The sequence below is a fragment of the Vulpes lagopus genome, chromosome 21, assembly GCF_018345385.1.
Source record: "Vulpes lagopus strain Blue_001 chromosome 21, ASM1834538v1, whole genome shotgun sequence".
Taxonomy (NCBI): Eukaryota; Metazoa; Chordata; class Mammalia; order Carnivora; family Canidae; genus Vulpes; species Vulpes lagopus.
The window spans coordinates 15,382,954-15,455,042 of record NC_054844.1 but is presented as its reverse complement, the minus strand read 5'-3'; the positions used below and the strand labels follow the sequence as shown (position 1 = coordinate 15,455,042).

At 36.8% G+C, this 72,089-nt stretch overlaps 1 protein-coding gene and 1 long non-coding RNA gene across 2 annotated transcripts; one reads left to right on the top strand and one right to left on the bottom strand.

Annotated features, from left to right (window-relative positions):
- The first annotated feature begins 33,073 nt into the window (after positions 1–33,073).
- Positions 33,074–36,134, top strand: LOC121479732. Its single transcript, XR_005984812.1, has 2 exons — positions 33,074–33,183; positions 35,523–36,134. It is a non-coding gene; the product is annotated as an uncharacterized LOC121479732 (long non-coding RNA).
- A 13,572-nt stretch (positions 36,135–49,706) lies between these two features.
- MGST1 (microsomal glutathione S-transferase 1) lies at positions 49,707–71,393 on the bottom strand. Its single transcript, XM_041736196.1, has 4 exons — positions 71,237–71,393; positions 65,034–65,182; positions 62,875–62,969; positions 49,707–50,351 (listed from the first exon to the last, which is right to left on the bottom strand). The coding sequence occupies exons 2-4, from the start codon at positions 65,157–65,159 to the stop codon at positions 50,105–50,107; spliced, it is 468 nt and encodes a 155-aa protein (XP_041592130.1). The 5' UTR covers positions 65,160–65,182; positions 71,237–71,393; the 3' UTR covers positions 49,707–50,104.
- Positions 71,394–72,089: the final 696 nt, after the last annotated feature.

The following is a 72,089-nucleotide window of genomic DNA, read 5'->3' as shown; positions in this document are numbered from 1 at the left end:
AAGATATTAAAAAGGTAATAAGTGATTTTTAAAGAATTTGCATTTACTAACATTTTAAAAATATGTGATGTGGAAAAATAATTCTTGGAAAACACATTACTAAAACTAACATAAGATGGATCATCTAAACAGGTCCATGTATTTTACAGTGTTTTTATCCAAATTAAAATCTACTGATTCAATATTATTCCAATCAATCTTAGACAGTTTTGGGGGGCAGTAGGTAAGAATTGATAAGCTGATTCTAACATTTATGTGAAAAATTAGGAACCTAGAATATTCAAAATAATCTTAATAAAATTCAGAGTTAGAGGGCTTACCCTACCAGATTTAAAGATATATAATTAAGGCATATCTACCAATTGACAATCCAAAAGTAAACCTACATATATATGGTCACTGAATTTATGGCAAGCTTACAGTGCAAGCTAATGAGAGTAAAGATGATCTTTTCAACAAATGGTTCTGGAGCAATTGTATATGTCTATGAGAAATAAACAGACCTCAAACCTTTCCACACACCATAAAGAAAAATAAGTTTGAAGTGGATAATAGACCTACATTTGAAAGTTAAACAAATTTCTAGAAGAATATAGAGCAATATCTTTATAAACTTGGCTGAAGTAAAGATTTCTTAAAAGTACATAAAGAGAACTAATAGATAAAAGGAAAAAGAATTGAATTTCATTACAAACTTCTGCTTATGAAAAGAGAGGCAAACTATACCTGAGAAATTTTATTTGCAATACATCTGACAAAGAAATTGTATCCAGGTATATAGAGAACTACAACAAATCAGTGAGAAAAGACAAGCAGCCCAATAAAAAGTGTGCAAAAGCACTGAAAAGGCAATTTATAAAATATGATATCCAAATGTCCAATACACACATGAAAATTTGCTCAGCATTATTAGTCATTAAGGAAATGCAAAGTCCATCTACAAGGAGAAACCACTATAAAACCATCAGAATGGCTAAAATCAACATCTGACAATATCAATAGATACAGATGTTAATTGTAACTTCTTCATAGAAATTAAAAACTATACATAGTCCACATACTCACGAAGAAGAGAATGGATAGATAAGTCATGACATATTTATGCAATGGGATTCCATACCACAATACACAAGAATGAACATATAATGGCATGGATGAATCTCCAAAATGTTATGCCAAATAAAAGAGACACAAAAAAGTAAATACTGACTCCACTTGTAGAGTCCATATGTAGTTCAAATTAATTTATTGCATTAAAGTTAGAATAGAAGTTACCTCTGAGGTGAGGAGAGGGTGTTGATTAGGAAGGGGCACAAAGGAACCTTCTGGTAAGTTGGAATTGTTCTATATCTGCATCTGAGTTAGGGGTTACATGGAGGTGTACAAATGTAACAATTATTGAACACTACACTTAAGGTTTATATATATTACTATATATATACACATATATATGCATATGATTTCTCAATTTATTTATAATGAAAATGAAAACATATGTAAACACACATAGGCAAACATATGCAAATGATATTCAATCATTATTCATCAATTATCATGTGGTCACCACTGTATTTGAAGTTAGGACTCACAAGGATGAATGAATATCCCAGCCTTCAGTCTGGTGGTGGTTGTAAAGACAGGTATTTAAACAGACAAATCAGAATATCATATCATACATTCTTTTCAGAGTCATTATCATGTTGCTGTGGAAATATCTAGGATGACAACAATCAAGTCTTTTGGGACTGAGGGAGAAGGCTTCCCTCAAGAACCAATTTTGAGTTTGGAATTTTATTTCATTTATTTTTTGAGCCTGGAATTTTAAAGGAAATAGAAATGTTCTGGGGAAAGAGAAAAATAGGGTAGGTAAGACTTTGCTATTCCAGATATATGGAATAATATATAAAAAGGCAAGATTCAGGAAAAATACCTACGGTTCATAATCATCAATGTAATTAATAGCATGGATTATAGCTGAATCACCAAGGGCTAAATAATTTAACAATAATGGTTCCTAGGCATGCATTAGAAAATTGTGGGCATGTCTAAGTCATCTTAGAGGCTTCTTTAAAACACACAAGTTACTTAGAAATTTTTATGTACCTCTTTACCTCTTATCCCTCTGCCTTGACAGTCAGGGAGCCAACTGTAACCAACAGGAATACATCAAGTACCACCAGTGTTTGGGGACAGAAAGAAAGAAAGACTGAAAATCACTGTTTTAGGAAAAAGCTGTGGTAAGCCAAGAAAGGAAAGATGAAGCTCTCATCAAAGGCAAGGGCAGAATTTTCAAGCTATTTCTGAATAAACATGATAGGAGTCAGAGTCTGATAGATGGTTCCAGATAAAACCCCTTTTCCAATCCTGGAGGATAGTATCCTTGTATATTTCTTGTGTATTTCTGGTTTCCACCTTGTTACCAAATTGGAAAAGACACTTCCTAAAACATCCAGTTCTTAATAAAGCAATATTACATGAATCATAATGTAATGAGAATCTTTCTCAAAGTGCGTATTTTTAATGCTCACTATGTTCCTCTTTCTACCTGACAAATGCAACTCTGAGGTGGTCCTCTGGTTTTGCGGCAGGGTTTCATGCAATCATAAGGGGATAGGAAGAGTTTTCTATCTGGCTTTTTTGCATGTCTTACTTTTTCCATATGATTTATGTTATCCTGAGAAGTTGGAGATTCCTCACCTTTCATCTGTAAAAAATTCTGTGTTGTCAGACTGTTTGAACAGTACATTTGACAGGCTTTCATGTTCCATCTTTCCTATTAAAAATCTGCACCATGAATAAATACTGCCCCCAGTAGTTAGTTAAAATAGTATCCGGCCACCTTTCACCCCTTTTGCTTGCAAAGTAATCTAAACCTAGCACATTAAGGGAGAGATCAAAGTGATGTTGCTGTTTTATGTACAGTAGGTGCAGCTGGCTCATTTGTGGTTACCACTCTCCAGGGCAGAGATAAGGCATGCAAACAGTTAGTTGTGGCCTTTCACCCACAAAATCGAGTTCATAGTAAAATATGTGTGATGCACAAAAGAGATAAATAAGAAGAGATGTAGAAATCAACATAAAGAGAGAAAAGAGGCAGAAACTAGACAAGATTTAAACATTTTATAGATATTAAAATGTCACCGTGTTTATAATGAATAATTACAGCAGAATTTAAACTTCTTTCTGTGTGCTACCATGGGGAAGAAGCCATATTATCTCTGTCCAGTGAACACAGGACAGACAGACAAGGCATAGTGTAACCTCTATTCATATGTTAACCTCTAAAACTACCCTGCTAAGCAACTTCTGAAAATTCTTTTCTAAATTTGAACCTGATTTATCTCCCAAGTTATGAGCTTCATCACCAGAGAGTCTAGTTCAAACATCAAACATTGTTCTTCGAAGGAAGAAAGTAACTCCCCCACTGTCAATGTAATTTTATCCTGGTGGCTGAGGATCACATTTTCCATTGTGGAGCACATTTTGCTTTTCCCTTTGTCCTCCTCTCCTATTATAGAAAAATCACATTAATGCCAGCCAGGATGTGGAATGCAGATGTCCAGCCACTTTAGTGAAATTCCGTGAGGGAAATGGCAGGTATGACTACAGCAGGCAGTGTACTTTTCTTGCCATATTTCTTTTGAAGATGTCTTCAGGTTTGTGCCGCATAGTTGATTTTATAAGCTGTGGAATATTACACTATATTTAGCACAATATTGTCTTCCAAGAGCAGGCACAGGTTTTTTTTTTTTTTCTAATTCTACTGTACCATAGAGGTAAAGTCCAGCCATGCCAAACAGTTTTAAAACAATGTGAACCTTGTGAGAACAACCCGGGTTTTAGAAGAAAGACGCTCAGGGATACTTTAAAATATTTGATGTGAGTCTTTCACCTTCCATGTGACATGCTACCAACAAGTCACCTTCTGATGAAACTCATAGATAAATAAATCTCCGAGGGGCTTATTTCTGTTTATTCTATGTTTTACTGTCTCTTGTTTCTGAACTCACTCCTCTTTTCCAAACAGACTTTTTGATCTCTTGCCTCAGAGCACATTTACAAAAGGATGAAGAGGTATGTTCCTTCTCTTTTGAGAATGCCTAAACTTTTGGAAGTGATTATGCTAAGTGCCATGGACAGGGAGATCAAAAGGTGGCTTGCCATTAAGGATGACCAAAAGGAAGAGGAAGTGATTTCACTTAGTCTGAAAAGAAGTCTAAAGTCTCCAAAGTATCAAGAACTTCAAAGTTAAACTTGTGCCAGCCCTTCATGGAGATAACACTGCAGACTATTGGGGTTTATTCTGGGAAGGATTTCTGAAAGCCACTGAACCCTGGGTACAGGGTGACCTTGCTTTGCCAAAGATTCAAGTGTCATCAGATTTGAAGAATCAAGAAGAGTTCATTTCAGCCTGTCATGCAGGCTTCTCTACCAGAAGCCTCAGACAGATTTGCTTCAAACAGATTTTTCTGACCATTATCACCAACTCCCAAACAGGGAATCATCTTTTCAGATGGTCTGGTCTGTAATTTTTTTTCCCAGAGCATAGCTCTTTGCTGCTCAGAGTCTCCCTACTTTGATCTCACTCACCTTCCTGGGACTCTAATCTGAGTTCCTCTTCCTCCAGGAAGTTTTCCTGGAGTACCACAGATTTCAGTAATCCCCCCCTTTCTCTAATGAAATCAAGTATGCCCTTACTCCTCATTTTAAAATCAGTTGCAAAAGCTAGAATTTTAATGTATTTATTACTATTCAGCTATTTAAATGTCCCAAACTTATACAATTTTCCCCAGTTAAATAATAAGTTCTTCAAAGCCAGTGACCATGTCATATCATTCTTTATATTACCCACAGCTTTGAGAAACATTGTGTAGTGGTTAAAAGCACAGATGCTGAAACCAGAATAAGTTGCTCAACCACTAACTAGTTGTATGATCTTGAACAAACTATTGAACTTTTGTGCCTCAGTTTCTTCTTCATTAGGATAGGCATAATGATCAATCATTTCAATAGAGTTCTGAAAAATTAAATGAGTCAGTACATTTAAACAGAGCAGTACCTAACAAATGTCAGCTGTAATAAAAACTGTAGTTATATTTGTTATTAAAATTATTCACATTTTCCCTAGAATGCCTTCCATTATTGTTTTTTCTTATATGAGTTCAATTGGAAAATATTTGTTGAGTTTCTATTGAGTTCAAAACATTGTTCTAAGCAACATGGAGATGGAAAGATATATGCAACATATTTCCTTCTCTCAATGAATGTAAAGTGTGAGGAATACCGATCCTTTAAGATGAACTTACTCTATCTCTTTGATCAGGCCTTCATGGAGGCTTCCTCTGAATGCAGCACATCACATATCATAGCTTGCCTAACTAGATTATAAAACACTTGAAGACAGAGCCTGCCTTATTGATGTTTTTATCACTCACAGTATCTATAAGAATACTTTTCACATGGTAAGCAATGGCAGCTGATTTAGTCTTATTTATCATTATTTCTTTAGTGCAAATCTCAGGAAAAGCAAATAATGATCTTCTAGAAATACTTTATTGTTGGAAGAGGTTGAGATTCCATAGTGTTGACCTTTCCAGTAATTCTAATTAGAAGCTCTAATGAGGGTCACCTGCATGGCTCAATTGATTGAGCATCCGACTCTTGATCTCAGTTCAGTTCTTGATCTCAGGGTCACGGGTTCAAACCACATGTTGGGCTCCACACTGGGTGTAGAGCCTACTTTAAAGAAACAAACAAACAAACAAACAAACGAAGAGAAGCCAAGGAATTATAAAGTCAATTTTCAAAAGCAGCTATATCTGTGAGATATATATACACATACATTCCTGTGTCAGGGTGGAAATAGCTATTTTCTTTCAAGGCTATCACATAGATTCTGTTTTTAATTTTTCTACGTAGATCTCATTACTTAAGGGCTATTGAAAACTCAAGGTCATCCTAGAGTAGTATCTAAAGCAACAATGCCCCTAAGTACAACGCATGTACAATTTTTAATTTTCTTATGAAAAAATAATAAACAACATAATCATGTACAATTTTTAATTTTCCACACTTTAGTCTGAGTGATTTGTTTCTTCTTTGAGATCTGAGGTTACAATTGTTTTCATAACTTTTAGAATTATAGCTTGATTTGATTATATGCCTTGTCTTTTTATTATTCTTCATCTACTATTCAGCATGTTAGGAAGGATTATTAAATATTGGTTGAATGTTAAATGGATGAAAATTCCCTTCTATTAATACTCAGAATGTTGAAGAATAAAAAACACTATTTGACAAAAGTGTTTCTAATATAAATTAAAATTTGTAGTAATAACTTGATTGAAATTATATATGTTTTAGCTATGAATTGAAGAAAATAATATTGAGAATATAAAACTCAAGGTGCAAGTTTATTTTAGGCACATTTCCTTTGAATTATGAAAAACAAAGCACTTAGTAATATTTCCAGAGTATTGCCTATTGGTTGTAAGTACAAATCAAAGGAATTACAAACAATAGTTTATTAATTTACCTGTATTATTTCAATATTCATTCATTTGTATTTGTATTTGAACATTTATATGTTCTTGTTTCTCATTACTCTTTATTTGTATATTTAATTGAGACAAAGATATAAAATCAGCATAAAGTTAAAGATAAATAACAAGACCATGCTGTGAAAAGTTATTATGTTATCTATATCCCCAAGTCCTAGAACAGAGCTTAGAACATTGGTATATAACAAGTAAGTGCTCAATAAATAAGAGTTGAAGTTTTTTAAAAATTAACTTCTTGGTAAAGAGATAGACATCGTTTTTTTGGATATATTTAAAAGAGAATCTCAGATAAATTTAAAAATAAACAATGGAAGAGTTATACAAATCTACCAGATTAAGCTAACTAAAAATATCATTTCTTCTCTAATTTTCATTGGTATGTTCTTTCAACTTCATAAGAAAATTATTTTCTAAACCAAACTAATATAAAATGTGATCTCTGCTTAAGAAAACCACACAGTGGAAGCTATCAAAGTAGGGTTAAATTTACAATTTGTCAAATCATTTTACTTTAAGAGTTCTTGGAAGTCAAGCATGCTGATGAATTCCCCAAAGACAACTGAATGTTCCAAAAACAATTCAAAACTTCCACTTACCCTGCTAAAAGAAGTAAGAGAGTGCAAGGAGGATATAGGAGGTAGGATAGGAAAGAAAAAGTAAGAAAGAAAGGCTGTTTAATTAAGGTGACAATGAATTTCTGAAACATCTAGGGACTTAACAAGTCATAGAATAATTCCCTAAGAGTTTTTCCTAGTATCTGGCATATAGACACAAGCCAAGTCTAGTTGAAGCATGTTCAAAATGAACAGCAACACACACATACTCAAATTGAAATAAAATAAATGAGAATTACTTGCAACTATAATAAGATCTAAAAAGTGATCACAAGAACCAGCAATTTCTATTGCTTAATCTTATGTTTTAAAACTAGAAAGTGTTTTTATAATGTTTCACATCTCAACTGGATGACTTTCTACCACCATTCATAACATGTATTTCTCTTTTATTTGCATAGTGTTTCATGATTTCTGCATTAAATATTTGTTCTCAGTGATTATTTCATTCTTCTACTTATTATCCATTCATTTATCTGTTTACTTAATAAACATTGATGGTGTGTCTATGTGAGGAATATTCTTATTGGTCTAGATAGCGCAGAAATAAATACATGGTTACAGATATACATATAAGGTTCTTGGGTCAGTGTAATGGACAATATAATGGGACTGGGGAAAGAGATGGATACAGTAGAAGTTAATTTAGGAAAAGAGAAGCAATTTACTCTTATACAGAAAAAAGATATTGGTGCTGATATAAATAATCCAGGAATTGTGGCTAGGAAGTGCCTGACATGATAGAAAATTAGCCTGGGCTAATGGGTTTAATGGCTTCTATCAAAATCAACTCTGTAGACCTCAGAAAAGAAAAGTAGAAGCATGGATATAAGAAACCAACACTGGGTGATGGGCACTAAGGAGAGCACTTGATGGGATGAGCACTGGGTGTTATACTATATGTTGGCAAATTGAATTTAAATTTAAAAAATAATTTAAAAAAAGAAACCAACACTAAAACTAACAGAAAACCATGGGGACATTGAAGGCCATCTTGGATTGGAAGTGTGTCCTTGATGTTTACCTTGAGTGGATCACAGGGTGTATAGTTAATTGGTCAAATGCTGTTCTAGGTGTTTCGGTAAATGTGTTTTTAAATGAGATTAACATTTAAGTCTGTAGACTGAGTAAAACAGATTGCCCTCCCTAAAAGGGCGTGGCTTTATCAACTGGTTGAAGGCATGAATAGAACAAAAAGACTGGCCTTCCCCTGAACAAGAGAGAATTAATCCTACCTGACTGCCTTCAAACTCATACATTGGCTTTTTCCTTCTTTTGGCTCAAACAGAAACATCAGATCTTCCTGGGTTTGTAGAATGTTGTCTTTAAATTAGAATTGGACCATCTGTGTCCTGGTTCTAAGGGCATCAGACTAAGGCTGGAATTATACCATCAACTCCTCTGGGTCCCCAGTTTGTCAACTCACCTGCAGATCTTAGGACAGATCAACCTCCATAATCATAACAGCAAATTCCTTCTATTAAATCTCTCTCATATATATATGTACACATATAATATATACATGCATATACACACATTCTATTGGTTCTGTTTATATAGGTATATATATATGTATAGGTATATATATGCATGTGTGTAGACAAACACATACACATACACCTACACATCCTATTGGTTCTGTTTCTCTGGAGAATCCTAACACAGTGTGTGTGAGTGTGTGAGTGTGTGTGTGTGTGTGTGTGAGAGAGAGATTTGGGGTGAAAATATATTATCAGGAATGACAATATAAAGTTCAGAGGATGACAAAAGCAAAAGTAGAAGTTTAGGATGTTGACTCATTTTTAAGCTATATTTTTGGCTCTCTCAATTCTGTCCTTAGATCCATTGCTTGCCCCATCACAACCATGAAGCAAAAAACAACCACCCAGTGTTGACTAGATAGTATACAGGCACCCATAAGCATTTATTTATTCAGTCCCATGACTCCAGGCCCTAACCATGCTAAGTGACCTGTTATAGGGAAGAAAGCCATTGAATAATCTCAAAAGAAATAAACAAATTATATCTACATATGGTAATGGATGTTAACTAGACTTATTGTAGTGATCATTTTACAATAAATACAAATATCAAATCATTATTTCGTACACTTGGAGTTAATATAATGTTATATATCAATTATATTGCAATAAAAAAGAGAAAACTATAAGAACAAAACATCTACGGAAAAACAATAAGTTTCAAGTGTTCACCGACAACATGAACGTAATTGTACAAGCCACAGAAAACAGCTAAAAAGATCTAGTATACATACGAATTTCTGGAAAAGAACAAATATTAAAAAGTAAGTTTTAAAGTGTGAAATTAAAATAAAACTTGAAATAGCTATACAAAAACCATAATGCTTAGGTGGAAAAATTAACCCTGAAGAGCCAATATAAGATATATTCTTATAAGTGCTGGCCTTTAAAGGAACAAAAAGTTAGGTAATTAAGCAAAAACACCAAGTTCTTTACTTACAAGGAAAATAAAATAAGATTGTTATTTAACTTCCAATAGAAATGTTTTGGGCCCCAAAACTATGGATGAACATATTTAAATATTCAAGAAAATTAAAAAAAAAATGTTTGCCAAAGACTTTATATTCAGCTGAAGTGACCATCAAATATAAAGACATAAGTAAACTGTTACAAGCATTCAAGAGTTCAAGAAATTTTTTTCTATGAGCTCTTCTTGAGGAATCTATTATAGAACAAGTTATATATAAATAATTATGTGTATCTATAGATACACATAATGTGTATATATATGTGTGTATATGTGTGTGTTTAAATGCATGTTAATTCAAGTAAAAATATATGCTTAAATGTTTGTATGGCAAACATTATTGTATGTAATAGCTGTATCCTATGACTACATAGGAATAAGACAATCATTGTAAAAATGGTGGAGAATAGAAGAAAGCATCAAATAATGGGAGACTGGAAATGAAAGATAAAGAAAGCAATCCTCTATTTCAGTATTACTTATAATAGGTAACTAATAGTAGTCAAAAAGGAAAAAAAGGAGGGCGGGAGAGGAATTACAGGTATTATGTAAAGTACTAATATAAGGTAATCATTAAAACAAAAAGTAAAAACCAATATCTATATCTATTGGTATTATTAAATACCAATAGATTGGGGCACCTGGGTGGCTCGGAGGTTAGTGTCTGCCTTTAGCTCAGGTCATGATCCTGGGGTCCTGGAAAAAGGTCCTGCAACAGGCTCCCTCTGGGGAGCCTGCTTCTCCTTCTGCCTGTGTCTCTGCCTCTCTGTCTGTGTCTCTCATGTTAATAAATAAAATGTTTTTTAAAAATACCAATAGATAAACATGAAAAGGAAAACTAAATATAATAATCTATATAATAGAAATAAATTTATATAAAACATGTACATGTAATTATGCACTTATACATTAAAGTAAATGATAGAAACTACAGGCAATTATGCCAATTAACAATAAATATAAGTGATCAACCTACATATTATCAGAAATACATTTTAGAGTTGATAGTGAAATAAATCCAAGATTATTCAACGTATTCTAGGCAAATACAAATAAAAAGAAAACAAAGAATGTTATACAGGTATCTGAGAAGGTAAGATACAGGACAAAAACAATCAATAAAATCGAGAAAGAACACTCTATTTTGCTAAGGACCACAATTCACAATGAAGATATGATAGTTATTTATGCATCTAATAACAGAGCAACAATTTTCATAAGCCAGAAACTCTAGGAGATGCAAGGAGAAATAGAACACATTGATAATACAAAAATTTAACATCATTTTCTCAATCTAGGACAGATAAAATGGGTAAAAAAAAATAGTATGGATACAGAAGACTTAGCATAATCAATAAGGTGAATTTCATAGATATTCATTGAACTGTATACCCCCATAGTAAATAATGTATCTTTCTTTTCCCATGTGAATATAACAATTGCATTAGTTGATCATCTCCTAGGTTGTAAAATAGAATCTGAATGCATCTCAAAGAATACAAATAGTACAATCTGAATTCCAACAATAATTCAATTAAATTAGAAACTAACAAAATTAAGGAAAAACCAAAAAGCCCATATACCAGGAAATTTAACACATACTACTAAAGGACTTTCAGGTAAAATGGGAAACAAAATATAAAATTTGAAACATCTTAAAAATAATGATAATGGAAACAAAACATTTTTTAATAAGATTTATTTATTTATTTGAGAGACAGAGCACGTTGGGAAGAGCGACAGAGGGACAGAGTCTTAAGCAGGCTCTGCACTGAGCATAGAGCATGATGCGGGGCTCAATTTCACAACTCTGAGATCTCAACCTGAGCCAAAACCAAGAATCAAATGCTTAGCCAACTGTGCTACCCGGCCCCCCCAAAAATATAACATTTCTAATCTATGATCTCAAGTTAAAGTACTCGAGATTAAAGTTAAAGGACAATGTGTATCATTAAGTACCTCTATCAATAAAGATACATGAGTTAATAACTAAAAAAACACTAGAAAAAAGTACACAAGAAAATTAAATAAGAGAATTAATAAAGATAAAGACAGAAAATATCAAGGTAGAAAACAGAAATGAAGAAAAGAAGTCAAAGTTACTCCTTAAAAATATCAACCAATTAGAAAAACCATTGCCTAATGTAATCATGAAAAGATCAAGAAAGCACAAATACACAGAATTTGAAAACAAATGACATTGAAATTTTAAACATCATAAGATACTGAGGACTAGATGAAATGAATACGTTTTAGAAAAATGCAACTCATCACAATTATTTCTAACCAGACACCATGAATAAACAAACCAATTACAATAGAAAAAAATAAAGAAACAAATATTGAGGCACTTCCACAGTGAATAATAAATCCAGATGGCTTCAAACGGAATTACTCCCAACTTTTAAATGTCCCAATACCATACTATCCCAGAGTAGGAAGGAGGAAAATTTCCAATTCATTTTATAAAGCAAGTATAATAGTATTTCAAAGTCTGAATGCTTAGAGAAAAGAAGAAAAGAAAAGAAAAAAAGAAAAGAAAAAAGAGAAAAGAAAAGAAATTAAGGACAAATCTCACCTATAAATAATGAAAACAAAATCTTAAAATACTAGCGAAGAGAATTCAATAATATATTCTTAAAAATAGTACCAGTTGGGTAACATCAGCAAGATGGTAGAATGGGAGTTTTCCACTGTCATCCCCTGACAGAATACTGATTTGACAACCACCCAAAGACAAGAATACTTTTTCGGGAGTCTGGGAGTCAAGCAGAGAAGTTCCAGAACATCAGTGGAACAGGAAAACCCAAAAATAGATGCATTGAAGAAGGCAAGAACAGTTTTACTTTATCTGTGTCATTCATCTCCCAAAGGCAGCACAAGAGAGATTCCCCTCAGCCAATGAATTCTCCCACGTAGAAAAGTGAGAACTCAGTGAGGGAGAGCCTATCTTTTCCAGCCAGGCAGGATGCTGCCCAAGAAACTGCTTCCTTCTTTCTCATCCTACCTAAAACTGGTATGGCCAGGTGATTGAGAGAGCCTGGGAGCAAGGAAGATATGTTCTGGGAGCAGGGACTTTGGTTCTAAATAACCAGGGCTCAGAATTCATCAAAGGGCCATAGATTCTACTAATTACTGTGTAGATTCCATCAGGAAATCCATCCATGAGCTTCATGGGACACGTCACCATGGACAGCTGACTGGCCATGGACAACCCCAATGCTCTGCATGCCTTATTGTGGCAGATTCCAGTGTGGCAGTTTCCCCATATGTGCCCCCACAGAAGATGAGCGTGCTTCTTTGCAGATGGTTCATGAGCATATGCAGAAAGCCAGCCCAACTCTGCAGGATTGGGAGGAGGCACACAAATTTGAGCGTTTCTGGATACCACTTGAAAGAAAACAAACAAAAGGCCCTCAACACTTAGCCTGTCTTTGAGAGATAAAGAAAAGGCACGTCATATAAGAATTCCCTTCCTCCAATGCAAACATATCTGTTTATTTCTTTCTTTGAGATATATATATATATATATATATATATATATATATATATATATATACACACACACACACATATATATGAAGAGAGGTAAAGAAGATACTTTATTTTGGGGAAATGTGACTCATGTAGACTTAATCTATATGAATAGGGTAATAAAATAGAGGCTATATTTCCCTTTCTAAATCTGAGGGCTGATGGTAGTTTTAATGATGGTGGGAAAAATGACAAGGTGACAGTTTAAAAGGTGAGAAGTTCAATTTGTGCCAGATTTAGCTTTGATGGGTGGCAGTATATGCATATGCCCATGTCACTCAGTCAGGAGCAGATATAAAACTGGAGCACAGCTGAGAAATTATGCTTTAGGATAAAGATTTGGAAACCATCTTCCTACTTCATACATATGAAGTATGAGAGCAAATAAGTAGAGAAGTAACAGAGCACAGATTTCAATCCTGGGCCTCAGTGGAATAAACAATTAACTAGAAGAAAAGATCAAAATATAAAAATAGCACCTCAAATGCCTTGACATGAAAAGGTGTCCATGAGAGGAGAGTTAGATGTTATCAAAGGCAACTTACAGATTCTGAAAGTTTTGGATCACTAGAATTTGCAGAGAAGTTTGAAGATTTTTTGCTAAGTGGTACATGAAGGGCTTTACTTCATTTCATTCCTGTATACTTTTAGGTAGGAAATCCTGTCTATTTCTTCCAAAAGTTCTCTCAGAAAGGCTTAGGTCAAAGTGAAGTTGATTCTGACTGTTCTTTTGGACTTAGACTGTGACATGCTCATGTAAGTAAACAACATAGCCTTCACAAGAAAGGTGCTAAAAACATTTGATGATTGATTAAATTTAATGCAGCATTTATTTAACAACTACATTTCTTCTTGGCACTACGAAAGACAAGAAGATAAATAAATCGTGGTTCTTGCTCTCTACTGGCTCACAGTCTAGTTGCAAGAAAAATATCTAACAATAAGCAAATTTGTATAGGTCATTTGGATATTATCTTCTGGATATATTATGGGCAAAAGAATACATCAAATGAATTGAGGAGATTCCCAGAATTAATGGGAAGCTGAAGAACCAGACTAGAGCACTGACAGCCACCAAGGCCAGAAAGAAGACTAAGATGCAAGAACCATCACAGAGTAGTGATAGCAAGGTCTGGTGAAGCTGTACCCTCTTAGGTAAAATGACCATTTTCTCTCCAGGGAAGAAGCATAGTATTGGCCTATGATAGATCAAGTGCCTTTAGAAAGAAGAGTGAAATGAAAAAGTCATCATTTTAATAATTGAATTAATCATTCCAATAGAATAAACCATTAGGAAGGGTCAATGGATATTGGGCAGCAAAATAACAAGTCCTCAGGTAATTAGAATCATAATGAATGTACAAACAAAATGCCAGGAGAAAGCCTAGAAGAAAGCACCTGTCCCACAGAAGAAGGATTCAATAAATATTGAAATAGAAAGATCCAGTTGGTTGATGTTAACCAGCCATCCAATGGCCATTACATTGTTGACACAATGGGCATAAGAATCTAAGATGACAGAATGAAGACTATATAGTCATGGGTCCAGAATGGACTCACTCACTAAAGTTGATCTAGCCATTGCTCCCAATGACAAATATCCAAATAGCCAGCCACAGAGATCTAAAGTGATGACAAGAGATGAATGCTGGGTCCAATATGTCACCATCCCTGAGGGAGATTTAAAAAGCCACTTAAAGTATCAAATTGATTACATCAGACTCTTCTACTCTAGAAGGTGCTGTTATTCATCTTGAACAAAATGGATATACATTCCATGTATGGGTTCGCCTTACTTTTTATGCTAGGACGTATAGAGTGTGTGATCCATCAGCATGAAATTCCTTCTAACGTTTTTCCAGACAAAGAAACCACTTTACAGAAAAGGAATCATGTCAGTGAGTATATCACCATGGACATGACCATGGAACATGTATATACTATACCATCCAGAATCTGTTGGTTTGATAGGGTGATGGAAGAACTGTTTGAAGGCAGAAGTCAGATAACAATTAGAAGATGACTCTTCACATGGATAGGACAATATTTTTCCCATGCAGAATGCGTTCTAAATATGCAACACTTACAATATGCTAAGCCTTCAATAAATAGAATATATGGACCTAAAAGCCATGAACTAGAAGTAAGAGAGTCCCCACTTGGGGAATTTGTGCTTCTCATTCTTGAAAATCTGGGCTTCATGAGTATAGTGGTCTAGTTCCCCAAAGGGAAATGCTTTCACCAGGGAACAAAACAAGAGTTTCATTAAGCTTTAAGCTAAGACTATTACCTGATCAGACACAGAATCTTCCTGTCAAGACACCTGCAGAGAAGGAAAGGAGTAGCCAGACTGTTAGAAGCATTGGACCTTGATCAGTAAGTGATAAGGCTACTTTTAAACAATGGGGGCATATGTTTGGTACTCAGTTGACCCACTGTTATTCCTTTGCCCAATTTTATTAATAAATGGACATGTGTAACAACCCTGAGTATAGGGATCAGAGATTCAGACTCCTCAAGACTGAAGTCTGAATCATCTCCAGTCAAGTAATCTAGACCAAAAAAGATGGTATCCATGAGTCAGGGAAATAGGTAATAGAAGTTAGTAGAGGAAGGAGACAAGGAGTATCAATTGCAGTCTTGAGAACAATTATAGAAGTGGGCCAGTAAGGCATACCGCTAATCTTTCTCAGGCAAATTTCTCCCAGAGAGGCCTATCGAATCCTGGAGAAAGTGTTCCTAGAACTTATCATGAAAAGCAAATGGATCTGAGAAATTCAATGAGTGACCTGTAATAGATGTTGAGACACTCATTCTCTCAATTGCTGGGAGCCTCAGCTAATATTTAAAAGTTCTCAGATGAATCCTCTGGAAACTGACAGAAAAGAGCAATGTCACCCAAGGTTACCTCCCTTTCCTATGGACAGCTCAAATCCCATAGGTCTTTGATGAATAGAAAATAAAGGTCCAACTCTGAAGAACCATTCCAGTTCCAGAGTCTTCTTTAGGATCCTGTGAAGCTTTGTTGTGATGGCATCACAATTGAACTCCTCCCTCTGTCATTCTTCTTCTGTTTTACTCCATCACAGGTGTTGTTCCTGAGAGCATTCCTTAATAAACATCGAACATGGAAGCCTCAGACTCAAAATTTATTTCCCAGAAAACTAAAGTAAGACAGTTTTCTATTTAGATTTAAAAATAGGTAGTAAATTAAATACATTCTGGAAAAGTTCATTATGAGACTCCTTCTAATGACAAATGATGCAATATTTCCTTAGATTATGAATATCCTCAAGGTTGCAGAATTAAGATACAATTTACTCCTTCAATCAAAAGACCTGAATCTGCAGTTAGGGTATTTGGCCCCATATGGTAGTGGGCATCTTGATGAGGTGGTCTACAGTATCAAAATACTCCTGAGTGTGCTTATTTAAAAAGATCAATATTTTTAAGTCACTCATGAAAGAAATGAGAAAAAAATATTATTTTGCATGATTCTTAAAGCCAATATACAAAGACAAATTTTAAGGGAAAAATTTGGAGCAGAAATAAATTATTAGAATAAATATTTCTCTCTAAATCACGCTTAATCCTTACACTGGACTCAAAGTGCTTTCAGCATTAATATACTTTGGTTTTTCACCAAAATCCCTCTAGACAGCCTTCATCAGCTGCCAATATGTCTCCATCACAGACTCAAGTAGTCTGTTCACTCTGATTAGACTGTTGGAGCTAATTTAAAGTATGGCCTTTGTTATGTCTATAGCAGTCTAATCAGTTAGGAAGATTCTCTGACACCCTGGCATCCAACCCATCTCCATGTCATTGAAGCAGAAAGACAAAGATTATGGCCATCAAAGTATATCTTCAGGCAGAGATATAACTCTCCAAAACCAGTGCTTAGTTAAAATTGTCATGTCTTAAAATCACTACAAAGATATTTAGATTTTTTAAAGAAATTCCAGGTGGATTAGAAGTGTCTCAGTTGTTTTATCTTGGCTAGGTCTCATTTCCCTAACTAGAAGGTAAGCTACTTGAGGGAATAGATAATATTCTTCTGAATATTCCCTATAGTATCTTATAGATAGAATGATTTTATACAAATTTATGAAACAAGGTAATTTATTAGGAAAGTTCCCTGTTAAGTCTGATTTTTTTTTCTGACGCTGTCTCACCAGAGACACTTTAGATTAAACACAATATTAGATCCTTTATATATGTCTCATCTTATTTATTCCCCACAAGCTAAGGAGTGAAACATAATTATTTTTATTCCCATTGAAACAACCAAAGCACAAAAAGGTGAAATAATTTGTCTATATAGAAAGATAGATGGATGGATGGATAGAGAGATAGATAGATAGATAGATAGATAGATAGATAGATAGATAGATAGATGATAGATCACTTGGAAGCAAAAGTGGTATTTAAACAAAGGGCCTCTTCCTCCAAAGTCCAGAATTTCATTTTCCTACTTCTCAATGGAAGCAGGACTCTCAGAAGATTCTCTGAGTATTAGGGTGTGCTCCTGGGTACATATAACACAAGGAAGGGAACTGAGTTCCGTTCTGTCTCTGGCAGCACATGTGGAAAGTGATTTTGATCAGAGAATAACAAGGATTATAAACCTAGCTCTTCTGCTGATATATTTGCTTATTCAACAAAAATATAAATGTTAGCCCTTCTTGATTTTCATCTTCCCTACTTCACCTTTAGGTGATTTTTTCCCCTCTCATTTGAAGCTTGCTCTAAGCCTTGGAGGTGGAGTGGTATGCTGCAAAGAACATGAACCTTGGAATTAAACTAGCCTTGTTCCATTTCTAACTTTTCCATTAACTAACTGTCCTTGGGCATAGTATTAAAATATTAAAATTCAGTTTTTTAGTAAAATTAAGACAATAATGCCTACCACATAAAGTTGTTTTGATGATTAAAGGACATGACAGACATAAAGCTAAGGACCCACAGAGGATACTCAATAATTGTGAATTCCTTTTGTCCTGCTTTGACTGCTTTATTTTCTTGATGAAGGGATACATGTGCAATCAGCCACCAAGTCTTAAAAGTCTTTCCCTACAGCAAAGAGCAAGGAAGAGTTGCTCAAGCTGGAAATTGAAGATTTCCTATCTTATATATGTAGAATTGCTTTAATTGAGTAATTAAGAAAGGACCTCAATTACATTTAAATACTTGTCTTGATACTTTAAGTACTTGCTTTAGTGATTTTGTATTTTAAAACCAATACCTTTGATGTTTTAGGACTTTTGCTTGGGGATTTTTTTTTAGGTTTAGAATTTGATCCCTATTGTACAGATGTTAAGGCCCATTACCTCAGATACTGTAGGTTTGCTTTTAATAGTTCCAAAATACCTAGGTCTTTATTAACCTATCATGAGTTAGAGGTACTGATTTATTTATGTCACTGCCAAGCATTCTCTGTTTTGGCATTGGTCAGACTTTTAAACTTTAGAAGCACCATGGCCTCACAGAGCACTAAACCAGGAGTCATGACAACCTGGATTTTCACATTGGCTCTGCTACTCTCCATCAGCAACACCTGGGACAAGGAGCTCTCTGAGCTTTCCCAGTATGGGTATCACTTCTCATCCATTCTTATGCTCAGAGTCCAGCAGAGCACCTAGAAGAAGGTAAAAGACTACAAAAGAAAAGTCTTTGTTGAATCAAGAAACATTTTAATCAATTAGACAATCAATCAGTATAGGAATTGTAAGCTAAAGAACCTGGTGCATTTTCAGCTGGCTACCTTGTGGTCATGCTTTTGATTGGATGTATTGTGGCAGATGAGATGAGGAATAGTAATTCTACAAATTTCTGAATTCAGTTTTTGACAAAGAACAAGTTCTCTTCAGTCTGCAGCAATTCTTTCAACATCTACATCTTCATCTATATTGTTTATTTTCCTGTGAAAGAAATTTCTCCTAGTTTCCAATCTTAAACAATAGCACTTCAATCTAGTCCAATAGCTAGACATTTTTGTATTTCTTCTCTAGGCTGTGTTTGACCCTTACTCATTTACAACTTTTGAAACCTATCTTCATTTTCATCATCAAAATGACAAGTTTAGAACATTTATAAACAATACTTTTAAGCAGGAACATATAACAGTTTTTAAAATAAAGATGTAAATTGACTTCATAATCAATGAAATTTATAACTATAAAGCTATTTCTTTCCCATATGCTTTCATTTTATATCTTGTTTCCAATTTAAAAATTAAAACTCTGGAATTAAAATGAGTAGACCCAGCTGACCCAATGTTAAAGACAACTATTTAGTTATTATATTCAAATACACATGAATGGACTACAAATTATGGGGTTTTTTGTTAAAATATAGAAAATGCAAAAAATCTTAAAGCTATTTCTACACTATAGTTACAACCATCTATAAAAGACACTTCATAGAATTTTGTTTGTGAGTTTTATATTACTGATATTGAAGATAAGCAAGTCATTCCTGCCATTGAGAATTTGGGCTTCCCCTCACTTGTGTGATTAGGCCAAGCAAATATGGTGAATAAATAAGATGATGTCCTCAAACCTGTATAATTCACAATGTGTCCTTCCTTGCTGTGGAAGTTAATTAACTGGCATTGTGAAATAAACAATATGAACTCTAAATGTTATTGAGAAAAATTTTTGTATTGGTATTCAAACTGGAAAATGGAAAGAAATATGTGAGGGATAGAATATCTAAAACCTTAATGTGTGGGAAGAATAGCAGAATATGCTGCCCCAAAATATGCTGCTTTGGTATAGTGATTATTTTGATCTGTAGGCCCTTGGAAATTAGTAAATGCACAGATAAGCTTTCTCTGAATTCCCTTATCTGCCTAAAGATAGATTCTCCAAAAATAACTCAATTGTCATAAGTTCCCTCCCTGAGTTTCATCAATAAGAGAAAATTGACTCTTCTCACAGAAGATAAGAATTAGACATGACACCTACACTGTCGCAAACTATCATATCTCCCAAATGGTCTTCTAAGGACCCATTCACCTTTCTTAAAAATCAGTAACACCCCCCCTAAGAGTACATCTGCATTCTGTGTCTCCTTTCTATATTAAGATGGTATTTAACCCTGAATTCTAATCAAGTATAGGGAGTTACTCATTTCCCCTGGGTATCTCCCATATGAACATGTGTTCTTAAACTTCAGTTTTTCTTTTGTTAATCTGTCTTTTATTATAAAGATGTCATCCAAGAACTCAGAAATGTATAAGGAAAAATTTTTCCTCCCTTACATGTAATTCCAGGAAATATATACATCAACTACAAAATGCAAAATTGGCTCTTAATGTTCAGTTCCTTATAAATGTTTTCACCTATCATAAATGCTAAAACATGTAATAATTTTCAGAAAAAAATTAATTTTTGAGGTAATATGAAGGAAGACATGAATCTTTTACTTTTTGTCACTAGCTTGAACCGAATAAATGACTTACCAATTGATGTGAGCCCCTGATGTGTAGAGTCCACATTTTTAGTCTAAAAAAAAAATCATAAATCTGTGTACATAAAACTAAAAGATAGTAGCTAGAATAATTGACACCCCAAAGGATAAAGAGAGTATGAAAGCTTAGGAAGTCTAATTGTGTTTTTGGATACCAATATTACTTCTCTTGGTAGAACTAGCAACCCCCTTTCTTCTTGCAGCATATTTTCAAGTTAACCAGCATTTTTTTTTTTTTTTTGGACCAGAAAAGTGCTAGACCTGGTAATTTTCAGAGACTTTGAAATCTAGATAGGGAGAAGAGAAGAAAGGAATATAACAGCAAACAATATAGGACAGAATAATGTGTGTGATTAACATTTGGATGTTAACATAACATTTGAATCATAGTTAGCAATTACAAAGAACTCTCACCATTCCATTTAATAAAGGTATATCCTTAAATGTTCAATTGCATACTATAGGCTTTATGGATGCAAAGGTATGGAGAGAAAAAAGATTAGTATGAGTAGTATTAGTTTAGGAAACCTTCATTCAGAGTACGTTTTTAAGTGGGCCTTGGAATAAAGATGAGAAGATAGTGTTGACCTGGAATGTTTGCAGACCCTGAAATAGCTTAACACTGGCAGAAACATCTTGCAAAACATTTATTTAGGCACTAATTTCCGGTGTCTGCAATTGGAAGGACTTTTGATTGTACCCCCAATTGGTTTATTTGGTGTACAAAACATCTGTGAAATGAAATACATGATATATAAATGTTACTCCAAGTATTAAGCTTGGATCTCAATAGAATATCAGAATCACTTTGGGAACTTTAAAAAAAAAAGAGCACAGGCAACTCTTCAGACCTACTGAAACAAAATCTACAAACAGATGAAGAACTTTTGTTTTTTTACAAGCTTCAGGTAATGCTGGTGGCTGATAAGATTTGATAATTATTATATTTGAGGTTAAATTATATTATTTTACAATTTGCCAAGAAGGTTTTCTAAGAATTGACAACAGACAATGAAATACTGGACAGCAATCCTAATAGGACTTGCTGAACATGGTATCAGCACCCTCACAATTCAACTCACCGTGGTTCTCTCCTCTTTATAAGGCTCCATGCACTCTTTGTAGGCCTTCAGGAGTGTCCAAGATGAATGCAAATTCCAACTTTATTTGATAAGAAGATGGAGATCAAAATGTTTGGAACTGTGTTTGAGAGGGCCATTGAAAAAGTGGTATATGGTTCTAGGAAGGAGAACATAAATGTATTGACTAGTAGTGTAATGCATAGAACTGACTCTACTTCAATATTACAATTTTACTCAAAACAAAGTACTAGTTTACAACTAGGTTAAACTTATAACTCATCCAAAATTTATGTTGAAATTTGTGGTTCTCCCTCTCCACTTCTCTACCACCTTTATGACACCAAGGCTATCACTTGTGATGTTAATAACTTTGCATCTGGGCATTCTTTAATATTTGAAATGTTGTTATAATAGACCAACTTCCAGGTATCCTGGAAGAATGAAGAGTATTTGGTTAGAAAGAGAATTCCAGATGCACACAAAAAAATTATACAATATAAGGTAGGAAATACCTGTTCATATAAGACCATATAGTCACCACTTTTACTAAGCATATGCCATACATTTAGCTACTGACCCTACACTTTCAGAAAACGTAAGTTCACTCTGATTTTTAAAGAAATACTGTACAGAGTAAGCCTTAATATTATGTTTACAAGAAGGGAATAATATGTACGTACATTCATTCATTCATTTGGCATTTGCTAAGAGTCTTCTATGTGCCAGGAATTATATGCTAGAGATGCCAAGATTGAATGACACTATTAATTGCATAGTCTAGAAGTGGAAATAAATGTAAACAAATATTGGCAACATACTATGACAGGTGCTAGAACAACAAGATATAGTGGTTTACCCAAAAGAAAGGGATAATCAACACTTCTTTGAGAATGTGTGGGAAGAATTGAGAGTGGGTGAGACATTTAAGATGTATCTACAAAGATAAGTAGATTCTGCTTATATTATCTGGGAAGAGGACAAAAAGGGATTCTAGCATAATGGGCATATCGTAAGTCTTTCTCATCCAGATACCAAGACTAGGAGATTTCTCTCTCATTAAGTGCTTTACAACTACTTACTTGCTGTTTTCAGTGTTCATAAAATTCCCAAGCCACTAAAAATTGGATGATCTGTTCATAATGAGGTTGCTTTGAATTACAGCAAAATCTTGAGTAATGAACAGATGTCTTTTCTGCTGAAGAATCCATAGACAACATACAGGCACTTGTGAACGCAGGACTCTCTCCTACCAGTTACATGAGCAGCAGCTAACAAAGTTCCTCAGCACAAGTGACACATGGTGGCCACGAAAATGGCAACAAAGCATCACAGGTATCAGTTTAGCTCCTTCACAACAAATTGAGCTTGAAAAACCATAGTGATAGTGGTTTTCTTGATGCTGATAAGTTGGCTTAATCCACTCTCTTCCTTCCTTTCTTGTTAGGTGACACTCATTGACTAAAATTAATCATCCCCAAATTAATGACTACTACCACTACCAAGACTAGAAAGACAGAAGAGTTTGCAACTCTATTTTTAGCTTATTATCATGGCATATACTCTATGCTCTACTTCCTTAAGAGTCTTATTCTTGAATTTTGAGAAACTTTTCTACTTTTCATAAAAAGCAGAGTCTTCTAAATATTGCTTAGAAGATTAGAAGACTCTAGAAGTAGTGTCAGGGTTTTGTTTTGTTTTTTTTTCTCTAAATGCTTGTTATTTACAATTCTAACTCTCTTCAAGTAATGAATGCCTCTGACCACTTCCAACTGGAAGAGATTAAGACAAAATTAATATTTCTATATATCTCACTACATTTGTCAGTGTACAAAATGATAAAAATGAAACCTGATAGATAGAGATAGAGCAGTTACTTTATCAATTATATTTCATAAGCTTAAGACAACCCTCCAAGGTAGATATTATCATGTTTCACATGATAGATGTAGTTGTTAAGATTTAGGTTGTACCCATGGTCATAGTTAGTGAATTGAATTCCATATTAAGTTTTCTGACTTCAAGTTTAATGCACTTAAAATTTGATCTGTAAAAAGAAATAACTAGGAATAGTCTAGCTCCAATTCCACATTGCACATGCATAACTCCTTAATGCAAAAACTCAAACATATCACAGGCCAAATCATAAGAATAGCTAACATTTATTAGTCATAATAATAGCTAACATATAAATAGTTTATTATTTAGCAGACACTATGCTATGTACTTTATATGGGTTGTTATGTTTATTTTATTTATTTTTTTTTTATTTTTTTTTTACTTTTTTTTGTTATTTTTTTTGTTATGTTTATTTTAATTGTTATTTTTATAAAAACCTTATGAGATTATCATTAATTCCATTCAACATCTATGTCAAGTAGGGCTTATAGAACTTATGTAACTTTGTAAAGACCACAGAGCTAAAGGTGCTGGAGCCTGGAGCACCAGCATGACTCAGTTGGTTAAGCATCTGGCCCTTGATTTTAGCGCAGGTCATGATCAGCACAGGTCATGATCACAGGGTTGTGAGATCAAGCCCCATACTGAGCTCCGTGATAAGCAGGGAATCTGCCTGAGATTCTTTCTTTCGCTCCTTCTCCCTCTGCCCTTCTTCCTACTAATACTCTCTAGTAAATAAATAAACAAAATATGTTAAAAAATAAATACAATAATCAAAGTTTTAAAATGAATATATGGAATTTAGAGTGGATGATATGGATTTTAGGGTAGATTAGATTCAACTAAAAAATAGAATTTGTGAATTAGAGAAAGATCAACAGCAATTATCCAGAATGTGACACAAATTTACAAGAAAATTAGAAAATATGAAAAACAGAGTTAAAAAAAATATGGAACAGAGAGTGAGATGATCTAGCATAGTAAATCAGTTTCAGAAGTAGTGAGAAAAGAGAATACAAAAAATAATTGAGGATATATTAGCTAAGAATTTTCCAGGACTAATGGAATATACCACAACACAAGTATAAGAATCTCAATAAATTCAAAGTAGAATAAAATATTCATAGTAAAACTGCCAAATGCCCAAATAAAAGAGAACATAGTAAAAGTAGTCAGAGGCAAAGATTAACTTTAAAGGAGGAGCATTTAGACTGATGGCTTTCATCTTAACAACACTAAAGGAAGTGAAAAATAAGTAGAATGATAGTTGGAATGTGCTTTTAGAAAAACGTTTATCACACTGTGATTCTATACTCATCAAAATATCTTTCAAGAATACAGGTGGAATAAAGACATTTTTCAAAAAATAAAACTGTCACCAACATATCCAGGACTAAGAACAGGTCTATAGCATGTACCTCAAACCAGAGGAAAGTAAGTAATCCTAGTTCCTAGTTCGAAGTTGGAAGATACACAAAGAAATAAGGAGCCAATAAAGTGGCATATGAAAATGTAAAGCTAGAAGACTGTTGACTGAATACAATGGTAATAATATCTCTAGACTTTAGGGGTACCTGGGTGGCTCAGTGAGTTAAGCATTTGACTCTTGATTTTGACTCAGGTCATGATCTCACCATTGTAGGAGCGGGTCCTGCATTGGGCTCTGTATTCAGTGGAGAGTCTGCTTGAGATTCTCTCCTCTCTTTGCCCCTCCACCCACATACTCTCTCTCTGTAAAATAAAGATATCTTTTAAAGAAGATCTCTAGGGACACTTGCATGGCTCAGTCAGCTAAGTATCTGCCTTCAGCTCAGGCCATGATCCCAGGGTCCTGGGACCCAGCCCCATGTCAGGCTCCATCCTCAGCACAAAGCCTGCTTCTCCCTCTGCACCTGACCTCACTCATGTTCTCTCTTTCTCTCAAATAAATAAAATCTTCAAAAAAAATCTCTAGAGTTAAAAAAAAAAGAGTAAAATAAAAGAGGACAATAATATACATGTAAGGAAAGAAATAAATCAAGCAAAAGTTTCTATAGTCCCTAAATAATCCCAGAGAAGGTTAAAAGTATTAGCTAAATTTGGACTTTGAGCAGTTAAGGATACCTGTAGTAATTTAAGAATAATATTAAAAGATATAAACAGAATGTATAGCTTCTAAACTCATAGTGGGAAAGGAATAAATGATCAATAATACAAAAAGAAAAATAGAAGATTAGGTGTAAATACAAATATATCAGCAGTTACATGGGCTAAAAAGGAACTAAATGCTCTTATAAAAAGATGACTTTTCAGGTTAAATTTCTAAAAAGGAATCTAATATATGCTGTCAATTAGAAAAATATCTAACATAATTCAGACAAGTTGAAAGTAAAAGATGGAAAAAATGTACTGCATAAACATTAGCTAAAAGGAAGCTAGTTATTATATAATTTTATATTAATTATCATGCAAAATAGACTTTAAGGCTGGAAGAGTTTCTTGAGAGAAAGAGGGTCATATGACAAGGGCAGAAGTTACAGTTCAAATATATATGTATTTGCATGCATAATTTTGCATCTGCCTAAAACATAATCTCAAAATGCATGATACAAAAACTGAATTATAAGGAGAAATGAATATCTCTGCAATTATAGTAGATTTCAAGTTTTCTCATAATTGATATTAAAAATTCAGACAAAAATTTTACAGCATAATTAAATTTTGAGACATACAGAATATCATATCCATCTATTGCAAAATAAGGCTTTTTCAAACACACAGGGAGCATTTACAAAATTGACCATATGATAGGCCATAAAAAAAGTTTTAAGCAAATTTCATATGACTGAAATCATACATGGCATATCTTCTTGCCTCGGTGTACTTAAGTCAGAAACTAGGAACAACAACAAAACAAGCAAAAAAGAGGGAATAAACTCACACATTTAGTATTTAATATAATTGCTGGGTCAAAGAAGTTGGAAAGAAAATTTAGAACATTTTAACTGAATTATAAAAATCCTAAATATCAAATGTGTAGGGTGCAGTTAAAGTTGTACTTTTAGGAAACTTATAGTCTTAACTATTTATATTAAAAAGTTGAAAATAAAATAATTAAAAATAGGTAAATAAAAAGTTGAAAGGATATGTGGTGCCGGGGTGATTAGTGCACTTGGTTAAGCATCTGACTGGGTTTTGGCTCAGGCCATGATCTCGGGGTCATGAGATGGAGCCCCAAGTCAGGCTCCACACTCAATGTGAAGTTGGCTTGAGTTTCTCTGTTCCACTGCCACTCATCTAAAATAAATAAGTAAATAAATAAATCTTTTTTAAAAAAATAAGCTGAAAGGACAAAAATCATTGAGCCAAATATCTATCTTAAAAAATAGAATAATTTTTAAATATATAAAAAAGGAGAAAGTAAAATCCAAAATAAGTCCAAAGTAGAAGAAAGGAAATAATGTAGTTAAAAACAGAAATTAATACAACAGAAAACACAACCACAAAAAAATTAAATAAAACGTAAAACACACATATAATGGAGAGGATCAACAATAGAGAAAGTTGGGGGATCCCTGGATGGCGCAGCGGTTTGGCGCCTGCCTTTGGCCCAGGGCGCGATCCTGGAGACCCGGGATCGAATCCCACGTCGGGCTCCCGGTGCATGGAGCCTGCTTCTCCCTCTGCCTGTGTCTCTGCCTCTCTCTCTCTCTCTCTCTCTCTCTCTCTCTCTCTCTCTCTCTCTCTGTGTGTGACTATCATAAATAAATAAAAATTTAAAAACAAAACAAAAAAAATAGAGAAAGTTGGTACCTTAAAAAACCAAATAAACAAACAACAGCAACAAACACAACACACAAATATCTGGTTAAACTAACCAAGAAAAGCTTAGAAGTCACAAAAAATAGAAAATCCAGGGGATCCCTGGGTGGCGCAGCGGTTTGGCGCCTGCCTTTGGCCCAGGGCGGGATCCTGGAGACCCAGGATCGAATCCCACATCAGGCTCCCGGTGCATGGAGCCTGCTTCTCCCTCTGCCTGTGTCTCTGCCTCTCTCTCTCTGTCTCTGTGACTATCATACATAAATTTAAAAAAAAAATAGAAAATCCCAAATAATCTATCATATTTAGAGATTTAAGTAAGTTTACTAGACACAAAATGATATATAAAACTCCACTGCACTTCTGTATCCCAGCAACAAACAAGAAAAAAAATAGAAAAAGGTACAATTTAAATAGCATCAACAATATTAAGGGGCATCTAGGTGGCTCAGTGGTTAAGCATCTGCCTTTGCCTCAGGTTATGATCCCGGGGTCCTGGAATCAAGTCTGGCATCTGGTTCCCTCTGCCTATGTCTCTGCCTCTCTGTGTGTGTCTCTCACAAATAAATAAATAAAATCTTAAAACAATATTAAGAAATTAGTTATAAATCTAATCAAGGATGCCCAAAATCCTATAAAGAAATTAAAATATTTGTGAGAGATGCCATAGTGCATATAAATAGATGGAGAGATATTTGTGATCATGAATTAGAAGATTCAATATGTACAGATGTCAAATCTTCCAACAGGTCTTCAACTGATTTTTAGATTTCATGTAATCTTACCCCAAATTTTAATGTAATGTGTGTGTGTGGTGGGGGCATTGTACAGCTATTTTAATTAAAACGCTGTGCTATTGATAATGGAGTAGCAATAGACAATGACCTCTCTAAATATAAAGAGGTCAGAAAATGACATGTACATATGAAAACTGCATATATGATGATACCAAAAAATCCAGAAAAATTTATATATGTGTATGTATATATAGTTTTACCTATATATGTGTTTGCATATATAAAAACACCAACTGTAAGAAAAAGAAAAGGCAAGTCTTTTTCAAAGAGAACTCTACAGCAGATGAGTACAAGAGGGTATTCAGAAAGTGGAAAGAGATTTAGGGAAAGACATTTGATTTGCAGGTGATAAGAGGGAGATTTTGAAATGGAGAGGAGACAGAGAATTGTGTTCTCAATTTTTTTCTAGTCAAAATACTTATTTTTTAAATGGGTTAAATGGAAATATAAATATTATGAACCTGCCTTAAGTTTCTAATGTATTTTACTTTAACTGTCCAAAATTTATATAAAATAATTCATGACCCAATTTCTTTTTCAATGTATACTCTAGAATCTCAGATTTATTTGCATATCTGAAATAAATTCTCTCCTTGACTGTGAGTATTACAGATTTGAAAAGAGAGAACTGCAGCGATCATATCAACCAGGCCCTCAGTTCTAAACACAAATGCATGGGAAGAAAAGAGAGAGGAGACGTTTATTTCATTTAAGTGGGAAATGATGGAATTCTCAATGAATGGTGATGAGAAAATTGTATTTCCTACCTCATACTATATTCTTTTACAATGTTGTACAATCACCACCTTTATTAAATTCTAAAACATTTCACCAGCCCCAAAGAAAACCCCATACTTAATAAGCAGTCATTCTCCATTTGCTCCCCACCTCATCCCCTGGAAACCACCTATCTGCTTGCTACCTCTATGGATTTACTTTTTCTGGTTATTTCATTTTCATGGAATTATGTAGTATGTGACTTTTTGTGCCTGGCTGCTTTGATCTTTTAAGGAACTGCCAAAGTTTTTTTTCTGAACTGGCTACACCATTGTACATTTCGAAGAGTATGTGTGAGGGTTCCAACCTTTCCACAGAAGTTATCATTATTGTTTGTTATCATTATTGTTTTAATCATTGTCTTCCTGGTAGATGTGAAGTGATATCTCATTATGGATTTAATTTGTATTTCCCTAAAGACTAATGGTGTTGAACATCTTTTCATGCGCTTGGCCGTTTGTTCATATCTCTGAGGAAATGGTTCTTCAGATTCTTCATCCATTTTTAAATTGGGTTGTCTTTATATATGTTGGGTTCTAGATCCTTATCAGTTATATGATTCACAAGTGTTTTCTCCCAATCTGTAGGTTGTCTTTTCACAAATTTTTAATTCTGATGAAGTTCAGTTTACCTATTTTTTCTTTTGTTGCTTGCATTTTTTGGTGTTATACCCAAGAATCCACTGCCAAAACCAAAGTCATAAAGATTCACCCCTATGTTTTCTCCTTTAATTTTATCATTTTTGGACTTGCATGTAGCTCGCTCTTTAGATACAGATTTATTAAATTTATTCTGTGGATGACTCGATGTGCTTTATCAATCTGATTCCCTTTTAAGTATTATCTTCTGTTTAACTACCATATTTAGTTTTATTTTAAATGTTAATTCCAGTACAGTAAATATACAATGTTATATTAGTTGAGTTCCAGTTTCAGGATTCAACAATTCTATACAATATTCAGTGCTCATCACAATAAGTGTACTCTTTTTCTTTCTTTCTTTCTTTCTTTCTTTCTTTCTTTCTTTCTTTCTTTCTTTCCTTCTTTCTTTCTTTCTTTCTTTCTTTCTTTCTTTCTTTCCTTCTTTCTTTCTTTCTTTCTTTCTTTCTTTCTTTCTTTCTTTCTTTCCTTCTTTCTTTCTTTCGAGAAGGCACACATGCATGCAAGCAGGGAGGAGGACAGAGGGAAAGGGAGAGAGAATCCTATGCAGACTTCAAACCCAGCATGGAACCCCACACAGGGCTCTAACTCATGATCTTGAGATCATGACCTAAGTTAATGAATGTATTCTTAATCTCCTTCACCTATTTCACATCCCCCCTCCCACTTCCCCTCTGGTAACTATGTGTTCTATATAATTAAGAGTCTGGGTTTTTTGTTTGTTTCTTTTCTTTTCTTTTTTTGTTCATTTGTTTTGTTTCTTAAATTCCACATGAGTGAGATCATGTCATATCTGTCTTCCTTTACTATTTCACTTAACATTTTACCCTCTAGATCATCTATGTTGTTGTGAATGGCAAGATTTCATTCCTTTTTATAGCTGAGTAATATTCCATATATATATATATATATATTCTCTCTCTCGATTTCTCATATCCATATATATATATGAGAGATCGAGAGAGAGAATATCTAAATATATTCTATTATACGTATTCTATAATGGAATATATATCATATATATAAAACCTCTTCTTTATCCATTCATCTATCAATGGACACTTGGGCTGCTTCCATAATTTGTTTATTGTAAATAATGCTACTACAAACATAAAGGTGAATATATCCCTTTGACTTAGTTGCATTTTGTATTTGGGGGTAAATACCAAGTAGTGTGATTATTGGATCATAGGGTAGTTTCTATCGTTTAACTTTTTGAGGAACCTCCACACTGATTTCCATAATGACTACACCACGTTGCATTCCCAGCAACAGTACAAGAGGGTTCCCCTTTCTCCACATTCTTGCCAACACCTGTTGTTCCTTGTGTTTTTTATTTTAGCTATTCTGATAGATGTGAGGTGATATCTCATTGTGGTTTTAATTTGCATTCCTCTGATGATGAGTTATTTTGAGCACATTTTCGTTTGTTTGTTGGCCATCTAGATGTCTTCTTGGGAGAAATGTCTGTTCATGTCTTCTGCTCATTTTTTAACTGGATTATTCTTTCTTGGGTCTTGTGGTTTATATAAGTTTTTTTTAATATATTTTGGATGCTTATCCTTTATCAGATAAGTCATTTGCAAATACCTTCTCCCATTCAATAGGCTGATTTTTTATTTTGTTGATTATTTCCTTTGCTGGTAGAACCTTTTTAATTTTGATGTAGTCTCAATAGTTTATTTTGGCTTTTGTTTCCTTTCCCCAGGAGACATATCTAGAAAAACGTTGTTATGGCTGGTATCAGAGAAATTCCTGCTTGTGCTATCTTCTAGAATTTTTATGGTTCCAAGTCTCACATTTAGAGTTTAACCCACTTTGAGTTTATTTTGTATTTGGTGTAAGAAAATGGTCCCCTTTCTTTTTCTTTCTTTCCTTCTTTTTGCATATAGCTGTCCAGTTTTCCCAACACCATTTGCTAAAGGGATTGTCTTTGTCCCATTGTATATTCTTGCCTCCTTTGTTGAAGATTAATTGACCATGTAATCATGAGTTTATTTCTGGACTCTCCATTCTGTTCCATTGATCTATGTCATTTTTGTGGCAGTACTGTACTGTTTTGATTACTACAGCTTTGTAGTATATCTTGATGTCTGGAACTGTGATACTTCCAGTTTTGTTCTTTTTCAAGAATGTCTTGTATTTTCAAATGTTACTCCCCAGTTAATTATGGTCTGTAAAAAGACAAAACTATAAATATTTTAGAAATACAAGTATTTTTATAAACTTATCATTAATTTTATTCAGAAAGCACCAAAACCAAAAGAGAAAAGATGTTTAAGTTCCATTGCATTTAAAGTTTTCATTTGTCAAAAGACATCTCAAAAAGAATTTTTAAAAATATGCTTTTATTTGAAATTGTGAGAAAACATTTGCTGTACATAAAATTGATATGGGCTACTTTTCAGAAAATATAAAGAAGCTCTATGAACCAATAAAGAAAAAAGGATAAATTAATAGAAAAATGGCCAAAAGATCTGAATGAGCACTTCCAAAGAGACAAAATTTCCAAGAGCCAAAAAATGTATGAAAAGATGCTTACCACAAGACAAATAAGCAAACTAAAACCACAATGAGATACCATTAACCTTTCACAAATTTGAGAAATATTAAAAAGTCTACCAGTGTACCTAGTATTGATAAAGAGGTAGAGCAAACGGAGGTCTATCATATACTCTTGGCGGAAGTGTTTTATAATGCCATCACTTTGGAAAACAATTTGTAATTACCAAATAAAATTAGAGTGGTATATATTGTATAGCCCAACAATTTGTCTTCTAGGTATATCCCCCAGAGAATATCTTGTCTGTAATCACAGGGACACATGAGTTTGGATGTTCACAGCCACAATATTTTAATAGCAAAAGTAAGGAAGCAACCTAAAGGTTTATAAACTGGATAAGTATGGTCTATTAATACAGTCGATTACTAAACAAAATTGATGATAAAAGAACCATACCATTAGGTAGGATTGGGTTTGAGTTGAGTGTTAAATGATACAATACCCTAGTGGCTTAAATGCATTACTAATATTTAAATGTAGCAGATATTTTGGTGCCACTGATCAAGGGATGAAAAAACATGAGGGTATGGGTAACAGAAGTCTAACAGGCTGAGCCTCAGTTAGCATAATCTCTGACATATTAGCCTCCATTTTTCCCTCAAACCCATGTCTCTCAAATCTAGGTGATTGCCATAGGTTTGTAAACTTTTTTATAACAACCATTAACCCTGTTGCCTGCTGTTCCTTCAGGCATTAGATTTGATGAAACTATGCTCCAAATCTGTAGTTTTCACCTATGCTCCCATTGTAATATCTCAGATTTACTGCTCTTGTGTGGATGATCTCTCACTGTCGGTTTTCCTTGCCCTGGCAGGAAAAGAAAGCAATTATTCTTCCTACGCTCTCCTTCCATAGTTCACAGTTTGGGGGCTGAGGAGGAAACTGCAGGAAGCTAGTTCTGCCTCCCTGTGTACATGACCAGGTAGGTTTCTCTTTATTTCCCACATTTCTGAGGACAAACTTTTCTACCACTACCTCTTTTTGCTGACTTATTGTGAAGCTAATGAGCCCTTAAGCATTAATATCCTCTTATTTGCACAGGTTTTTTCAAAAGATCTGGAAAAAGCCCCAGCAATGTGTTCACATTGTAGAACTGGTGTATTTAAACAGGAATGAGTTAAGACCACTATCTATTTCCACTCTAACACACCCTTCAGAAAACTTCAACTCATGTTGAGTGACACTACAACAGCTCAGAGCATTTTTGATCCTTGGTTAAGGAGAAGTTGAACTGGGAATACATTAATAATATTTGAGTTGGATATAAACCAGTATCAATTTATATCTCTTTATCTATCCATCCACCTAACCATATAGATATAATTACATAATAGATGTAAATAATTATATAATAGGTACAGCTATACAAAGATAAAGGTAGAGATGGGAGAGAGAGAAGCAGATATTCTTAGTAGTCATTTCTGGGCATGATGAAGTTATTGCTAAGCATTTATCTGTAGTAATGGCTTGCAGGAATATTTGCATTGGCCACTGTGCTGGCTCATCTGGTAAGAACAAAAGTGAAGGGTTAGAATTTATATTATGATTTGAACATATATTATTGTGTTAACCACCCAAATTATATAAATACAGGGAGAGAATTTAGGCTGAGATGCATGGAACCAGAAGCTAGTCTGTAGAAATCTTTCCAATAGCTCATGTATGAAGAAATTTGATAGAAATGTTCCTAAATTTGTCAACAATCCTGAAAGTTTGTATGATATTACTGATAATGTATTATAAAGCTAAACTTTTTCTAAGTGTATCAATGTATTTTAAAAATTTTGGGTCAAACGTGTAGGGAGGAAAAAAGTTTCCCTCCAACCTCTTGAGATCCCTGGTGGGGTCTGAAATTTAAATCAACAAAGACAGATTAACAGGAGGAAAGTACAAAAATGTATTTAATGTGTTACCTGACACAGGGGCCTTCATTAGGAAATGAAAACTTCAAGAGATAGTTAGATTGGAATATTTTTATGCTAGGCTTGATGAAGTGTGGGTAGCTGTGTAGAAATATGGTAGGTTAAGGAGTATGGGCTAAGTGCAGTATACTGGTGAAACTTAGCAAGGTGGTTTGTGAGATTCTTCTTGGCATCATCCCTTTGTCTTCAGACATAAGGAGGCTTCTTTCCTCCAGGTGTAGGGAGGGCGTCTGAGGGTTTTATGACTTGTTTCAGGTGAGAAGGGCTGGGAAGGTCAGAGTGACATTCCTGTGTATTCAAATTCCTTCACCTTAAATACCCCATATCAAGGTGCCATATTTTGAGGAGAGCTCATCCTAAACTCCATCTCATGCTAGCAGTTATAGGAAACTATTCTATTATGGCTATAGAAAATCATATTATACAATCATTGTCATTTGGAGAAGTACTCAAAGAAGACACCATAAAAATGCATAGAGGGAACCTGGTTGGCTCAGTCAGTTAAGTGTCTGCCTTTGGCTCAGTTCATGATCTCAGGTTCCTGGGATGGAGTCCCATGGTGCGCTCCTTGCTCAGCAGGGAGCCTGCTTCTTTCTCCCTCTCCCTCTGCCTGTTACTCCTTCTGCATGTGCTCCCTCTCTCTCTGTCAAATTAATAAATAAAATCTTTAAAAAAGAAAATATGTAGAAAAAAATTATATAGATATGTCTCACAATTAAAAATACTGTTACTTTTCTGTATTTTGAGGTACTTAGTAGCTCTTTAAAATGAATATTTTGTTCTGTGTTTATTGTCTCACCTCAATAAGTATTTATTTTTTTATTTATTTTTTTTTAAAGATTTTATTTATTTATTCTTGAGAGATAGAAGGAGAGACAGAGCCAGAGACACAGGCAGAGGGAGGAGCAGGCTCCATGCACCGGGAGCCCAACGTGGGATTCGATCCCGGGTCTCCAGGATCGCGCCCTGGGCCAAAGGCAGGCGCCAAACCGATGCGCCACCCAGGGATCCCCAATAAGTATTTATTTTTATACTTCATTTTATATTTTTAAATTTGCTTTTCTTCTGAGGTACCCACAAACTGCATAAGGTTCAGGATCCCTAAAACCTAGATGTGCCCCTGCCTGTGTTACATCTTCTGAGGGAGATGCTGTAGAAGTCGGCCCTCAGTAGAGTCATCATCCTGGGAGGCCGCTCCTTTGGAGCCCTTGCCACATAAAAGTGAACATATAAAAAGGATGTAGAATTTTGATCTCTGATTGATAGAGCTGTGTATATTGTCCTTCAACTTCTTTTCTCACATGAGCATTTTTTGCCTCTTCCTTTTCTACTTGTGCAGCTTCCCCCCACTCTTGGTAAGCACCTACCCCTGGTAGCACCTGACCCAGAGCTTCTTGGCACTCATGACCCTACTACCACTCTGAGACATCCAATGCCTAACTTCCAGCCACTGCTAGAAGATTTTACCACAAAAACTCCAGCACTCTCATGGAACATGGTTTTATACTTCAAATGTCAAAGAAACAGCTAATGAATCCCTTCTTCCAAGTTTCCCTTTGTCTGGAATCCTGCCTCCCTGCTGGCCACTGCCATCAGGAACTCATGTCATATTGCTGTCCTGACCAAAGCAAGAAAGTTCAGAGAAACCTCATTCCTCCAGTGGCTCTTCTGAGAAAGAGAGGGGAAAGCTTCTATCAAAATTTGGAGATGGATTTCCAAGAATTTGTAACAGAGAAATCAATGTTCTTTGTAGCTGGATTTGACCTAACCTATGAAATCACAAAGAAGAAAAAAACCCATTGCTTTATTATTTTAATTCAATTACTGCTGGCTTAAATGATTTTCCCTGAACCCACAGGAAACTTAATCACCATCCTCAACCTTTTTTTAAGGCAAATTGTGCTTTTGCATTACAAATAACCGGCTTAATAAATGATTGTTAGGACGCAAACTGTTGGTGCATTGAGTAAACAAACTATTTCTTTCCAGTTTGTAAAGCTAGAACTCTCTTCTGCTATTTCCGTAATTGGAGCCGGTTGCTGGGTAAGCCACCACACTATCTATCACCTAGGTGTCACTGTGGCGAATTATTAAAATGAATCCAAGTACACGGTATTTATCCCTATGCCACCTTTATTTCTTTTCTGAAGTGCAGAGTGAACCTTTATGAGATGCACTTAATTTCTGCAAGAAGGTGCAGAAGCTGTAAGAACTCTCATTCCCTCTCCATTGCTATGCTTCCAGGGATCACTCATTGTGTCTGTTTAAAGTAGTGATAATTTGAGATTCAGTGCAGGAGATCAGTGGATAGTCCAACCTGACATAGAGCAAAAGCCCCGAAAGGATAGAGACCATAACCTTCTGTACATTGCACGAGTCTCCATTCAAGTTTTCCAAAGCTGCCTTGGGCACCCCCACTTCTTCCTGGCCCATTGGTTTTCATTCAAGGATGTAGAACTAAGCCTGATGGTAATACCTAGGACAGTGCCACTCAAACTGTGGTCCTCAGATCATGGCTGGTCTACAAACTGTTGCCAATCAATCCCAACAGAAATACAGAAACACAGAATTGGGAGTTTGCATTAGAAACTTTTATAATCAGTTGACACTGCTGCACCAAGCACATCCCACTGCCCAACCAAGCACATCATCGGTGAACTTGTTTTTTGAAACAGGGAACACCCAGTTTGGATGTTATCAAACTCGCCTGGTAGTTGTATATAATGAGAGCTGCAAGCTGGTCAGGCACTGCGAGACCATGTATTGGTCTACAAGAGATGGGAAGTACAAAAACATATTTTAAAGAGCTAGTTCTTCACGATAGTTTCAAAAGTTTGGGTTTGGGCTATTGAGAGTGAGCTGAGAGGCAGAGGAAGTTAAATGCAAGTTGGCACGACTCCAGGGACTTCTATAGAGAGTCCTGATTTCTACACAAGCTCAGAGTACTTTTCTCCTTGTACTTGAAATCAGTGTCCTAGGGTAAGGTGTGTTGGAGGCCAGCGTGGATAATATTCCACTGTGAACTGCCTCTTCAGAGACAACAGAGCACTCTCCTTCCATGCAGCAGAACAGAAATAACTTGCATGCTTACTGCACTGATGTCCAAAAGAAAAGCCACACAGGGACATCTAGTGGCAATGGGAAATCACCAAAATGCTCTAGAGGAGTCCAAGAATTTCCAAACCACGAGCTGTTTGGGCACATTAGGTTCATTTATTGAACTTTACCTCCTACCCTAGCAGATGAACAACTGCATTTGAAGGCAAACAGAGGTCAGAAGGATTTGCAGCCCCCCGAAATGGAGCCCCTGAATCTTTTTACCACTTGTTAGACCACACCTTAATGAGTCACTGTGTAGCCAAATGAAGCAGAGTGAGGACAACAGATATATTCTTCAGGCCAGTGCACTGAGGAGGGTATATGGATGGGAGACCCTCATTTTGTGGGCAATTACTTCCATACTCTCTTTCTAGTTGTCTGTAAAACAGACATGACCCTTGAGAGGTAGAAAAGACGCAAAGCTTCAAAATAAAGTGAATACATTAAAAACAGTCCTCTAAACTTGCTGATCTATAAATTAGCATCAGCAGAACTCTTAATGAGGGTTACTCGTGCTTCACAGCAAGATGACAAAGCCAAATCAAAGCCAGCCACCCAGATTGATAAAACAAAGCCCTCAGAAGAGTCAGCCTGCTCCTGGCCTTTGATGGTAGGACTGAAGCAGAAATGAGTATGGTTGCATCAGAAATTCATTGTCAAAAGCTGACTCTTTCACAGGCAGACAGATGTGCAAATAAATTAGATTAGGTCTAAATTAGCTGATAAAAATCAGAGTGGATTTTATTATGAGAAAAATATTGAAAGTCTGTAACCACTGATTTTTGCCTCCTCTGCGTGTAGCAAGGTCAAATTTTCTGTACTACAACTCACGCACCCTGGTACAGCTTTTATAATAGTATCTAATTGATATAAACTCAAAGTCCTCCCTTCGACCCACCTATCCCCAACCTCTAATGACAAGAAGACTCTTAAATTTGCCCATTCATGCTCACCAACCCTCCTCTTGAGTACAATCGTCCATTGTAGGCAAACTCTTACTGCAGTTCAAACTAGTTATTTGAGCAATTTCTCTTTTCAAGGTTCTCCTCTTTCCCCAATGAAATTTGGGCACACGAAGAAGTTCATACTGGGGAGGTGGTCTCCAGTGTCTGTGTTGTATTTTTCTCCTGGCTTCTGCTTTTCTGAGCAGTAGTGTTTTCTTCTGCTCTCCTACCTCTGACTGGCCTGTCTAAATCCACTCTGACTGGTCCACACTGGTGGAATTCCTGGTCTGTGCTCTCAGCACATTTAGTGACTGGTAATATCCCCCATTCCCACCCAACTTCTGTCCCTTCCCAGTCTCCACCTCTACTATCCATCTGCTCCTGCAGCCTCTGCTATGGCCCTCAGTAGAATCCACCCTCACTGCAGGACCTCTGTGATAGGACCACCTGTTCTCAGCTATCCCACCCAGAACACATCAGAACCTCAGGAAACAGTCTATGAAGATGAACCAGGTGAGGCTCCAGGGTCTTATTTCTGGACCTCTCCCTTACAAATCACATGACACTTATATTACTACCCTCATATTGCCACAGAACCCCTGTGAGATGCACTCCTCCCAGAGTTCATGATAAGAAGCAGGGCCTGGGGGTCTGGGGGGGTGTCAGTTAGTTGAGCACTGGACTCTTGATTTCAGCTCAGGTTAAGATCTTAGGGTTATGAGATTGAGCCCAATCTCTGGCTTTGATCTCAGTGGGGAGTCTGCTTGGGATTCTCTCTCTCTCCCTCTGCCCTTCCTCTTATTCATGCTCTCTCTCTCTCTCTCTCTCAAATAAATAAATAAATAAAATCTTTTAGAGAGAGAGAGAGAGAAGCAGGGCATATTAGTTTCTTAGGACTCCTGTGATACACAATTAGTGTTTCACAAGTTGAAACAACAGAAGTTTATTCTCTCCCAGTTCTTGAGACCAGAAGTCTGAAATCAAGTTGTCAGCAGGGTTGGTTCTCTCTGAGGACTCTGAGGGAGAATCTGTTCTATGACTCTACTCACTTCCAATCGCTGCCAACAAACAACCCTTGACATTCCTTGGCATGAAGTTGTCTAATTCCAGTCTGCCTCCCTCTTTCCATTATCTTCTTCTCATTGTGTAGACTCTGCCTCTGTTCCTTCTTCCTTTCTCTTACAAGGATTTGGTATTGGATTTAGGACCCATCTTGATTCAGAATAATCTCAAGTCAAGATCTTTAATTTAATTACATCTACAAAGATCCTTGGTTCACATAAGACCACATTTCAAGGTTCTAAGGGTTAGGACTTGTACACATCTTGTTGGAGGGGGGCACTATTAAACCAATTACATGCCACATAGTTCTCACTGGAGCCATATCTTCTCACAAAAGCCAAGGGTGTGTAGGTCCCCACAGGGTATCCCAGTAGCATATCATTCCTAGATGCAGTCTCTCTGAACCACATTATTTTTGTATCAAAAGCATTTTTGCTTCCTGTTCCTCTTCAAAGAAGAGTTCTCTGATGTCATATTTTCTTTTTTTTTTTTTTTTTCCTACTTCTGGGCCCCTTAGTTCTAGAAAGTACTTACTTTCCCCTTTCCTGGGTTGGTAAAGTCTTAGGGGTAATAAAGTCTCAGGGCATGCACTAATGGCAAAAACTGTGTGGTTAAAGAGAGATTAAAGTGTTTTTGTTAACATATTTTAAAAATATTGTCTCTATTATATATGCAAAGATGCACAGAATCTGTTATACTAAGATACTGTCCCCACATGGCAACATCTCAACAAAAACTTTAAGGGAGAAATCCAGTCATGGAAAATAATATAAAATTTCACTATGGATAAAAATGCTAATCATGAGCACCCACTAATCCTAAGTTTGTGTATAATCTTCTCTAAAGTACAAAATATTTTTCGTTCAGTTGCTCACTTATTTTTTTCAATTTTAATTCCAATATAGTTAACATGCAGTGTTATATTAGTTTCAGGTATACAATATAGTGATTCAACAATTCTGTATATTAGTGCTCATAAGAGTACAAAATATTTTTAAAGTATTGTTCAATAGATAGCATATAATTTATTTAGACTTTGACAAAGCTATAGTTCTAGGTCTTGGAAGAATTTGTTTACCTCTACCCTCTATGTTATAATGTTTTATTCTAAAACATTTAAAAATGTAAATAAAAGTAGAGAAACAGTCTCCATGAACATATCAGTCAGCTTCAACAGTTCAAAACTCAAGACCAATGTCACTTTCTTTACACTGACCCCTTCTCCTTCTCTATTCCATCCTTGAAGATGAAATTGTCTTGGACATCACATCATCTGTAAAATACTTCAGAGAGATTTCTAAAAGATGGAGACTTTTTTTTTTGCATATTCGATATCATTACCACACCTGAAAATATTAAAGGAATTATTTTTTAAAAAATATTATTTGATAGCAAATATACAATTGTGTTCACGTGTTCCCAATTACTTACTGATTTTCACTTTGTTTTTGAATTAGAATCTAAATGACATCCATACATGGGGAGATGATAAATCTCTTAGATTTCTTTTATCTATAGGTTCTCTCTGTGTGTCTTTGTTTTTTTTTATTTCTTATACTGTCTTTCTTCAATTTTTTGTTGAAAAAAATGAGTTGTTGTATCTCTAAAGTTTTCCTTAGTCTGAATTTTTAATTGCATACTCATGGTGACTTGTGTCCTTTGTATTTCCTATAAATCTGTATTCAAAATTAGAGACTGTAGAGACTCATGCTGGCTTTTTTGGGGGTTCTGTTTCATATGTGGTATTGTACACTGCCCTCAGGGATAAATTATCCCTGGTTGTCTTCTTTTTGTGATGTTAGTGGCCATTAATACTTGTTTAGATCCATTAATTCATAAGGTATTGAAAAGATAGATTATTTCTTTAATTATTAACTAGTTTGCTTCTATAAATACATATTTCCCTCTCAACAGCAACTGATTATGCTGAAGTACAGTTTGTAAACTCTTGGTTCTTTATTTTTAAGTTTTCAAAAATAATAAGGCCCCTAATAGCCTTCAAAGAAGATAATACATATGATCTGCTTAGTATATCATATATACAATAGGTATATATGTACACATACGTATGTGTATATATTTGTAAGTATTTCATCAACTCATGGATTTAAATACCTTTGATGTCTTACAATTGATTGCAATTATTGTTCTTACTGGTACTCAAATCACCCTGGCTTTGACATGGGAGTCTATTCATTTAGCCCCTTAGGAGGCCTTTTGAGATGACACACCAGTAGTCTTGAATAGCATCCTTATTTTCTAATGTGAAACCCAGTTCATCTTACATTTCCGGCAGGGGTCTGTTAGTTCTTTTCAGTTAACATAGATAGAAAAGGGGATCCCTGGGTGGCTCAGCAGTTTAGCGCCTGCCTTTGGCCAAGGGCGCGATCCTGGAGTCCCGGGATCGAGTCCCACGTCGGGTTCCTGGCATGGAGCCTGCTTTTCCCTCTGCCTGTGTCTCTGCCTCTCTCTCTCTCTCTCTCTCTCTCTATGTCTATCATAAATAAATAAAACATAGATAGAAAAAAGGTTATATCTGTTTTGTTTTGGATGAAACACATCATAAATTCATACTAATACCTCCAACTCAAAATCTAGAGTACTGGCTTTTTCATAACTGAATTCATAGCTATATCTCCTTTCTGCCATGCCCCCAAATCTTGATTTTCAAAGACGCCAATTACTCATTGGCTTTATTTCACACGGGGTCTCATACAAAAAAGTCTCAGAATATTAACACTACCACCAATTATACCATTATGGAAACAAGATTTTTTATGTGTTTTTTATGTTCTTTGGTCCCACTAAGGATGTATGGTCAATCTGTTATGCTATAAAGTCATTTGGGATAGTTCCTCTGTGCCTCAACAGGATATGCTTTGAGGTTTCTTTCTTTCTTTTTTTTTTTTTTTTTTTTTTTTAGGAGGGAGAGAGAAAGAGAGTGAGCACAAGCAGGGGCAGAGCCAAGCAGGAAATCTGATGCAGGGCTCAATTCCAGGACCCTGGGATCATGACCTGAGCCGAAGACTGATGCTTAACCGACTGAGCCATGCAGGAGACCCTAGGTTTCTTTTTCCTTTGACTTTCTATGTTTAGGAAATGCTCTTTATGATTAATTTTATTATTGTGGAAAATATTTATATTTCCAAAGTCATATCTTCAAAACAAACTTTTTAAAGAAAAAAAAGAATAGTTTCTATTCTTCTCCTTTCTACTCTGCCCTCTTCTTCTCCTACTGTCAACTATTTTTTTCTGAACCTTATGGTTTGTCTATTAATTCTTAAAAGCACACGTGCATGCATGTGCACCTGAGTGTGTGCCCCCCACACACACACACATTTTTTTGTGCATCCTGGAGATTATTCCATAGTTAACACAGAAATTTTCCCATTCTTTTTCATAGCTGCATAATAATCCATGTGTATCATAGATTATTCAGCTATTCCCTATTGGCTAATATTTGGATTAATTGCAGTATTTTGCCATTACAAATGGTACTTCAGTGAATACAGCCTTGTTCACAAGTACTTTCATATTTTTGGCCGCATATATTTGGGATGGATTCCTAAAAATGGGTATCTATGTAATTTTCCCAGTTCACATTTTGAAATGTATTTTAAAACTCTAACTTAGAATTCTAAATATAACAGTTACTGTTTTAATTTTTGGTAAAAGGTTTGGGGTGATTTTTGAATTTGTGGATTTAAAATTCATTTGTGTGACAGAACAATGAGAAGTTGTGATTTTTCTAGTGGAACAATATACTATTTCTCCATAAAATAGTAATAAATTTAAAGTAATCAAAGAAACTAGGTGCCATTTTAAAAGCAATAACCGTGACTATATTACATGTATGCAATATAAAATCACCACCATGAGCATAAATGTCCCAGGAAAAAACAAAAATGCTAAATTAGATCTCATCAGCTGTTTCTGAGTCTTCCATTTACTTTCATTTGGCCACAGTTTATTCTGCTCTATGTTAATGTAAACTACTAGAAGTGATCAAACATTAATGGTTTTAACTACTGTTTCTGACAAGTGAGTGATTTAATAGTGTTACACTGGAAGTGCCATGATTTCTGTATATATAATCCAAGGAAAAGGAAACTTTTCTAGCCAAAAAAGCCTTTAAAACTTCATCGTCCCTTATGGTAACATCAAGAGTACAATCTCAGGGAGGAAAATTCAGCTACCAGGGAGTACACATCTAAGTTCAGAACATGCCGGTAAGAAGGTATGTTTTCACAGAGGTCAATTAACAGTACCTTGATCCTTTAACAATTCAGCAAATGCTTAAAAGATGACCAAATATTCCAGCACACTCTCCATACCATGTAGGACATAATAATTTGGAACAAAAATAGATAATTTGGATCAAATATAAGAGGATCAGGGATCCCTGGGTGGCTCAGCAGTTTAGCGCCAGCCTTTGGCCCAGGGTGTGATCCTGGAGTCCTGGGATGGAGTCCCACATCGGGCTCCCTGCATGGAACCTGCTTCTCCCTCTGCCTATGTCTCTGCCTCTCTCTCTCTCTCTCTCTCTCTCTCTCTCCCGCTGTGTGTGTGTGTGTGTGTGTGTCTCATAAGTAAATAAATTTAAAGAAAGAAATATATATATATAGACCAATGTTGAAATAAAGTTTCCTTAGTCATTTTGACTAAATTCTGGCACCAATTTGACAAAAAGTCAAAAAGAACTAGAGAAATTTCTGTATCCATTTATATCTTTTTGGTTCAGTTGTATAGATCAGAGGCTAACAAACTTTTTCTATAAAAACATTTAGACTTCATGAACTAAAAGGCAAATTCAACTGTTAACATAAGTACTTTCATAACAAGAGAGAAAACAAATTTCCACAGTCTTTGTAGGAAATTCGAAAGATTACAATAATAATGGAGCACAATTTTGTTTCTGTAATTCTTCTACTAGTGAGAAGAATGGAATTTTATTCAAAGGTACCATTTTGCTTAATTGGGATTCAAGGTTTGTATGCCCAATCATCAAATTTAGTGCAAATGTTCATTAGAAAACAACAACAGCAAAAAATTAGCTTATGGGCCCAATAATAACAAGTAACAGGTCAGATGTGGCCCATAGGCCATAGCAGACTAGACTCTGGCATAGATAATTCCCATTTTAGCACAGGTTCAGTAAGTTCAACAAATCCTTTTGCTTTCCTTTTGCCTTTTTTACAAGCCCTAAATTAAAGGATCCCTATTGGAACACAAACTCTGCAAGGCAAATATCCTCATTTGTCTACCATTGATGTATACCAGGTACCTAGAACAGTGCCTGGCACATAGGAGGCCCTCAGTGAATATTTCTTTCATGAAGCAATGAATAAAACATTCTCTGCTTTTTTACATATAGATACTTGGACTAGAGGAACCTCACTAAGTCTTAGAATCAACATGCTGGGAGCCAAGAATTAAAAAGACCAAGGAATCCTATTTCACTTACTTCTGGGCATTCTATTTGTTCGCCCCACAAATACTCACTGCTACCAGTAACTGGTCTAGTGAAATGATAGCATGGTTCATGTCTGAAGAAATTTCATAGAAGGAAACCTTAAAAGGGGAGTAATGATGCATTTTTTTCTTGAAAATTAAAAAAATGATCATTTGATTTGGGTGGCATCACACTGGCTATTCAGAAAAAGATTAAATTTTACTTAATTAAAATTAAAGATTAATCTTCTAAGACATTAAGCCACAAAATGCTATTTAACTCACAAACTTATCTTTGACCTCATTAATAGAGGCTATACGCTTTCTACTCTAATTATTCCCACATCCTGCTCTTCATATTTTATCCACTGGAAAAAAAAGAAATCCAAAACCTGACTCTGGAACAAACAGAACTTCTAGAGTCAGAGAATATCTCAAATGTTTTTTTTCTAATTCAATCTCTTTCTTTTAAATGTGAAATACTGGAGAGAGCAAGAGTAGGTGATATGCAAGTGTGTCTTATGCAAGCTGGTGGCAAAACTATTGTTGGAACCAATACTTGGTTCTCAAGTCTAAATATATTGTTACGAAATATGAGTTATAAAGAAAAAGTAAATTACATCCTAGGAGTTATCAAGTTTATAGATTTAGCAGCTCAGACAAGAATTTAGCACAGCTCTTATTTTCATGATGAATACAATGCTTTGAAAGATAATATTCAACCATTCCAGCAAATACTAAAACAAAAATTTTCCATTTGGGCCAGTAATATTGTCTGTTCTATATTCAATACACCAATAGTCGGAAATTGATTAATTTTGATGAAACACTTGGTTGGGAGCAGGGTGCAGATGATAATTCAAGAGAACAGACTGGGCACAGTTTGGGAACCAACTTGATTATGGAGGCAATAAGGCTATCCAAATATTTGTTCCTTGTCCCATCTGTCTCCCTATGCAGCACATTGCAAATGAGAGGGAGAAGGCCAAGTTCACATACCCAGTATCGCATATTTTATTTAGTTATAACCATTGCTATCATACTGAGTATATAACAGATTACCACTAATCTGATAAAATTGTGACACATTAGGATGAATGCTGTTTTAGTGTTGTAGAGTTTATAAGATGCTCTACATGTGTTCCAATTGAACCTCATCAAACGTCATAACGTGAGCAGATGTGGTAGATTGATCGCATAAATAGCCTAAATTCTTTATCTCTCCATGCATCCATGCCCCTTCACCGTGTGACTTTGCAATTCTCACTAATGAGGTTGAGTCTGTTTCCTAGCACTTGAATTCTGCAATTCTCACTGTAATTCACATAGTGTGTTTTTTGGCCAATAACATGTTAACTGATGTGATGCATACAGAATCTTGCATGCATCTTCCATTGCTCTTTGCCGTGGCCACAGTTAATACACCAGGCTAGCCTACTGGAGCGAGAGTCAGCAAACTTTTTCTGTAAAAGACCAGATCGTAATTTTTTTTGGTTTTGTGGGCCAGGTGATCTCTATTGCCAATTCTTCAACTACTCAACTCTGCCACTGTGACACAAAAGTAGCCACAGAAAATATGAAAATCAATGAGCACAACTGTATTCCGATAAAATGTTATAAAACCAGCCCATGGGCTGGATTTGGCTGAAGAGCCATGGTTTGCTGACCCCTGTATTAGAGGATGAGCCACATGGAATAGAGATGAGTTGCCCCAGTAATCCTAGTGGAGATCATTTGGAATTAGCCAAGCTGCAGCCGATTCCCAGATACATAAGACAACCAGACACTCGTCCAGCAGCACTGCCTGGCCAATGTGTAGCTTACGGCAGACACATGAGCAAACCCAGCCAACATGAGCTCAACCCTGTGGAATCATTCGCAAAGCCACTGAGTCATGGGTGATTTGTTACACAGAATTATTGTGGCAGAGGATTATTCATACAGTAGGTGAAGTATTAATTTGGCCATTTTAGAATTAAAGATGGGGCTTAAGGAGGTTAAATACCGTGGTCATTATCTCAGGCAGCCAGAAAGTGTCAGAGCCAAGACTCAGATATAGGTGTTTTCAAATCCAGTGTTCTATTCACTACACAATCCTTTACTTTTCTTTCTCTGTTTGTTTACATGGAGATAAAGATATTGATATGTACAATTTAAGCTAAAAAATAAGAACTTCAGGCAGCTTCTAACTCTTTACTGTTTCCCCTTTTAGCTTTGAGTTATTAAAAATCATGTCACTCTGGCTTAAAGTTTGGATTATATTCCTTAGACTGCTAATGTGCATCTCTTCGTGGTGTATCATAGTCTATATTGTCCCGGTTCATATTTTCCAAAACTCCAGTAAAAGGAAATAACTTAAATGGCCTACTCTTGCACATAGCTCCTATTTCTCCATTTTACTGCTCCCATTTTATGCAGGGCTGTCAGGCCTTTCTGAATTAAATGTGACTTAGGGCCTGCGCGTGCTGACTGAGGGGGCTCATAGGTTCTATTGCTCATCCGCGATCTTGTACTTGAGCTGTCAAGTGTGAGAGATTGGTGCCAAATTCAACCCAACACAGCCCCTTCCCAGAAGTCTGCCTTTGACAACTCCTCCTTGTCAAATCCAACAGTTTACATAGGATATATAGTGAATAAAGTACTCTGGAAGATACGAATGTAGAGGTGCTGCTTCTGCTGATAGCAGGAACACCTATCAGCTTCCCACAGGGCTGACATTTCAGGCTGGCAGGGGGGAGATGATCATGGGATTTTTGTGCCGCTGTTTCTAAATGGATTGTAGAGGCACCCAAGGCAAACTCCCTCACGTCTCACCATCTGCCTCCAAGAAGAGTCAGTGTGAAGCAACTATGCAACTCAAAAAAAAAAAAAAAAACTTTTTTTTTTTTTTTTTTGGTATTTATAAAGTAGACTCTTCAGGTGAATGGCTTATACAACACATGCAAGAATCCCAAGGCTTGAATCTCTCTGCCTTAAAGTTTCATGCTTTAGGCACCAGAAACTCCATGCCCTTCTCCACACTGCCCAGGGAAATATCTGACCACAGAATCATTGAATGTGAGAGCAGGAGGGTAGCTGTTAGCAGTGTGTCGGTGCTTCTGGAGGTTCCCCTAATTACTAGGAACCAAAAGTTGTACAATTCCTTTTTGATGGTTAATCTCCTAGGACCATAGCACAGCTATAACTCATTAGCTTCCAGGTCATTATGACACAAGAAGTAGGGGATCCCTGGTGGCTCAGTGGTTTAGCGCCTGCCTTCGGCCCAGGGAGTGATCCTGGAGTAGTCCCAGGATCGAGTCTCACGTCAGGCTCCCTGCATGAGGCCTCCCTCTGTATGTGTCTCTGCCTCTCTCTCTCTCTCTGTGTCTCTCATAAATAAATAAATAAATAAAATCTTAAAAAAAAAAAGACACAAGAAGTAGACTCTCAGTCAGAAGAGAGATCAGATAGCTAAGAAAATGGGGAAAAAATAATATACAAAGATACATGTTGAGTGTGTCTGCCTAAGCATCCATATTGGTTAGAGGTTTGCATCATCAGATGTGGTCTTGCTAGTGCCACCTCCAAGGCTGCTCCAAGTGTGGAAATGAGTGTGGCATCCTGTAGCCAATGGACTATGAGTATTTTTAATCCCATTTATGAGATGATCTCTATTTTGAAGTGGAGGTATCAGATTATTTCAGTCTTATGCCATCAAACATCTGATTCATTGAACTGTCTTTGGTCTAACCCATGCCCACCAAGTACACATTTTTGCCACACAAGCCCAACCTGCAGCGTGGAGAGCCCTGGGTCCTAGAGTAACTTTAGTACCTTTGGCAGGGCTCTCTCAGAGAACATCAACAGAAGAATTTCAGCTTCCAAGTCACCTTGACCATGGAGGCAGAATGGATTAACCCCTGGGATTCAGACCACCAGACTATGGGACAGTTACAAGACCAAGTTTTGATGAATTCCTTACCATTCCAATTCAGCTTTATTTATATTTTGGATCTTATGACTCTATCCCTCAGGACCTTATGGCACTTATACCCTGAAAGAGTAAATCTGTATGCCTTCAAAACAGAGGGACTTACTCATTTGGCATTGATTAAAGTTTTCTTAATCTTTTTTAAAGTACTAAGGCCTTTGATACACATGGACCTCTCATATCCCACCACCACGTTTCAACATGCACAAGCCAAATAAGTACTTCTTGTAAAAAGATGTCCCCACCTGTTCAGAAGACTCTATGGAATATCATATGATAAAGCAATAGGGCTTGTGTCCTAAATAATATAGACTCCACATATATACACATCTGTGTGTATAAACGCTAGCTGTAGAGATTTCAACAAAACTTGGCCCATCATCCAGCCTCATCTGAGAGTCACTGCACCTCCCAACAAAATTCCCTGCACTGCCCTAGATACTGTACCTATTAGAATTACAGGTAAGTGTCTTCTGATTTCTACAGAAGGATCTCAACTTACTTATGATAGAGTTGGTTTAGGGTAAGTGAGGAGAGAGCAAGGCACGTGTGAAGGCAGATGGCACAGTATGAAGAAGTACCATGAAGGGAGATGGCACAGTATGAAGAAGTACCATGCTACCTCATCATTAAGTATCCATAATGGTTAGTACTGGTGATGGTGTTGGTACTCATCATGGGTGTGTGTAGGTGAGGTGTTTATGAATTCGATGTGTGTGGGTGTGAATGTTTTCCTGCTTGTCTGTGTGCATGAATGAGAACCCACACGCAAGAATAAATAAACCATAATCTTCACTTTTAGAGTTCTAAGTAAGTATCAGGAAGACGAAAATATCCATCATTAATTAATGTAATAATTGATGTAACATGACATTAAATAATGTTAATGTAAACTATGCACTCTTCTCTGTGCTGTCCGATCACAGGTTAAAGTTGCTCACTGAATAGACTTTGCTTCCGAAAATACAAGTTGGGAAAAAATTAAGCCAAATAACACTATTCTTTAAATTCTTTATTTCATATGCCCAATTCAGTGATATTACAATATGTTCTTTATTTCATATGCCCAATTCAGTGATATTACAATATGTATATTACATACATGCAATCACCCTTTTTATAGATTTAAAATATTAAATGTTGAAAGAATATTATGAATTATAATCAGAATTTACAATAAGGCACTTAAAGAAGTCAAAAGACTTTAAGAATTACATTAAATTTCAAGCACAAATATAAAACAATAAAAGACATTGGTGATGTTGATATTCAGACTGTTGGCCCCATCTTAATTTCCCTGCTCCCCTCCCACTTAGAATCTAACAAACTATTCATTATAAACTGAAATTATAGAATTCTTAGAAAGTAATTGGATGACAAGTTATATGATTCTCTTTACAAATACAATCTGCTTTTCAGCAACCTGTAAGCCATTGAAAAAGTAACTCCATATCCTAAAAAGAAAGCCAAAGCACGATTTGGCTGGGGAAGGGGTGTTAAATACGCGATTGTGTGGTAGATCCGTGCTCCAACAAAGAGTCTGAAGTGCAGGAGGGCTGTAGAAAGATCTGGACCACTCAAGGAATACAGAAGGCCAATGCCAAGAAATGGCACAATATTTTCAAGGTCATTCAGGTGAGCTCTGTGGGAAAAGATGATTAGCAAAACACTGACTTCAAAATCAGTAGAAATAGGTTCATTTTCCCTTTCTTCTAAAACTAATGTTAGTGGATCTTAAAATGCAGATTTATTTCACTTTTTTTTCAAATTGTCTTCCTTCTTCAACCATTTAGCTTTTATTTTAAATATCTCATTATTTTTGTTTCTATCTTTAGTGTATTTCAACATATAACAAAGAAGGCACTTTGCACGCTCAGGCATATCAAAACTGCTGCATCTATTGTCATAAAACTCACTTCAGTTTTTATATATGAAATACTTGCTCTTCCGAGATTCATACAATAGCAATTCAAGATTCTTCTTAAAACACTTCTTTCCAAAAGAAGAAAATCCTTTTGGTTATAATCTTTCATAAGGCTCCCCATCACTTCTGCCAATCTACAAAATCATTACTCAGCCAATCCTTGCTCATCCACCCAAACTACTAGGTTGTCAACAATTAATTTACCATTTCAATACTAAGAATCTTATGCCCTCAACTTCCAAACAACAGAATACATAAGTAGCCTTTCAAATATGGGGAAAATCTTAGCCAATGTATCCTCAAATTATAAAAAGAATTACTGAAGTGAAGAAGCAAAGTACAAAGAATACACAAAAATGATAGACAATATAGAAAGATATGTTTCCTAAATTCTATCTTTATATACTATAGCTAGAAGAAGACAAAAATCATGGTTTAACTACAAGTTTTCCTCTGATTTATGGCATCCTGGGTTTCTCTGGCCAGGAATGAGAATAGAAGGTGCATTTATTATTGGCTTGATTTTTTTGAAGTGCTTAATTTTAAAATCTAATGTCCCTGTTTAAGTTTCCAGAACTAAAATTGTTTTAGAATCTAGACTAGGAGGTGAGATTTTTGATAGAGCTTTATCAGCTACTGATAGGCATTTCAAAATGAAAAAAAAAAAAATTTGTCTTATGTCACTCTTTTTTCTTCTACCAAAAAAATTATTACATATCCCCTGCTCAGCAATCACCATCATCTCCCACCTCTTTTCCTTTCTCCTGTTTCCCATAGCTTGCCTGACAAAGATGGTGACAACATGAAGGTTGAAGAAGATGATAATAACCTAGATAAGTAATAGTTTTGAAAATTTTAAATAAAGAATGATCTGTTCCTGGGGCACCTGGGTGGCTCAGTGGTGGAGCATCTGCCTTCAGCCCAGGTCATGAGCCCAGGGTCCTGGGATCGAGTTCCGCATTGGGCTCCTGGCAGAGAGCCTACTTCTCCCTCTGCTTATGTCTCTGCCTCTCTTCCTGTGTCTCTCATGAATAAATAATTTTTTAAAAAAGGCCTGTTCCTAAATAAAAGCAAAGACAGAATGGTATGAGTGTTCCTGTCCCTTCTCTTTCATGGAACAGGCTACTGATAGCAAGGCGGATGAGAAGGGGCAGGAATACTATTTCCTATTTAGGAAGGATCCACTTCAATTATATGAAGGCTATTTGGTTTGGTCCTTTGAATTCTCCTGCCGTGCCACAGATATAACTTCACCTCCAATGTTGGCCATGTTAGTTTTCTCCCCCACAGCTTTCTGAAAGGTAAGACATTCTAAAGTTGGGGAAGAAGTTTTAAAAGGGAGACCCCATGGAAAACAATGTCTACTTCTAAGCCTTCTAAAACTTCTAAGTTGGGGAAGAAGTTTTTAAAGGGAGACCCCATGGAAAACAATGTCTACTTAAGCAATAAGCAAATAGAATACAGTTTTAAAACAGAGAAGAAAGTCTAGGACAACAAGCGGTAATGGGTTTCACTGGGGGTAGAGGGAAGGAAGGTCAGAGAAGGGCTTCTTTGGACAGTATTAGTCCCTCCATTTTTTTCTGGCCTCCCTATATCTTATTTCACTTCTCCAATTTGCCTTTCCTGTCTTCAGCCTTCCAAATGTTCTTACAGATAACACTGCTCATTGTCCTAGAAATTGTCTGTTTTCAACAGACGCTCATACTCAATGCTAACTCACGCCATTTTACATGCTGTTCTTTTTAGACCCTGGCCCAGGCATACACATACCGAGCTCTACCAGTGAGCACTTGCTATAGTTCAGTATCACCTTTCCATTGGAATCCTTTCTCTGATTGAACAACACAGCTTACCATATAGGGGAAGCTTGTTTCATCTTCCTGTCCTTTCTAGATGGCTACCAAAATCCATTAGTAGGTAGATGTCTTCATGACCACTTTCTATCTGGTCTGTCCCCTTCCCTCCATCATGACTCCTGTTCCCATTTTCTTTTCTCCTTTGGACAGATGCCCCTTGGTATAGCCTTGCTCTATGGCTGACCTTTACACAGCCCTACTCTCTGCTCATGATGCTCCAGTCACAACTTCTTCCCTCAGATCAGAACCACTTGGATTTCTGCATCACCCATCTGATCTGGACCTTATCTCAACCAAAGCTCTTCACACTCAGAATATAGCAGTGTGCTCAAATTCCCACAAAGAAATTATCCCAAATTGACATGATAACTCTTCTCTTCCTCTTCCCAAATCCTAATATCCTTTAAGCTCTTCCTCCATCCAATATTCCTGAATCCTTTAGAAACTTATACCTTGTACCCCACAACTTAACATCTAATAAGAGGCTGCTTTATATCATTCTCTAATTACTACATGTATGTTGGCCTTATTTTCATGGTAAAAATTATAAATCCCTCCAGGGCACGAATCCAGTCTTAAAGCTCTTTTATCATATCCTGATAGAAGTGACATCAATAAACACACAACAACCTCTCAATGAATGTTTTATTCATGCACTGGGTCCAGAAGGGAAGCCATCTAGTTCAACTCCTAGCCTAAGCTTCAGTCCCTTGAAAGAATCCCCAGTAAGCATCACCTAAATTCCATCACTCAGTGAAAAAGTATTTTCTACCTCAGAAGTTAGTATGTTCTACACATCTCTCCTTTCCCTGTATACCAAACCGAAGCCTTCATTCTTTCCCTTTTGAAAAGTTCCCTTTATTTTTCCAGCTGCCCTAATTACCTTACAATTTTCTTTCATCTAGTTGTAACAAATGTATATATGATCTCAAATTCTTTCTAGAACCTCGTGAGATAGGATTAAATAGATACATACATAAAATGTTTTCTAATCATCACTGATTTCTGTCTGCCCAAAGCACTGAGTCGCTGACCTATAAGTCACTTATCTTGACATTTCCACACATATTCCTTTGTTTTTAATTATTTTTCCCACATGTTTATGCATTAATTTTCTCAAGATTGCATATCTTCATTCATGGCCCCATTTCATCCCTGCCATTGGCATATACTAATAGAAATAGCTTCACATGTGGAAGTAGTGTAAAAAAAATCCAGGTTAAAAATGAGATGGGGGAGATTCTGGAAACACTTTATCTGTAAAGTTTCACCGAAAGTAAACTGTTCTTAGAAAGTTTTTGATGGGGTCCATAAGGTCTCAAACAATACAACTGGAAACTGGACACCCTATCTTTCTCGGAGACTTTCTTCTGTTGCCACACTGAAAAGCCAGCGTCTGATCACCAGGGGGCGCTATGCACACAGTCGCTGCACCTCTTCAAGGACACTGATTCCTTTCAGAACTAAGGTCAATTGTTCACAACCTGACTAGAAGATCAGGTTCAATAATGGTTTGCTCCTCTAGAAGTACAGTCTTATGGGTATGGCAAGGAGGGGGAGGCTGGAAGGGGAGAATGGGGAAGAATCTAAAATCTCAAAATAAAATCTATTTTGTTAAGCTTTCACACATGACGCTTGGATCTTCCCTCCAAACCCACGAGTGCTATCGAGTGTCTAATTATTATCACTCTCAAGTCCTGGGCAACGTTATCAGCATAAGGTCATGATTAGCATCATGTATGTGATTACCTGCTCTAGAAGGGATCTACAAAAAGGTAAACACAAAGTTTTGAACTGCTTAATGTCTCTTTGGTGGTTTTGGTAATTCCACAAAGCTGTACTCACCCTTTTCTACTGTTTAATCCCTTTCATAATAACACAATTTTCTGATACTGTTTGAAATTTTCGCACTAATTCTTTGTCCTGAAACTATTTTATTTTAAATCCACGTTCTTGTTGGTCCATTTTTGAGACTAGATGATTTACTCAGTAGGACTGCTAACTTAACAAATATATAACTAAGAGAAGCAGAAGTTAACATTTTATTCAAACTACCTAGCACAGACTTTACTATTAGAAGAAAAACATTCCGTTTAATAAATGACTTGGTCAGTGGAATTCATGTAACTGGAGGCACAAAAAGAAAAAAAAAAGGAAAAATATGAAACTTATAGAATGCCATCAAAAAGATGAATATCTTTATTTCAGAGGTCCCATAAGTAGAAGAGAATGAAAGGGGGGCAGAAAGCTTAACCAAAAAATAATGGCTAAAAACTTCCCAACCCAGAGAAAGAAATAGACATCCAGATGTAGGAACCTCAGATGTACCAAAAAATATGAATCCACACAGACACACCGAAGCATATTGTAATTAAATTACCAAAAGTTAAAGAGAGGGAAAATTTTAAAAGCAGCAGGAGAAAAGTAGCTTGTCTTATGCAAGGGAACCCCATAAGACTACCAGCATACTTTTAATCAGAAACTACAAGGCAGAAGGGAGTGGGATGGGACTCTTTTTAAGAGTCTTAAAAATATAATTAATAAAATAATAAATACCAAATATTTCACAAAGAATTCTCTACCTGGGGGGTGGGGTAAGATGGCAGGGGAGAGTAGGGTCCCCAAGACACCTGTCCCCACCAACTTACCTAGATAACGTTCAAATCATCCTGAAAACCTACAAATTCGACCTGAGATTTAAGGGAACACAGCTGGAATGCTACAGAGAGAAGAGTTTGCACATCTAACAAGTACATCTAACAAGTACAACTCGTTTTTAGCCACTCTGCACTGAGCAAAATGACTAGAAAGAAGAACTCACCACAAAAGAAAGAATCAGGAACAGTACTCTCTGCCACAGAGTTACAGAATTTGGATTACAATTCAATGTCAGAAAGCCAATTCAGAAGCACAATTATAAAGCTACTGGTGGCTCTGGAAAAAAAAGCATAAAGGATTCAAGAGACTTCATGACTGCAGAATTTAGATCTAATCAGGCCGAAATTAAAAATCAATTAAATGAGATGCAATCCAAACTGGGAGTCCTAATGACGAGGATTAATGAGGTAGAAGAAAGAGTGAGTGACATAGAAGACAAGTGGATGGCAAGGAAGGAAGAGAAAATATAATTTAACAATTATAAGACCATGAGGAAAGGTTAAGGGAAATAAATGGCATCCTCAGAAGGAAAAATCTATGTTTAATTGGGGTTCCAGACAACACCGAGAGGGACAGAGGACCAGAAAGCATATGTGAACAAATCATAGCTGAGAATTTCCCTAAATTGGGAAAGGAAACAGGCATTCAGATCCAGGAGATAGAGGGGTCCCCCCCAAAATCAATAAAAACCATTCAACACCTCAACATTTAATAGTGAAACTTGCAAATTCCAAAGATAAAGAGAAAATCCTTAAAGCAGCAAGAGACAAGAGATCCCTAACTTATATGGGGAGAAGTGTTAGGTTAACAGGAGACCTCTCCACAGAGACCTGGCAGGCCAGAAAGGGCTGGCAGGATATACTCAAGGTACTAAATGAGAAGAACATGCAGTCAAGAATACTTTATCCAGCAAGGCTGTCATTCAGAATAGAAGGAGAGATAAAGGGCTTCCAAGATAGGCAGAAATTGAAAATATGTGACCACCGAAACACCTCTGCAAGAAATATTAAGGGGGGTTCTATAAAAGAAAGGAAGACCAAAGAAATTATCCACAAAAACAGGGACTGAATAGGTATTATGATGACACTAAATTCATATCTTTCAATAGTAACTCAGAACATGAATGGGCTTAATGATCCCATCAAAAGACAGGGTTTCAGACAGGATAAAAAAGCAAGACCTATCTATTTGCTGTCTACAAGAGACTCATTTGAGACCTAATGACACCTACAGTCTGAAAATGAAAGGTTGGAGAACCATTTACCATTCACATGGTCCTCAAAAGAAAGCTGGGGTACCCATCCTCATATCAGATAAATTAAAGTTTATCCAAAAGACTATAGTCAGAGATGAAGAAGGGCATTATATCATACTTAAAGGATATATCCAACAAGAGGACCTAACAATCATGAATATTGATGCCCCTAATGTGGGAGCTGCCAAATATATCAATCAATTAATAACCAAAGTAAAAACATACTTAGATAATAATACACTAATACTGGGAGACTTCAACACAGCACTTTCTGCAAATGACAGACCTTCTAAGCACAACATCTCCAAAGAAACAAGAGCTTTAAATGATACACTGGACCAGATGGATTTCACAGATATTTACAGAACTTTAATCCAAACGCAACTGAATACACATTCTTCTCAAGTGCACATGGAACTTTCTCCAGAATAGACCACATACTGGGTCACAAATCAGGTCTCAACTGATACCAAAAGACTGGGATTGTCCCCTGTATATTTTCAGACCATAATGCTTTGAAACTTGAACTCAGTCACAAGAAGAAATTTGGAAGAAACTCAAACATGTGGAGGTTAAAAAGCATCCTGCTAAAAGATGAAAGGGTCAACCAGGAAATTAGAGAAGAATTAAGGATCCCTGGGTGGCTCAGCGGTTTAGTGCCTGCCTTCAGTACATGGTGTGATCCTGGGGTCCTAGGATCGAGTCCCTCATTGGGCTCCCTGCACGGGGCCTGCTTCTCCCTCTGCCTGTGTGTGTCTCTGCCTCTCTCTCTCTTTCTTTCTCTCTCTCTGTGTGTCTCTCATGAACAAATAAATAAAATATTTTTTAAAAAGAGTTAAAAAGATTCATAGAAACTAATGAGAATAAAGATACAACCATTCAAAATCTTTGGGATACAGCAAAAGCAGTCCTAAGAGGGAAATACATTGCCATACAAGCATCTCTCAAAAAACTGGAAAAAACTCAAATGCACAAGCTAACCTTGCACCTAAAGGAACTGAAGAAAAAACAGCAAATAAAACCTACACCAAGCAGAAGAAGAGAGTTAATAAGGATTCAAGCAGAGCTCAATGAAATAGAGATCAGAACTGTAGAACAGATTAACAAAACCAGGAGTTGGTTCTTTCGAAGAATTAATAAGATAGATAAACCATTAGCCAGCCTTATTAAAAACAAAAGAGAAAAGGCTCTAATTAATAAAATCATGAATGAAAAAGGAGAGGTCACAACCAATACCAAGGAAATACAAACGATTTTAAAAAACATATTGTGAGCAGCTATACACCAATAAATTAGACAATCTAGAAGAAATGGACGCATTTCTGGAAAAACACAAATTACCAAAACTGGAGCAGGAAGAAATAGAAAATCTGAACAGGCCAATAACCAGCGAGGAAATTAAAGCAGTCATCAAAAAGCTCCCAAGACATATAAGTCCAGGCCCAGAAGGCTTCCCAGGGGAATTCTATCAAACGTTTGTTTAAAGAAGAAACAATACCTATCTATTCTACTAAAGCTGTTATGAAAGATAGAAAGGGATGGAGTACTTCCAAACTCATTCTATGAGGCCAGCATCACCTTAATTCCAAAACCAGACAAAGACCCCACCAAAATGGAGAATTATAAACCCACATCCCTGATGAACACAGATGCAAAAATTCTCAACAAGAGAATTCTTGTTCCTTCCAATAGGATCCAACAATACATTAAGAAGATTATCCACCATGACCAAGTGGGATTTATCCCCAGGATGCAAGGCTGGTTCAACACTCGTAAAGCAATCAATGTGATAGATCAAACCAACAAGAGAAAAAACAAGAACCATATGATCCTCTCATTAGATGCAGAGAAAGCATTTGACAAAATACAGCATCCATTCCTGATCAAAACTCTTCAGAGTGTAGGGATAGAGGGAACATTCCTCAGCATATTAAAAGCCATCTACGAAAAGCCCACAGCAAATATCATTCTCAATGGGGAAACACTGGGAACCTTTCCCCTAAGATCAGAAACATGACAGAGATGTCCACTGTCACCACTGCTATTCAACATAGTACTAGAAGTCCCAGCCTCATCAATCAGACAACAAAAAGAAATAAAAGGCATTCAAATTGGCAAGGAAGAAGTCAAACTCTCCCTCTTTGCAGATGACATGATACTGTACACAGAAAAACCAAAAGACTCCATGGACCCCAAGATTGCTAGAACTCATACAGCAATTCGGCAGTGTGGCAGGATACAAAATCAATGCCCAGAAATCAGTGGCATTTCTATACACTAACAATGAGACTGAAGAAAGAGAAATTAAGGAATCAGTCAATCTCATTTACAATTGCACCCAAAAGCATAAGATACCTAGGAATAAACCTAACCAAAGAGGTAAAGGATCTATACCCTAAAATCTACAGAACACTTCTGAAAGAAATTGAGGAAGACACAAAGAGATGGAAAAATATTCCATGCTCATGGATTGGAAGAATTAATATTGTGAAAATGTCAATGTTAGCCAGGGCAATTTACACGTTTAATGCAATCCCTATCAAAATACCAAGGACTTTCTTCAGAGAGTGGGAACAAACAATCTTAAGATTTGTGTGGAATCATAAAAGACCCCGAATAGCCAGGGGAATATTGAAAAAGAAAACCAGAGCCGGGGGGCATCACAATGCCAGATTTCAAATTGTACTACAAAGCTGTGATCAAGACAGTGTGGTACTGGCACAAAAACAGACGCATAGATCAATGTAACAGAATAGAGAACCCAGAAATGGGCCCTCAACTCTATAATCAACTAATATTCAACAAAGCAGGAAAGACTATCCACTGCAAAAAGGACAGTCTTTTCAATAAATGGTGCTGGGAAAATTGGACAGCCTTGTGCACAAGAATGAAACTAGACCATTCTCTTACACCACAGACAAAAATACACTCAAAATGGATGAAAGATCTAAATGTGAGACAAGAATCCATCAAAATCCTAGAGAAGAATACAGGCAACACCCTTTTTGAACTTGGCCACAGCAACTTCTTGCAGGATACATCTATGAAGGCAAGGGAAACTAAAGCAAAAATGAACTACTGGGACTTAATCAAGATAAAAAGCTTCTGCACAACAAAAGAAATAGTCAACAAAACTAAAAGACAACCTATAGAATGGGAGAAGATATTTGCAAAAGATATATCAGATAAAGGGCTAGTATCCAAGATTTGTAAAGAACTTCTTAAACTCAACACCCAAGAAACAAACAATCCAACCATGAAATGGGCAAAAGACATGAAGAGAAATCTCACCAAAGAAGACATAGACATGGCCAACAAGCACATGAGGAAATGCTCCGCATCATTGGCCATCAGGGAAATACAAATCAAAACCACAATGAGATACCACCTCACACAGTGAGAATGGGGAAAATTAACAAGACAGGAAACAACAAATGTTGGAAAGGATGTGGAGAAAGGGGAACCCTCTTGCACTGTTGGTGGGAATGTGAACTGGTATAGCCACTCTGGAAAACTATGTGGAGGTTCCTCAAAGAGTTAAAAATAGATCTGCCCTACAACCCAGCAATTGCACTGCTGGGGATTTACCCCAAAGAAACAGATGCAGTGAAAAGCCGAGACACCCGCCCCCACAATGTTTCTAGCAGCAATGTCCACAATAGCCGAACTGTGGAAGGAGCCTTGGTGTCCATTGAAGGATGAATGGATAAAGAAGATGTGGTCTATGTATACAATGGAATATTACTCAGCCATTAGAAATGACAAATACCCACCATTTGCTTCGACGTGGATGGAACTGGAGGGTATTATGCTGAGTGAAGTAAGTCAATCGGAGAAGGACAAACATTATATGGTCTCATTCATTTGGGTAATATAAAAAATAGTGAAAGGTCATAAAAGGGATAGGAGAGAAAATGAGTAGGAAATATCAGTGAGAGTGACAGAACATAAGAGACTCCTAACTCTAGGAAACGAACAAGGAGTAGTAGAAGGGGAGGTGGGCGGGGTAATGGGGTGACTGGGTGACATGCACTGACGGGAGCACTTGACGGGATGAGCACTGGGTGTTATGCTATATGTTGGCAAATCAAACTCCAATAAAAAAATATACAAAAAAAAAAAAAAAGAATTCTCTACCTGATAAAGTTGTCCTTCAGAATTGAAGGAGAGACAAAGAATTCTCTAAACAAAAGCTGAAAGTGTTCATCACCACTACAGCAGCTAGAAATGTTAAAGGATTTTCTTTAAGTTGAAACAGAAGGACATTATTTTGTAAGAAGATAACAAACAGAAGTATAAAACTCACCAGTAAAAGCAAATATAATTAAATTCAAAATACACAGTGGGTGTATAATGTAATGATGGTGGGTAAATTACATAAGTCTAGTATAAAAACTAAAAGACAAGTAGCAAAAATAACTATAATATACAATAGGAAAGGCTAGTCTCTTCAATAAACTGTGTTGAGAAAACTGAATTTCCACATGCAAAAGAATGAAGCCACACCCTATTTTATACTATTCACAAAAATTAATTCTAAAGGGATTAAAGACTTGAAATGTAAGACCTGAAACCATACAATTCCTGGAAGAAAACATAGAGGGTAAGCTCCTTGACACTGGCTTCAGCAGTGATTTTTCTGGATTTGATACCAAAATCAAAGACAACAAAACCAAAATAAACACATGAGTCTCTATCAAACCAAAAAGCTTCTACTCAGCAAAGGAAACCATAATCAAAATGGAAAGACAATCTATGGAGGAAATATTTGCAAGCCACATGTCTGACAGGTGCTTAATACCCAAAATATACAAAGAACTTACACAGTTCTATAGCAATAACAATAATCCAGTTAATAAATATAAGCAAAGACCTGAATAGTTGTTTTTATCCAAAGAAGACATCCAAAACCACTGATTTTTATTCAAAAATCATCCAAAATCAGTGATTTTGATTAACTTCACCTCTCTTAGGATGGCTATTGTCAAAAGAACAAGAGATGATAAATGCTGGCAAAAGGTGGAAAAAAGGGAACTCTGTTGGTAGGAATGTAAACTTGTATAAGCCACAATGGAAAACAGTTTGGAGGTTCCTCAAAAAATTAAAAATAGAACAACCGGATGATCCAGCAATCTCACTGCTGGGTATATATAAAAAAGAAAAAAAGGAAAAAAGAAGAAGAAAAGAAAAGAAAAAAGAAAAGAAAAGAAAAGAAAAAAGAAAAGAAAAGAAAAGAAAAGAAAAGAAAAGAAATCCAAATTCCAAAGAGATATCTGCACTCTCATGTTCACTGCAGCATCATTCACAATAGCCAAGATACAGAAACAACCTAAGTGCCCATCAATGATGAATGGATAAAGAAAATGTGGTATATATGTGCAATGGGACATTATTCACTCTTAAAAAAGAAATAAATCCTATTACATCCAACAACACAGATGAACCTGAAGGGCAGTTAGGCTCGGTAAAATAAAGCAGAGAAAGACAAATGTTATATGGTACCACTTATACGTGGAATCTAAAAGACTGGAAAAAAAATTTTCAACTCATAGAAACAGTAGAAAGGTGGTTGCCAGGGGCTGGGGGGAAATGAGAGGTTGGTAGGGTACAAAAGTTCAGTTATAAGATAAAGAAGGTCTGAGGACCTAAAGCATGACATGGTGACTATAGTTAATAACACTGTACTGTATAATTGAAATTTGCTAAGAGATTAGACCTTAAATGCTCTCATTAAAAAACAGAGGGGGTGGTAACTATGGAGGTCATGGATGTGTTAATAAACTCGATGCAGATAAACCTTTCACAACACATACGTGTTATTGAATCATGGTGCTGTGCACTTTATATGTCTTACAATTTTATTTGTCAATTACAGTTCAGTAAAAGGTGAAAAAAAGTTTGTAATTTATGACTTTATGGCAAAGATTAAGAAGTATACCTTTAGAACTAAGATTCAATTTGCTTTTCTAAAACTGTATTAATTATATTATTAGGAAGTGGTGTGGATAGTATCTTCGCTTATGGCTTTTCATTGCTCATTGAATTCTCAGTACATTAAACATAATACTTATAAGGGAGAGAGAAAAAGGAAGGCAAGACTTCCCACGTCCACATTTCGAGTTTTATGCAAAAGTATCTTCAACTTTTCAAATAAGCTGACAGTCTCACCTCTGGAGAAAGATGACAAAACTGAAGAATCTACCATCCTCGTTTTACCTCCTACCTTTAATACCTTTTAAAAAAATCCCTACACAGTACAAAGTCATTAACTCTGACAAGGTAGGAAATTGGCAACAGGTGCAATTGCACTGAGAGATGGAGACTTCTAGATTCCTAATTTTCTATCATTATTGTATGGACTAGTTAAGATAACTGACTTTTATCCCTTCTTATGACCCCCCAACATCCTCAGTGAACTCTGGGACCAAAATTCTTTGATCAAGTAAATAATTTTAGGGGACAGTGGGTTTACCTCCGTACACGTTCCACCCTATCATCTGTCCGAAGATACTTTTTGGCATTTTCTCCTTTGCCAAAGCTGGCACAGTCTTCTGGGTTGGCAAAAACCTATTCCAAACACCAAGAAAAAAAAAGTTATTTCAAATACCAAATAACGTGGGAGTATTCTATCTGATAAATTATTTGCATTTTAACAGGAGAAATACAGGTATTCAGGTTGGCCCTTATGAAAAGAAAATTTGGAGCTCAAACACCAGGAGGGGTCTATACTTTAAACCTGAGTTTTTAACAGTGCAAAAAAAAACTTTTTTAAAGAAAAGCATAAATAAGAACATAAATAAAAACTAATGCATAAACATAGTGAAAAAAAAAAGGAAAAGTGGAAAAGAGAGCATAATTCCAATCCGTCATCGACTATTATTAAGGTGAACTGGAATCTTTTCCTAGTGATATTGATACAACTTCCCTTAAGAGTATTAATATTCCCACCTGATTGGTTTATATGAAGGTCCTTAATTTACTAACCACATATGTTAGGGAACAGACAAGAAGCATAAGAGCGAGGGGCAGGAAATGTATTTTGTACTTTGCTAGGATATGTGTATCTCTTTTCTTTCATTGAATTAATGAACACTTTCGGTTGAATAATATAATGAAATATAAGAAGTAGAATTGCATTCCTAAAAATACCAAGTCCATGTTCTAGGGCATATGTTCATTTATTCCTTCCTGCAAATTATTATGCTGTTTGATATGATTTCCTCATCCCTTGAAACTTGAAAAATGCATTTAAAAATATTTAAGTGTGTTCCACTGTTTAATAATTTATAATAAAGAAAAACATGAACTACAAAATTAGCCTAATTTAAGGTTAGAAATTCATAAATATTATACTACTTTTCTTAATTTGACATAAGCATTTATTTCAGATAAAGATGTTGAGGAGAACTGATGGGAAGGGACTTAATAGAGTATCAGTTCTTGAGGCCAGCTTTGTCTGTCTTCATTCTAAATAAGTGTCTGGCATTTATGTTCAATAAATATGTTTCATATAAGTAAATAAATGTATTAAAGTGGAAAGTGCATGCGATTCAGGTTTAAAGCAATCTGAATTAGAATCTTAGCTTCATGCTTTATGGGTGTGTAACCTTGGGTAAGCTACCTGACCTCTCTGACTTCCAGTTTCTCATCTGTAAAATGGGGGGACCAATGCTCATTTCACATGATAATACTAAAAACTATGTAAAATGAGTCCATGATTTCACACATACAAAGAGCACCACGTAGCTCCTGGCACATACCACTGGCACTCCACAAATCTGAATTCCTTTCTCCCTTTCTTGTAGGATGGGGTACATTTCTGCTTTGCTTAGTACTACTATGTTTCTGGAGGACATTGTAAATCTGGTGGTAAGCAGTCACTTCACAGCCTGCTGCTCTGACTCCTGGACCCATTAGAGACTCAGAAAGAGAGAGAGAGAAATAGGTGGTTTCCAGGAAGAAGTTGCTGACTAGGGATAGGGACCACACCAATGGAAATAGTTTAGCTTTGTCAAGGTAGTTTTGCTCTATCCTCCCTTACTGGGTTAGAAACCCTGTTTGAGTATATGTCATGCTTTCGAAATCTTTCTATCACTTTCCCCAACCATTAAGAAAAAAATCATTCTTATAATGCTGGGCAGAAATAGCACCCACTTAAGAAGTCAGAACTACACATAATTCAAATGCCTTGTCCCATCATTAAAGGCTCTACTGATGATAATAATAATAATTCTGTCCCCAAAGGTATATCCTTGACCTGTAATAGAACGAAGACACTGGTTACCCATCTGGAAAATGACTATTTTCTAAACTCTAGTTGGCAAAATTACCTTCAAAATGACAGAAAGTTTTCTTGAAAACTCTGATACTCTTAGAATCTCATATACTAAGCATACCTGATAAAGGGTAAAAGCCACAGCGAAAAAAACGTTTACTAGTTTCCAGGAAAAAGTACCTGTTCCATAAATATACCAGATGCATCTGTACCAAAAATGGCATAATTCATTTGCAACATTAAACACTGTGCCATTGGGCTTTACCCACTACCCACCCCCAAAAAAATGTTAATCAAGAAAATTGTTCTCCAAAATGACAACCCTTCAAGGAAAATATTGCCTCCAAATGTCTTACCTTTCTTGTCAATCTAAAGAATGCAGTTGCAGTACTCATAAACATCATTTTTGAAAGAATAATTGTTGTGTAAGAAGCAAAGGCCATGAATACTTCATTTTCCATTAGCTCAGTGAGGTCAACCATTTTCTCAATTTTGGTCTGGAATCCTGAAAAGATTTTAGACAAGATAGGAAAAGTAGATGGGAATACCTCAAAAAACTTGATGGTCACTTGGTGTGCTTATATTGCAGCATTAACCACATTGTTCTTAAAAAATATCCTGGGTTATTGCAGAAGAAATAATCTTTGCTAAAATTTCAAAATAAACAATATTGTGTTTTTCTAGTTCTAGAACATTAAGCTTGAAGATATTAAACAAGCATGGAGTGAAAATGAAAACATAGGGGAATGAGAAGCAAACACAAATGGGTACAATGCTATAAAGTGAGATGAAAATCTTATTTTTGCATCAAGATGAACCATAAGTTGGATGTAAAGGACCAGAGTTCATGGATTGATCTCTCCAGTAACATTAAATTACGTACATAGTAGCACCATTAATGTTTGATTAGAAATGCCAAAGTTCTGGGCCCCTGCGTGTGGCTCAGTTGGTTAAGCATTTTGTTTAAGCATTTGACTCTTAATTTCATCTCAGGTCATGATCTCAGGCTCATGAGATCCGAGCCCTGAGTTGGAATCTGCACTCAGAGCAAAGTTGGCTTGTGATTCTCTCTCCCTCTTCTTCTGCCTCTCCCCCTGGTTACACACACTCTCTCAAATAGTCTTAGAAAAAAAATAAATAAATCCCTAAGCTCTAATATATATCCTTCTTTAGAAACCCAGTTTAGGGATCCCTGGGTGGCGCAGCGGTTTGGCGCCTGTCTTTGGCCCAGGGCGCGATCCTGGAGACCCGGGATCGAATCCCACGTCGGGCTCCCGGTGCATGGAGCCTGCTTCTCCCTCTGCCTGTGTCTCTGCCTCTCTCTCTCTCTCTCTGTGACTATCATAAAAAAAAAAAAAAAAAAAAAAAGAAACCCAGTTTACAGTGTTTTCTCATTTCAAGAGTATTTAAGATCCCAGGCTGCAAGATCTGAATTCCAATCCCACCATTTGGTTATCAACTCTGGTTGAGAGACTTGGCCTCTCTGAAACTAAGTTTCTTCATTTATAAGATGAGAATAGAAATAGTCCTTAACTTACCAGTTTTTGTGGGATTTAGTGAGATAACATGTGGAATATACTTATACTTAGCACAGAACCTGGCCCAAGAAGAACCCTCGATAAGGTTATTATACCTTATGATCATCATTATCACCATGATTATAGTCATCATTAATACCAACACAAGAGAACAAGGAGAAGCAGGATACTGAAACAAAATGCCAGGCAAATGCAAGTAAGGAAGTAGCACTTATGGGACTTTCAAAGAAGGAATAAGCTAATGGAGATTAGCTTTATATAACTCTTCAGTTTACTTCACCTTCCACTGAATGTAACTATCTGTCTGAAGTTGGAAGGGTAAGTGAGAATGTACCCAGAAGGGAAGCTAAGGCAATCTGGTGATACTGAAGTCAAAGTGGATAGGGATTTAGGGTAAAGCTTAACATGTAAATTTCCTACCCTAACTGGTAGCCATTCTTTTTTAACATCCTCTTGTTCAATTATCAGCCCTGCTGTCTGCTTCTTCTCCCTTCCACATAAACACACATCTTTTCTCACATTCAAGCTTCCGTACTACTTAATCTGCTGGGCATGGAGTATGGTCTCTTGGACACAACGTCCGTTCCTGCCTTTAAAACTCAACTCCTATATACAACCTTATCAGGCTGACATCTACCAAATTCTGATCATTCTATCTTTAAAATCTTAAAAAAAAAAATCTGTATCTCTTTCTTTACTCGGTTCAGGTCATACGGTTGTCTAAGTATTGCTGTTACTGTGATATATACAACCACACAGATACATATATGCTTAATTTTATGAGTCCACTATGCGTCCAACTATGCCACGTACTTTAGGTGCATTACATAACCTTTGTAACTATACTAGTATAGTTCTCATAACTATATTCATTTCACGGGTGAAGAAAATGTGATTCAGAAATGTTGAGCAGCCAAGCTAGGACACAACCCATATCTCTGCCTTCGTAGCTTGTACACTAAGTACATTGCACTGTCTCCTTCGAGAAGAGACTGCAAACTGCTTAATTCTGATTCAACTAACTTTGAAAGCCTGCTCTGTGGCTGGTACACTCTTTGTCTGTTATCATGTTTCCTCTCCCAATTATGCTACAGTGTACCTGTACCTACAGGATAGGTACTATCATTCCCATTTTCCAGATAAAGAAACCAAAGCTTCCTAAGTAACCCCTATTTTATTTATTTTATTTTATTTTATTTTATTTTATTTTATATTTTTAAAAACATGTTATTTATTTATTTACTTATTTACTCATTCATTCATTCATTCATTCATGGCAGACACTGAGAGAGAAGCAGAGACACGGGCAGAGGGAGAAGTAGGCTCCCTGCAGGGAGCCCGATGCAGGAATCGATCCCAGGACCCCAGGATCACAACCTGAGGTAAGGCAGATGCTTAACCACTGAGCCACGCAGATGCCCCAATAACCCCTATTTTTAAAGGCAGGCTGAATATGTACTTCAGATTTAAGCAAACAGAAACTATATGTTCCAGTTTAAAAAATAAAACCAAATGCATAGGACACATTAATCCACCTCCAAAAGTCAGTAGTCTTGAAACACATAATGTGATATAAGCTCTCAGCGCAAGGTAATACTTTACCACCATTTAATGGATCTGCTCTTGTTCTGGTAGAGGGGGTGGGAGTGGGGAAGAAGTCTTGATTAAAACCTCACTATCCTTCAAAGCTCCTGTAGAGTAATTAGCTTAACAAGGGATCCTTAAGTCCTATGCCTCTGGACAGAGATCTGAGGAAACACAGCAGGAATGTTAATAGTAATAAAAAAAAAAAAAAGTTACATAGAAGTTTATCAAGTCGGAACTGTTGTTATTTAGCAATAATTTTACAACTAAAATAGTTTCCGTAGGTCTCTGCAGATGTCTACAGAACGAAATAGATTCAGCAATGGAATAAAAGTCCAGAGGATGGGTTTTCTTTTAGTGAAAACTGGCATTGAAAAAGAAGAGAAAAAGCAGAAGCCTTCCAGAACTGCTGATGGGAAAAGAACACAAAGACGTCGGCAGCTGGAGAAAAAGGCAAAGCCAGGGTTTTTGTTTTTCATTAAATGTGAACAACACGTTGACACTGCACCTCACACAAAGAGGTTTTCCAGCACCAAGAATGTGGCCTAACTCCTCCAGTCTGTGGTTCCAGGAGATGGGCCAGTGCTGAGCCTCTGCATTCCCACCCGACAGGTCCCGGAACCGCTCCTCGGAGACCAGCACCTTCCACTCCAGCAGGCCTGCGGGCCAGGTGTGCAGCAGTGAAGGTAAGACACGAAGAAACAGAAGTGATTTCAAGCATGGAATAGGACGGTGCTGGCCTAGACTTTTTTCCAAAGCTGATCTGTCAGTTAAGTTGCCTTGAGCCTACATTGTGGCTGGGCGCTGCAGTCAAGACAAAATTACTGGGGTGCTTGGGTGGCTCAGGTGGTGAATAAGCATCTGCTTTTGGCTCAGGTCATGATCTCGGGGTCCTAGGATCAAGCCTCACTTCTCCCTTTCCCTTTGCCCTTCCCCCTACCCCTACTCGTGCTCTCTCTCTCTCTCTCTCTCTCTCTCTCTCAAATTAGTGGATAAGCTTTTTGCTAGAGAAGGTCACCTGGAGGCTGGAAAGGAGTGTCATAGTACTAATAATTCAGAGGGTAAAATGTCAGGTGTTTTGGGTATTCCAGAATAAGGTGTGAATAATCTAAGACAAGACAAAACAGGAAACTGCACTGTTGTCATGACAAATTCTAAATGTACCGTGTGTCATTCCCTTTGCTGTCCATCACTGGTTGGCATAGCAGAGAACACCAGAGAGCTGGGCTCCATTCCCTGAACTGGAGGTGACCGCCGTTGAAGGGACAAGGAGCAGCATGGGGAACACACAGAGACGCAAGGACGAGGCTAGAGGCCGGGGACATTCGGCTCTGCTAGTTTACTGCCTGTGGTTTAACTTCTCTGGGACCTACTTACCTTCCTTGGATAATGAGGTTAATAATACCTCCAACGTGCAGGATTCTTGTGAGTCAAATGAGTAAAGTGTACAGAGCTTAGAACTAAGTGCTGTGTAACTATCCAGGAAATAAGTTCCTGCTTTGGTACTGTCCTAGGCACCGAGGAGATAATTTTAGAAATTTCAAACAGCTTTCCCATGATTTCACTTGATCTAGAAAACTCTAAGGTAGTCAGAGCCAGGAGTATTTGTCTCTGCCTTTAATCTATAAGGAAACAGAGGCCTGAAGAGGTACAGGGAGTAATGCGACCCAAATTCACTGTGGATGGACCAAGACTAGAACCCAGTTTTCTCAAGTGTTTAATTCATGAGCAGCCACTATCAAGGTTAAGAATTCTAGACCGCTCTGGTTTTCTGGGGGCGCCTTTTTCTGTTCCATCTTGTATTCCTATCTCACCCTTCTATCTAAACACAATGCCTACCCCTACTGTATCTATTACAGTTGAGTCTTTATCTCTCAACCATGGAATACTCCTCTTTACAGGCTCTTGGCCAAAAAGGGCAAAGTTCTCTTCTTATTTATGGTGGCCTTGCAACATCAATATTGTGAAACACACAAAAATCTGGTCACACATCCGCTGAGCCATGACTCTGCAATTTTATGACTTCCCAAACAAACATAACACTACCTTAAGATAAAGAAAAAAAGATAATTTAACGGCCTTGTTGCTGTTTATCAATTCTAGGATTTTCTGAACGGGGCAAGGTGACTGCAGACCTGGCCTCCTATGCTTCAGAGCCCAGGTGCTGGGGGGAACATGCTGGGGGCGCTGGGAAGATGTGGGGTAAGGCGGCTCTCAGGTGCTGTGCTGATCTCCCTTCCCAGCCTCCGTGGTTAGTAAACTACACCCTAAAGCAAACCCTGAGAAAAACTGTACTTGTTTGCCACCAAGAGCAACATTCAAAATCGGACTGATTTGCCATTTTAAAAAATCACCAAAGTCCCCACATAGTCCTCTCCTTCTGGAAACAGAAAAGGACAACAGACCCTATCATTATCTATCTCCCAGTATAGAAGGCCTTCAGGGTATGCAAAAGGTATGTGTAGCTTGGTATTCAAGGCAAGCTAAGGCCCTAAAGAACTCATCTTAAGTGGAAGAAAGGCTGTAAACTAGAGGATCTGGGGATTTTCCATGTGACCATACAACAATGCTTGATTATAACCCACTTGGCACTCCCTTGGAGACAAACCAGGCAGAGGGCAAAGGAGAAAACAAAAGGGTGCCCAGAATACTAAGAAGCCTTGGGACTATTTTGAAGGAAGCAAGGAGATGGGGGATTTGCATGCACCCTTCTCTCCACTGCCCCAGGCCAGCCAACCAGAGCAGTAAAAGCTGAGTCCATACCTCCCATGGCTTCTTCTTCCAGACAGGGAGTGTGGGGTGGTGGGGGGGGGGGGGCGGGGGGGGGGTTAGGTGGTTGGAAGGGGTTGGCTATAGTATCACAAAGTTTATGTTCTCTTGCACTTTGTTATTATTATTATTATTATTATTAATTATTTAACTTGCTGATGTTCCTCTTGCCTAACAAAGTGAACCATGAGGAGCAAGTCCTTCCTAGACCTCAGTAGGTGCAAAGGCCAATTCGTCCAGAGCCGCTGCAAGATTCCGCACCCTTCGATAGAACATAAGTTGCTTAAAACTGCAGCGACTTCATATATTCCTACAGTTTGCACCCAGCGTGTTGGGCACACAGAGGCCCGAGCTGGCCTGGGGTAGGGGTGAATTCGGCTCCGCCTCTTCCAGGTTGCGATTTCACTTCTCCGGGACCCCAAAGTTGGGGTGACCTGAAAAGATTTCCTCTCGGAAGTTTCCTCCCTGGAGTCTGACCACGGGGACAACCTAACGTGCAAGGGTGCAGGAGCCCACCTGCCTTTCGGAGGCTCAAGGGAGCAGGGAAGTTTCCCGCGGCCGCAGAGCCCTGAAGCCCAGGCCCCGGCAGCCGCGCCCGCTCCTCCGCCCCCGCGCCCCGGGCCCCCCGCGCCCCCGCCCCCGCCCCCGCCCCCACCCCGGGCACGTACTGCGAGTCGGAGCAGGAGCACCGCGGCGCACCTGTGCCAGCGGCGGGGCGCACGGCCACTGCGGGGACTTGCACGGCGCGGCCCCGGGACCCTAGCACCGCACCCACCCCGGCTGGTTCGCTCTTATTCGCTCTCCAGCGCTTCCAGCCGGACTCCCAGCCCGGCCAAGCACCTCCCCCAATCGCCTGATTTTCTGTGGCAGAGTAATCCCCGCCCCCGGGTCTCCTTCCTTGACCCCCTGCGGCTCCTCCCGGGCTCTGTCCCCTTTGCAGTGGGGGCGGGGACCTGAGCGGTTCGCTCGGGACTTCTGCTGCCTGGAGACTGGCAAAGCTTTTAGGTAGCTGGAAACCATTTGCAAAGGTGCTAATGCTGAATTTTGAAAGCTTTAAAAGCTCTATAGAGGAGTTAAATCTCGGGGGGGGGGGCAGACTGATGAGAAATCATTCACAAAAGTGCCTCCCATTGAGCTTCACTTTCCCCGGACCCGTGGCAAGGCAAAGGCTGGCACGGACACGGTGCAACGTTCAGTCAAGATCGCCTCTTGACTTCCAGGTCTCTAATCCCCGGCAGTTTGCCTCCTCGCTCTGGCCCCTCGTGTGCAGAGTCCAAAATGGAATTGGAGATTGTATTGCGTCAGTCCGTTACACAGTCAGCCTAGTATGGTTTTTACAGGGACATTTAGGGGAGTGTTGTAGGAAGGCATCGTTATCCTGACATCCGTATCTAGAGCAGGGAATATTTCTAAGCTTCCGAGTCCCCGCAAAAATATTTATGGACCTAGCTTCCATGGTTTTATCTAAAACTGTTTAAGGATTTATGTTTTCAATCTATGTTACTTCTCTCCTGGTAATAC

Coding starts and splice junctions, on each gene's coding strand:
- MGST1 (XM_041736196.1), bottom strand. CDS start 65,159: ATGGTTGACCTCACTGAGCTAATGGAAAATGAAGTATTCATGGCCTTT. Junction 62,970..65,033: donor TCTTTAGATTGACAAGAAAG/GTAAGACATTTG, acceptor TGTTTGGAATAG/GTTTTTGCCAACCCAGAAGA. Junction 50,352..62,874: donor AGGGTGGAACGTGTACGGAG/GTAAACCCACTG, acceptor CTTTTCCCACAG/AGCTCACCTGAATGACCTTG.